The 71,857-nt window shown below is 47.3% G+C and overlaps 1 protein-coding gene across 1 annotated transcript; it reads right to left on the reverse strand.

The window, feature by feature from the left end:
- Positions 1-11,768: 11,768 nt before the first annotated feature.
- SV2B (synaptic vesicle glycoprotein 2B) lies at positions 11,769-34,958 on the reverse strand. The gene is made up of 12 exons (XM_066635984.1): positions 34,463-34,958; positions 22,639-22,819; positions 21,317-21,468; positions 20,925-21,058; positions 19,824-19,913; positions 18,189-18,299; positions 17,108-17,196; positions 15,691-15,855; positions 14,558-14,691; positions 12,830-13,030; positions 12,131-12,290; positions 11,769-11,952 (listed from the first exon to the last, which is right to left on the reverse strand). The coding sequence occupies exons 1-12, from the start codon at positions 34,956-34,958 to the stop codon at positions 11,769-11,771; spliced, it is 2,097 nt and encodes a 698-aa protein (XP_066492081.1).
- Between the last annotated feature and the right edge of the window lie 36,899 nt (positions 34,959-71,857).

Consider the following 71,857-nt stretch of genomic DNA (forward strand, 5'->3'; position numbering starts at 1 on the left):
GAAATATTTTCTTTTGACTGTCCTAACCCTCCCAACACTCAATTTTAGTGGATGTCCCCTGATTCTGGTGTTATGTGAGAGTGTAAAGAGCATCTCCCTATCCACTCTGTCCATCCCCTGCATAATTCTGGGGCATCACCCACTGGCACAGAAGCCAGTTCATCCACGATGGCACAGGCAGCAGGCCATCTGGCCTGGCAGTTCATGTCTAGTCTGCCGCCATCTCCCTCCAGCCCACTGCAGATGGAGCTGCTCTAATCTGCTTTCTGCTTGCGAAAAGCTCCAGGCAGACACTTGGAAACAGTGATCCAGCCCCCACCTCCTCACATTGCTCCTTCCTCACACTTTCCCCTTAGCCAGTGATTTTCAACCAGTGTGCCATGGCACGCTGGTGTGCCATTAAAAAGCCACAGGCGTGCCATGGGAGTTTGGAGTACAGTGGTTGAAAATGGCCAAAAAATTTCACTCTTGGTGAAATTTCAGTTTCACTCTTGGTTGTATGCCTGACGTATTGCTATAGCACAGGGGTGCCCAAACCTCAGCCCTGGAGCCATACACGGCCCTCAAGGCTTCTCAATGTGGCCCTCAGGGAGCCCCCAGTCTCCAATGAGCCTCTGGCCCTCCAGAGATTTGCTGGAGCCCGCACTGGCCCGACGCAACTGCTCTCAGTGTGAGGGCGACTGTTTGACTTCTCGCATGAGCTGTGGGATGAGGGCTCCCTCCACTGCTTGCTGTTTCATGTCTGTGATGCAGCAGAGGCAGCAAAGGAAAGGCCAGCCTTGCTTTGTGCAAGGCCTTTTATAGGCCTTGAGCTATTGCAAGACCTTCATTCATTCATATAAGTTCATCTTTAATATATTCATTTATGTAAACTTATGCAAATTTATTCAAATTTTAAATGTAAATTAATTCTTTTTTCCCCCGGCCTCCGACACAGTGTCAGAGAGAGGACGTGGCCCTCCAGCCAAAAACTTTGGACACCCCTGCTATAGCACATCTACGCATGAGGAGGAGAGGCTTTCATGTGCTTCCATCTTTAATCCTCACCGTGAACTAAGGGCAGGGGAGGGAAGAGGTGATTTCATCCATAAATGGCTCATTTTACAATAGGAATGGATCTGTTTCCAAGCGTCTGTTATCTAAGCAGCAAGATAGCGGCCGACCCATCCGCTTAGGCTGACACAGGCGCCATGTTCATTTTAACGGATTGATCTCGCAACCCGGGCCTTCTTCCAAACAAACTGGGAGACTCAGCAAGAAAATGCACTGACTACAGAGCTTTAGATCTCATAGAACTCCGGGACGCCCGACCCCACTGCCAATCTCAGCAGCAATAAATTAGCGGTTAAAATGTATTCGCCATTCCACAGCCATTAGAGTAAACATCCATTGCTCATTTATTGTCCTTCGGCTTGGAGCGCTGCCTTTGTGAGCCTCGGCTTCTAATTGATTTCTTTTAATTGGGTTTTTGGGTAGCCCAAGAAGGTTAAGTATTCTCAAAGTGTGAATGACGAGAGGTGTGAATATGTGCTGCAATATGATTTAAAAAAAAATTAAATGTTGCCTGCCCTGGAAAGAGACGGAACAGAGAAAGAAAAGAAAGAGGACTGTGTGTATTTTTTTAACGCGTGAAATCTAATCTCATCACAAATCACAAATTAACCTAATCACAAATTTCAGAAGGATGTCATTGGTTGGTCATGCCTGTACCAGGTTGGATGGGTATCATATTTGGTTGGGGCTGGGCTCAGTGGTAACGCACCTGCTTTGTTTGCAGACTGTCATCTCCAGGAAAGGTCAAAAACAATCATTTGCATGCAGGAAGTTCCAGGTTCAATAGCTGGAAGCATCTCCAGGGTTGGCCTGGGAAAGACCCCTCAGCCTGGAGCCCTGGAGAGCTTCCTGCTTCCATGCAGTGCAGACAATACTGAGCGAGACAGTCGAAGGAGAAAGGAGCTCAGGTTCAGCACACATTTTCAGACCAGAAATGCAGAATTCATGCCCAGAGTTCCCAGTCTGTGCATAGAGATGTGTCCTCCTCTGGATTGGCATGGCACAGTGGATTTCAGAAGGCACAATATTTTGCGAGTTGGTGTGTTGGTAGAATTGTACAAATTTAGAATGTATGCCATGTGGGAATATAAGCCCAGGGGTTCCAAGATGCTAGGGTGCGCCACCAGAATTTTTGGCAGTGCCTTGAACATTTGGCACACGCGGCATGAAATCCAGTCTACTTGCTAAGGCCAACTGATGCCGTGCAGTGGTTAGCCAATGATAGCTTAGTAGAACCTCCATGAGTTCTCATGGAGTAGTCTCATGGAGTAGACTCAGACTTCGCTGAGTCTGAGAACCTGAGTCTCATGAGAGACTGATCTCTCTCGGAATACCAGATCTTGGGGACAAGCAATTGGTGGTGACTTCATATTTCCAGAGGCCACAGTCAGAAGCAGAAACTGAACAGAGGGTTGGGGGCTTCAGTGGAAAAGCCTGCTCTTCAGGCCAGTGAGGTCCAAAGAATCCATTGTGTCACTTTGAGAAAAAAAAGAGAAATCCTCATCTTTTGTGGTACTGGTGAGAAGCTGTAGGTCAGGGACTGTAATTCAGTTAAGCTTCTGCTTTCCAAGCAGAAGGTCCCAGGTTCAGTTGCTGGGAGCATCTCCTGGTAGGAGAAAGGCTGCAACCAGGTAGTGAGGCTGCTGCTGAACTTGGTGGATCAGAAGGAAGGGTCCGAAGAAGGGGCAAAAACTTCCCCTGTACATTTCTCTGTTCTTGTGGAGTTAGTCAGCAAATCATTTTTTCTCTGTTTCCTTCTCTGCCCTGGCCTTGAAGAGAGCATAAATCAGCTCAGCGCTCTGCTCTCCGTGGTTGCGGGCCGTGAGCAAAAGAGCAGTTATCACCATGGGCTTCCTATTAGGCCATCAGTCAGAGCCGAAGGATGAACCAAACACAGGGCAGGAAAGGCAGCTAGAGATGCTGTTTGATCACACAGACCAAATGAGACTCTCTATGAGTGTCCAAAACCAAGGAAAGAGTGATTCGTCTCCCTTTGGCCTTTAATTTTGTCCCATCTTTCTCCCTAATTCCTCTCTTCCTCCACCTGCTCACCAGACCCCAGAAGTCTGCCCCCCCCCACTCCTCTGGCCTCTGTTTCCCCTGGCTCGGCACCAGACAGTGGTCAGGTACTAGGAGGCAGGGCCTGAACAGAGGAAGTTTCTGTTCCCCGGGGGTCTAGTCCTTGTTGCTGCATGTCAGGATTGTTCCAGAAATGGTTCTAAGTTTATAATTTGGGTCACAAAGCTACACAGTCCTGACCTGAAAGGGGATGGCAGATCTGACCCTCAGATGACCACAGGTCCATCTAGCCCAGCACTGTCTGGTATCTGTCCTCCACAGGTCTCTGGCAGAGAAAGACCTCTCCCAGCCCTGCCCTGTGACCTGAGATCCTATCCTTTTGCACGCAGACCCCACCTGTCCTTGCTTGACACTTGCAAAGTTCACAAGGCCAGCGTGAGAAGGAGCGTCAGGCAGGCACTGATGAAATACCCTGAATGATGGCAAGGAGATAGCGCAGAGGAAACAAGAATGTGCATGGCAGAGATGCCTGATATAAATGTGGTGGCTATTTATATAGCTGCCTGTGTAGCAGCAGGAGGTGGGAGTTCCTTCAGAGGCCCAGAGAGACCTGCACTTGTGCAGCACCCAGGAGGAAAACTCTCACTCCGCACCAGAGGCTCCCCCACCCTTCTGGAATGGAAGGCCTATGAGTGGAAAGGCTTTGTTCCCAAAGGGACAGGGTACCCCTGGGAAAGCTGAAACAGAGAACTTCAGACAAAGCTTATTCACGTGCACGCAGGCCCACTCCTCTAGGCAAGTGAGCAGCTTAGACCAGAATTGGCTACATCTTTATAGCATAGTTTCAACAGGGGAGGGGAGAGGGGAACTTAGTAAATTATCTATAGGAACTTGCATCATGCTTACACGGTGAACTTGGTGTTTTCTAAAGTACATTCTATGGTCAGAATGTTTCAATTCTTTATGTGCAAGGTTAGAGCAACTTGTTCTATAGGGGTGGTTATGCAAAGCTTTTTCTGCAGACTCTGTAGATAGTGGCATTTTTTCGTTGGACTTCCTTGGGGTCAGTACTGCTTACCTTTGTATAACAAACATGCTGTCCTACGCTGATGGTCAGAGGCCCCTTTTCAGGTTTGAGTCACAGGGCCTGCCTCCAGCTTTGGACTAATGTGCTATGGTTCTCTGCTTGGGGGTTTTGGGTAGGGGGTTTTCGGGTACAGCTTGAAGACGGAGAGCAGGGATGACTTCTGCTGGAGCTTTACAGCTGGCCCCGTCAGCAAGCAGCTTCACCTATCCTGGGAATTCACAGTTTGCAAAGCCAAGCGAGAAGCTGCCAGACCTGGAAACCACTCCGAGGCTCAGGCAGGGACATGCACGTGATGTGCTGGGCTGCTTGTCTCCAATAGCTGTGGACTGTCATGATGGCTCTACTAAGAAGCTGGGATTGAACCACAAAGACTATTGTTCTGAATGACGTCTCTTTTTGGGAACCACATGTAAGAATCCTGTACCTGAGATTTCTGGATACAGAAAGATTTCTTGAATTTGGGGAAGGGGTCACATCCCCTCCTGTGTAGATAATGGAGGGTGGGGGCAGATGTATGAATGAGGAGAAACAGCATTCAGAGTCAGAGAGAGAGAGAGAGAGAGAGAGAGAGAGAGAGAGAGAGAGAGAGAGAGAGGCTGTGATGAAGGTTGTGGGGTGCAGAGCCTCTCCTTGGGGATCTGATATTAGGTGAGTGACTTTGTAGTAGGGACTTGCTGCTTGCCTTCACCCAGGGTCTGCCAAAGACCTCCTGATGCCTGAGGTGGCCTGCTAGATGCTGCCCCCTTACCCAATGGCATGCCAGTCTCTGCTATCCTCCCGTGTTCTAGCTGAGCACTTCTCTCCCCTCATTTCCTCTTCCTGTCTGAGCCCCTCTATCTTTTTCCAATCCAGGGAGTGGATGGAGAATGAGGAGTAGTGGAGGCAAGTAGTCAGAGTGGGGACAGAATGTGGGCAGAATGGGGTGGGGGACGACGACAGTCAGCCATAAAACTGCTCTTCTCATCCTGGGGGCAATGTCGAGCGTGGAAACAGCAAGAGTTGATTCCCTTCTCCAGTGTACCGATCTGTAAAGTGTATAAATGCCGAAGGAAGCCCTTGCTGTTTGAATACTTCAGATGATCCAAGTGCACCTGAAGAGACTTGCACAAGACTGGGACAAGCTCTCTCCATTCAGTGAGACAAAGGCAGTCGTTCACCGTGCTGATAGTGGTGCTGTTCAACTTCTTGGAAGGCTTTGAGGATGTTGGCCACACATCTTGCAATACCTTTGTCCATTTTTGTCGGTGATTGTTGTCTTTTTAACCTCAGCTGCAATGATCAGGTATCATGACCAGGAGAAAACAGAATGAAGTGTTAACCTGCAAATACATTGCCGTGTGGTCAATGTTTGTCTTGCCATGTGCCTCAATAAAGCCACCCAGGCTAGGGACCTGAGCCAGGACTTTCCTCTCTGCCTGCTTTGAGTCGAATAAGGTGATTTAAAGGGCATCTCAATTGGAGGCCTTCGCCCCTAAATATCAAGACCAGGCTCTCAGATTAGCAAGGATTTAACCAGGCCATCCTGCAATTCTAAAGTACTGTAGGCCACCCTTGTCTGCTCTCCAAGAGAAAAGAATGTCCACTGACACTTTTGCTCAGAGTCTGGCTTGCATCAAAGCCTCGAACTTCTCTGCATCATCTTGTGGGCAACAGATGCCATCTTGTGGCAGTCTGGGCCAGTTGCCAGCACAGAGTCACTGCCATGCTGAAAAGGAAGCGTGCATCATCCATGCTAACTGCCCTGAGATACACTCTCAACATGCAAATTCATATTAACCTGATTCATAAGGATTGACGGATAGTGGCATGACTTGAATCAAAGGCCCACCTCTGTGTCCTGTGCTAGCAAGAACCATGCCATGCATCTGTGCCAATCACACATACTTCCTTGTGAACCAGATGCTTTCCTTAGGGGATCTGGCTCCCTCTTTCACTGTGTATAAAAGGCAACTGGAGACATTTCTGACTCACACAATGATGTCAAATGATCACTGTTATGTCCATGAAACTACTTTTTCTTTTTCAGCCTGCTGGTTTCATTGTACGGTCTCTCCACCCCAGGCATGATTTTACAAATCTCAGTCATGTCCCCTCTTAATCATCTTTTTGCCAAGCTAAACAGTCTCAAACATTGTAGCCAGTGGCATAGCTAAGGGGGACTGGGAGGTCAATTGCCCCAGGTGCTAAGCTTTGTGGGGGGGGGGGGGCAACAAGCTGAGCTTGACACTAGTGGCCAAAATTGTGAAAACCTTGGTAATTACAAATACATCATATTATATATCATTGGAAAGGTAATTTAATGTAGAATGCAATGGTGTTGAAATATCTGTATTCTATCAAGAATTATAGCCAATTAGCCAGAAAAAGAAAACCAAGCAGCCCCATCCTTCAAATGCTTTGCTCTGTTCTAAGTTCTGTGCATTGAACAGAGCCACACTGGAGAGGATCATGTGCTGGGAACTTGTAGAACTTGTCTTTAACCAATAAGGAGCACAATCTTTATTTACTTCCTTAGTAAAGTGGTTTTGTTTTCTTTTGGGGGGGGGGGGCTACAAAATCTTCTTTGACCTCAGGTAGCAGATGCCTTAGCTACACCACTGATTGTAGCCTTTCCTTGCGAGGAAGGTTCTCCAAACCTCTGAACATTTTGGTTGCACTCCTTTGCACTTTTTTCAACTCTACAACACCCTTCTTGAGGTATGGCTACCAGAATGGTACATAGTATTCCAAATGTGGCCACATCATAGACTTGCACCATAGGGACAATCCAATATTACTATTAGCAATGCAATATCTTTGAAACCTTTCCTATTGATCGTGCAATGCAGTGTGATCAAAATACACACTTGCAGAAACACCCAAGGCCTTTACTTGCCATAAGAAACTGAAATATTGAATTAACCGATCTGCAGGCAGACTGCACTGAAACGTTTGCTGGCCGGAATCCCTCCCACAGATTTCACACTCGTACAGGTGTGCAGATGAAAAGTGCACTTTTCCCCTCCAACATTTAATTTGACAGAGAGAAGAGCAGCAAAATTCTTGAGAAAAATTCCATTGTCCATTGGCAATCAGATGTGAACAGACAAAAAAGCAAAGGACCTTTTTAAAAATACATAAATTTAAGCCAGGAGGGGGGACCGAACATTTCACACATACAGAATTGGTTTAAAAGAACATGTAAATGGAAGGTTCCATCAAAAGTACAGCACTGGACAGTGGAGTAGCTAAAGAGGGTTCAAAGTACTAAGTTTTGCATGCTCCTAAGCATGCCGTGCAAATGCCCCCTCTCCTCTGGAGCCATTCTGGGCAGTGGGAGAAAAATGGAGGCGAATGCAGGGAGGCAATTGCTTCTGCTTTGCTCCCACCGCCCAGAAAGGCTCCAAAGGGGAGGGGGAAGGACCGGTTGCATGGTACAGTCAGGCACCTGCAAAACTTAGTGCTTTGCACCCCCTCTAGCTATGCCACTGGCACTGGATATTATCTACAGCAGTGTTTCTCAAACTGTGGGTCATGAGCCCATTTCAGGTGGGTCCCCATTCATTTCAATACTTCATTTTTAATATAGTAGACTTGATGCTCCCATGGGATGTGACTGCATTTTGGAAACTGTTACAGACCTGTGCATTGAACAGGCTGCTTTGTATATGCTTTTAACAATGGGATTGACACCTGGGTAAGTGTGGGCAGGACTGCAGCCTAGGATTGTTAAGAAATTTTCCTGCTTGATGATGTCACTTCCAGTCATGGCATCACTTCGGGTGAGTCCTGACAGATCCTCATTCCGAAGGAGTGGGTCCCAGTGCTAAAAGTGTGAGAACCACTGATCTACAGTGAGACATACAGTACCAAAAAGGCCAGAAGTCCCCACATGAATCACAAAGCAAAATAGGGATGAACATGTTTTCTTTTATCATTGCTTTTTTTGCCTTTTTATGGAAGAGAAAGCAATTGATTCGCATGGGTGTGGATAACCCAGAAGGGCAGTTCCTGTTGCACATGCTGCTTAGATATCAGCCAGCCTGGAGGGACTTGATCCAGATGGCACAGAACACTCATGCTTGAATTGTGGCCCAATCCTACCTAAACTATGTGCTGGCAGAACACATGTTCTGCTGGCACAGGTTTCTGAAAAGCATCCACGCCGGCAGGAGAACCAGAGTGTCAGCGGATCAAGCCCAAGCAGGAGGTGGGATGGGGGGAGGGAGGGGAGGGGATGGAGTTGAATGGGGCAGGGGTGGGCAGAACAGGGTGGTGACAGGCAAATTGGGCCCTGGGAGGGGGGCAGGATCGGCAGCAGTGGCGCACATCGAATCCAATCCTCTTTCTGGGTCTGATCCACCAGCATAAATCAACTCTGACCTGTGCCATAGCGGTTGCTGGGGCTTAACCGACGGAGACCTTCAGCAGCCAAACCTCCCTCGCAAGACATAGCAGAAGCTGTGTCAACACCTGCTGCATCACCGCACAGGTGGATAAGGAGCTCTCCTGTGTGCTCTGGAGCAATGTGAAGACACCACTGATGGAGGGAAGGTGGTGGGGGAGATGGGATGCAGTGGGATTAGGGTGGGATGGGGGGAGGGTTAAACAGGGTGGCAATGGGTGAGGGATGGGCAGATTGGGTCTGGGATGGGAATGGGTTCCAGTGTTGGCACCAAATCCCTTGGCACAGGTTCACAGAGACCTGCACCAGCTATTTAGCTAGTGCAGGTCCAAATAGGCCGCCCTGTGCTACAGAGGCTTACATTCAGGTAAGGGAACTCGTGTTCCCTTACCCAGGAGACCTCCACAGTGGCCATTTTGCTGCTGCTACATTGGTGGGGGTGGGGTGGGGGAGAGAATAGCATTCTGCTCTAAATCGCTAACATCAATCTGCCTTCCTACACACACACCTCAGTTTGTAACATGGCGGACAGCAATGCAGGGCTAACCTTAGAAGTATTATTGTAGGAGTCAAACGCATCGCTTTTACAGAGTACATCAAAGTACTTCAACAGTGCTCAAATTATTGCAGTCAAATTATTGGGGCAAAGGTGAATGGGGTCCTAAGTTAAACCCAAAACATCCACCCCTGTGACTTCTCCCAATTTTAACCAAATTGTGCCCTTTCTGTAGTCTTCTAAAAAATATTGGCCAAGGTGCACCATCAGAAAAGGTCTCCTCTGATCTCCTTGTAGTTCAAGCACTGACTCAGCAATGGTCTCAGCAATGTTGGCACCATCTTTGTGCCATCTCCTCCTCATCACAAGACCATTTGTGCATCCTTCCTACATCGTATGTTGCTTGCCTGGTGGAGCACACACTTGATATACGTTGATCAAACTGACTTCTCCCATTCAGACCATTGGTCTGTCTAGCTCAGTATCATGTACACTTAACTGGGTCCTTCCCAGCCCTACCAGTGCCTGAACCCCAGTCCTTCTACATGAAAAGTGCATGCCATACTACTAACCATGCTTTACAAAGTCTGCAGCGAATTGTGACCCTCAAGTACCATGTTGGTTGACATTTATTGCACGTTCCTTGCTTGACACGAATTTCAAAGTGGTGGACGCATTCAGTGGACATTCGTGAGGAGTTACAGAACAGCTTGTGACAGACAAAAACATGAAAATAAATGCAGGTACCTCGACGGAGATAACAACAACTATGTGGAATCAGTTTGTTCTATACAGATTATGTGATAGCTGCAGAGTCCCATGGCTATCGGGAAGGAAGATTAACATAGGCTGCTGAGTAGGTACAAAGGTGTCCGTGCGAGCGCAGTAAGAGAACGGAAGAGACCCAGGTGTGGATTAGGAACCCTCCCTGTCTGTTTTTCTGAGAAATAGTTGACAAGACAATATGGCTTTTTAAATGTCATAAAGAGGAGAAAAAGGAAGAAGCTGGAGCTCACAAGCTCATCGCGAGAGAGGACGAGGAGGAGAATACTGTCCATGCATAAGCTAGGCAACTCTCAACTAAGTCTGGGTACGCCCTAAGAACGGATGGTGCAAGAGGCAGTTGTTTGTACGGCAGCTCTTCAAGGATGGCTCGTATTTTCCAATTATTTAAAAAAAGCAAAAAAGCAAAAACAAAACCAGCACGTGATCTCAGTGAAGGAAGCCTTCAGAAGCTGACCCAGCACCAACTGTCAATGAATCCGTGTACGTGAAGCATTCAACATTCCCACTGGAGTGGGTGTCTCTTCAGAGCATAAAGGTGCCCCCTGCGTTCTTGCGCCTCTTCACCAGAGTTCTCAAGGTCTCACTGGCAAAAGCTCAATGCAGAGGCCGCAATTCAAACGCCCGACAGACTCCCAGCCTGCCGTTTGCTGCTCCTCAGCAGATTCCTGCTGGCAGCCACAAGACGTGGCTTATTAGCTTCTTGAGATGGCAACGGGCCGTGAGCCTGAGCTGTGTGCCACGAAGTCCCAAGAATTGTGGATTTTACAGAATAGAAAAAGCAACTGTGTCCCCTGGGCTGAAGACGCAGGTTAAGAGTGCAAGTCTCAAAAAAAAAAAAAAAAATTGACAGGGCTACTCCCCAAATGTGCTCAACTGTGTTTCAAAGACCAACACCTCTAAGTAACAGGAGACACGTTCATTAATTAATATGGCTATAATACTGGTAACTCCCTGTACTTGCCCTTGATCACCAATTCCCTTCCCCCCCCCATTACGCTACAGAATATGTACATATTTGGTTTCTGAAGCATTTGATGTTCAACATACGAGACTTGAATTAAATTCGTTACACGGCCCCTCCCCCCCAAACAACAATGCATATGAAATACGATCACCTGGATTCCACAATTGTTTTCACGAGACATTGTTTTGATTGCTGCTGTTAAAATACTTGTGGCTGGGTGGAGGTTTCAGTTTTATTTTATAAGCTACCGGAAAAGAATGAAATGGTTAAGCAAAGATAGGCCGGACATTTCTGAAACAGAAGCAAATTAGGATTTGAAATGCCTTGCAGATTATTCAGGTTTTTCAGACGACTTGAGAATCTATAGCAGGTGGCCAGTAGCTTTCCCTGGAAGGGGGACCTTAAATAGGCTACATTGGGAGCCTAGCCAGCACCACCTATCTAGCCAGCTATCATTCAGAATATCCCTGGACATTCTCCAGGTCTGGCTGCCCCTGTCAAATCAGCTTGGAGGTGTGCTGTTTTTTAAAAATTATTATTATTATTATTATTATTATTTTTTGCAAATTGCCTGAAAAGCTATGGAAAGACAGACATCAAGCCATTCAATGGTGCTCCAAGAGGGTCACCTATGGGTGGCGTAGCTTGCTTCCCCACCCCCTCCCTACAACGCACATATCTACACATACATGCAGGCTCACAGTGTGGCTGCTGTTATCAGTTAGTGCCTGAGATGTCCACACCCGAACTGAGCAGGAAGATGGGGGCACCAAGTGGTAGCATTGGTAGCCATGGGCTCCATCACCACTGCACAAAGAACCTAGAACTAAGGGTTTAACGGTATCGCAGAGGGCTGCCTCTTCCTCCTCCTCCCGCCCACCTAAATCTGAGGTATCGACAGAGAAATATTGGTGGACGTCTTGATTTTCTTCTAAGCATGGCTCTTGGCTGTGGCTGTTTCACTGCTCCTCACAGCAGCTCACATCAGGACTTGGTCACGAGTCTCTGGCAGTCGCAGGGCAAGGAGGCCTCCGGCAACCAATGCGGAAGATGCCAGCAGGATGGGCACCACTTTGGTGATCCCAACGAAGGAGGCAAAGATGGAGTTGCCCAGAATGGCCCCAATCTTGCAGAGCCCATTCAGAATACCAAAGGCAGTGGCTCTGTGGAGGAGGAAGCAGAGTTCAGAGCAAGTGAGGACAGTTAAACGGTCAAGTGTCGGTCAAGTGACCGACACTTACAGCTGTTATGACAGGTTCGTTGTTGAAAAATAGCAACGTGTACCCCCTGAGACCTTCCACCTCTGGCTCCCGCCCAAGAGATCTCACAAGGAAGAATCACCTTTTATCTGTGGGGTAGAGCTCCACAGTGATCACGTCCAGAGCATTCCAGGCCGCAATGCTGGTGCCACAGAAGAGGCACTGCCAGCCAATCATGGCCGACTCGCTGTTGCCAAAGAACAGGAAGAAGCAGCACACGGCCGAAATCAACATGGAACCACCTGCAAAAAGGCACAAGAGTTCAGAAAGCGTGCAGAAAAGAGCTCTCCTGAGATGGTCCAACTGCAAAACTCCAACTTGGGTATGTGGAACCAGAGCTTGCGCCCCTGAGACAGCGTGCAAGTGGTGGCAGTGGCTGGGCTGACCCTTTCTTTGTGGTGTAGCAAAAGGTGTTGGATTCAATCCCTGGCAGCACTGCCAACAAGGACAGGGAAAGACCCCTGCCAAGATGGCCCAGTGGTCTGACCCAGTGAAGGCAGCTTCCAAAGTTCAGGATGACCAACCACATGTCATCCCCAGTGGCATCGCTACAGAAGGGGTGGTACAATAAGTACTGAAGGCACTGCAGTGCACCATGTAAGCAGCCCCTCCCATACGCCATCAGAGCCATCTGGGCAGCAATGGTACTGCATTGTCATTGCAGTCTGGAATGATTCCAGTGGCGAGTGGGAGGGGGTGCTTACATGGCACATTGTGGCGCCTGCAGAATTTACTGCATCACCCCCCATAGCTACACCACTGGTCATCCCTATTCACTCACCAATCATCTTGATCCTGCCCACTTTGTCCATCAGGAGGGCAGAGACAATGTTTCCTGGCAACACAGAAAGGCTGCCCAAGAAGCTGACGAGGTATACGAGGAAGTCATTATCTCGCTCGAAGTCCAGGTGGCACCCTTTCTTCTGCTTCAGGAAGGTGCTGTTCTCGAATGTGCAGTCTTTGAATTTATGCTCATAGAGGTCTGAGGACGAAGGAAAGAGTAGATAAGCAAGATCATCATCCCCCTCGGCAGCTCTCTGGCATACCATCTTCCTCATTATAGTTTCATATAGATTCTCCAGCAGCTTAAGTTTAACAAATCTTGGTGTTCCCATAGAATCCTGGAAATTTCCAGGGGACAGAGAATTCTCTGCTGGGTATCTCAAGCCCCCTTTGCAGAACTACAGTTCTCCACAAGGAGCAAATGGATTGCATTTAAGGGCCAACATGTTATGTGGGAATTTCATGCTTGAAATTTTCAACATTTCTTCCTGTTTCAAAAAGCAGACAAGGGATGATCTGGATCAGGGCCAAGACATAGGAGAGTCTAACAGCCCCCATACTGGCTGCCCAACTGAAATGCACCCCCCTCCCCCCCAAAAAAAATCTGCAATTAGCTGTGGAGGGAAAAGTGTATAACGGAGCCTATAAGTTTTCCCTTTTCAGCTAACAGCAGCTAACAGAGGGGGGATTTGGATCATAGTTGTAGTGCCTAGAAAAGAGCTAAACCCTCCCTTTCTGCTATGGCCCTAATCCAAATCTCTCTATCGTTCTCTTTTTGTTAGAAAGAAGAGAACAAGAATGCATTTGTATGACTGCTAAATATCATTGTTACATTTTTAGTAGGCGAGACATTTGCATTATCTTTATAATATATAAGAGCTGTGATTGTTGGGAAACTATATACTGGAGATTTATGCGTGTTCTGGGTAGCTCTGTATGAATCAAAACATGTATGATTGCTGGTTATTTTATAGGTTACTTTGTCGGCTATTTTTTATTGTTTGTATGCTTTATTGGTTGTCTGTGATGCCAATAAAAGTTTCTGAGTCTGAGTCTCTCTCTCTCTCTCTCTCTCTCTCTCTCTCTCACACACACACACACACACACACACACACACACACACACACACACACCCCGATACACCTGCTTTGGGGGGAAAACGGGGGGGGGGGGAAAGATTGGAAAGTTTCAATCATGAAAGCTCTACTTCGTGTCGAGCTTGGCCTGGACACTCACAGAGAGATCCAAGTTCTGTAGGCCTGAGGAACTGGCACAGCAAGCTCAAAAACAAGAACTAGCAATGCACCCCGACACTACTTTTAAAAGGGCTCCATGGAATATTTCTAAATGGCAGATAGCATTGACAAGGACAGGTAAAGTGGCTCCGCTTTTTATGTCCTGTCCAAACAGATCAAAATTTTAATGCCAGAACCTATCACAGCCCCCAGATTCCTAATTCCTGTCCCCATCAGAGTCACTGTTTATTTCCTGTTTGGATTCTGTCACTCATTTGATATCCTGCTTTTAATGAGTAATATCAGATTAGAAAAATACACAGCCAAAAGAAAAAGAAAAAGCCATCAGAAGAGTACTTTTTCCCAGCTCTGCAATATCTTTCTTGAGGCGTGGCAGCAAACAAACTTTTCTTGCTTCTTCACAGGTGGAGATACAGGATGGCATATTGCGAATTCAAACATGCATATGCCCACACGTTCCTCTACATTACCAGTGTCATAGAAGGTGGTTTTGATAATCAAGCAGTTTTTGAAGAAGGTCTCGCTGGACGTCACATCATCAAAATAGCATTCCTCAAACACGGAGTTCTCAAAAGTCACGTCTCTGAACTTCATTTTCATGAACCTGCAGTACAAGAAGGATCCTCGCCATCACCATCTGGCTGAACAACTCCACCCCCCACCCCCCATTCCCTTGGCCTTTTCAGAAGCACACAAAGCCAGGCAAGAGGGGTGAAAGGGCAACCGATGAGAGTGGGGTTGTTACAAGGGCTGGGTTACAACAAGATGGGAAGCCCTTTAAACACTCCAAAGCACTCAGCAATGATATGCTAGTAGTTGCCATGAATTGTAAAGCAATGATGGTGTCACTCCCTTCCAATGATGGTGTCACTTCCCTTCCTGCCTGTCTCAGGCAGGATCACATGGAACTGGTCCTTAGGAAAGAGATGCCTTTCCTGCACACACCACTAGATGTCAGGGTGTCCCAAGAAACCAGAGGGCTCTGTGATTTCTTCCTCTTCTTTCTGTCCCACCCTTCCCCCAAGTTGCTCAGGATGGTGTACTTGGTTTCTTCCCATTTGTTGTTAGCCTCTCAATAACCCCATCGAACAGAGGAGGGTGAATGACCTAAGGTGAGCTTTGTGACTGAAGGGAGATTTGAATGTGAGTCTTCTCAGTTAGTCCAGGGCTCCAACCATCACACCACGCTGGCTCTTTGAACCCAAACAGAAACTAGGAAAGGACTATAACATATCAGGTGCAAGAGTTGCTCTCCAACCACAGAGGTCAAATTAGCTGAGCATTGCTAGGAAGGTGACCTCATCACTCATGACAGCAGTCAGCTTGGGAATAGTTCCTTTCATTCCACAACCTGCCCTTGCTGTGTGGCTCCTTTTGGAAAATAAGAACTCATTCAGCTGTCACCACGACAGGTTTGACTGCACCCCCCCCCCCAATACAAGGAATCCTTCTCAAAATCAAAAGCTTGTATGAAGCTGAGTCAGACCCATCTCCAGAGTTCCAAGGTCAGGGGTCTTTTGCACCCTGCCTGGGCATGCCACCAGGGATGGAACCTGCAGGGAAAGTTGGGGCTGTACCGCAAGCCACAGTTCCAGCAACTCACTTGTCGTTGAAGTATGTCCCATTCTTGTGAACTTGGTTTTCCAGGGTGAAGTTGAACGTGATGTCTCTCACATCTTCCTTCTCAAAGATCTTCTCGCGAGACTTGTAGGCCTCCTCTTGATAGTACCGTATCATGTCAGGGAACCAGACAATAAGGCCATAGTAACTGCAGGAGGGGCAGAAAGGGAAGCATTGGGGGGGGGGAGAGAGGAAAGTTTGGACTTTGATTAGCTGTTCCTATGAGGCCCTTTGTCATTTCAGTACAAAAAAGAGAATAGCTGCAAATCTCATGCCTCTCTGCTTGAAACTAAGTCCATTGTGTCCAGTGGGGCTCACTCCCAGGAAAATGTGTATGGTATATTTTCTTTTTTTGTACCACATTGTACCACATATGACCTGAGGAAGTTGGTGCACAAATCCCCTCCCTTTTTATTCTTGTACAACCCTGTGGGACAGGTGAGGTTTGGAGCCAAATAGGGCCATCCCAAGAACTCCTGGCGCTGGAGGTGGTGGGCTAAACGCTGCTCTCTTACTTGGGGATGCCCCAGCCTCTGCTCCTCCTGCTCTTTGGATTGGAAAAGGAACATGGGGGGGGGAGAGGAAGTTTGGAGGATCCTTATCAAAGGCAGCCCCACAAAGAGTGTGTTGCAGCAGTCCAAGTGAGAGGTCACTACGGCATGAATAATGGTGGCCAAATCCATTTTCTCCAGGGAGGGCTGTGACTGATGTGCTAGGTGCAGTTGGGCAAAAACACTCCTGCCCTTCTGGGAGCAGGACCAGGGGCACCCCAAGCTGCACACCTGCTGTTTGCAGAGGGAGGGCTACCCCATCAAGAACCGGCTGAATACTTGGTCTGAGGTTTGTTCTCAGTACCTCCATATCATGGGAATTGAGATTTAGTTTGTCTGCACCCAGCCCATTATAAACAGCACACAGTTGTTTTCATTCTGTTGTCAGAATTATTTTGGTGCTACTGTTAAGCTGCTACTAAGTGTCAACAAAAGTGAAATTTTCAAAGTTCATGCTTGGGGGATTTCAGGGAATTGAAAATTAGCTTCGATAAGACTGCCAAATTTCGTGGGAACCCCGAATTTTGTGGGAACAAAAATTTTGTTTTGTGCAACCCCACGGCAAAGAGATGGAGGCAGAACAAAGGGAGGTTCAACTGGTCCCAAATACGATAATGGATCAGGTCTGCACAGTTGGTGGACCACAAAACAAACTATGGCCCAGATGTCATGTGGGGCAGTGCATCCTTCAAGATGACTGACAATTTCCCAACCCCACCCACATGGCTGCAAGTCCAAGCCAGGGATGTGGCTCAGAAAGCCTGTGCATCTGTTGTAGGTGGACCTAGGAGGGGAGAGTCATTCTTGGACAACTATTGTCCAGATTCTTGGAAATTCCAAGTCACGTACCTTAAGGCCATTGTAAACCATATGATTGCCAGGAACAGCGTGTTCATTCTGTACTGAGCAGTCAAACAATACAGCACATTGTCCAACACCTAGAAAAGCCAAAGGATTAGTTGTCCAAACATCCTAAGATTAACTTTCAGCGGCTCAAAATTGTTCCCCTTAAGGCAGGGCATATTGTCAGGTTTTCATCAGGTGAAACAATAGATGAATTAACAGAAGCTTTAGCTGGTTGATCTGTAGAGGGTTGGCTCAACCAAAGCTTACCTGGCACCTGAAGTGGTGTCCAAATTTCCGCACCCCCTCCTTTATATTTCACATGCGTATCAACATGATGCCCAAGCTTTGCCAGCCCCACCTCCACCTCCTGACCTCCACTGCTGCCTGACACTGCTCCAGCCCTTACCATGAGGTGTGGATGCTGGTAGCAGAAGAGGCAACTGTTGCCCTCTGAAGACCTTCTGCTCCCAGCTGCCTCCAGGATCCTCACCTGGCCAAGCAGCAGAGAAGGTAAGGAGGCAGCAATCCTTCTTTGAGGTAGCTACCATGAATAGAATCGCAACCTCCCACCACCACCACCACCTTCCCTTCCAGCTCTGCTCACACAATTTTTGGCAGTGGTGCCAGAAGAGGAGGTTAGCCACCCCGTCACCCTCCTTTCAGCCACTTGATCTCCAAGGACAGAGAGGGAGAAGAGGATGAGATAGCGGAGGGGAGCAGGCAGGTGCAGGGTGCTTCCCCACCAGCTTACCACCTCCCCAGTCCACTGCTCAAAGCAGCTTCTTCATTCCAGCAGGGCCAGCCCTGGAAATGGGATTATTTCAGTTGCTAAGGATTAAGAGCATCTTGGCTAACTTGGAGATGAATCAACTAAAAAATCCTTTAACGGGCTGGCAGTCCCCACATGAAACAGAATGTGTTATCTGTTGGAAAATAAATTGGTTGGCCAAAGGGTTTCACGTAATTCCAACCCAAAAATGTCATGAATCATTTGGTGGGAGGGAACATAAAATCACAGCTCTGGGCTGTCCTGTGTGGCTGTGTATGGGGTGGATGTGCTAGTTATGATCACCCCGTTCCATACCTGTTTGAAGATGGTCGTTGCCCTAACCAGCGATCGCTGGTACCACGTCCCCGTGGAACTCTGTATTTCAATAAACTCATCTATCTGCTTTGGAGTCTTGATGTTGGCCACCTGAATAACCAAAAGGAAACCAGAGTTTTCAGGTCTTGACATCACCAGTGTCTACACTAAGCACAGCTTGGCCTATGTTTGGTATTTTCACACAAACAGTTCAATGCAGATTGGAGCCAGTGCCTCTCGAAAGTGCCTTCTTAGCAACCTATAACAGCAGCCTGTCCCTTAGACAAGACAGAGATTTGGCCTCTGTAGGGATGCTTTGCAATCTCCTTCCTGGCCCCTACTTCCTTTCTTATTCCTCCTGCCCCCCCCCATTGCAGCCCCCAACTGGGTAATCAGCTGGCTCTGACTCCGGGGAATGACGAATCAAAGAATGATTCAAAAGATTCCAGCAAGCCATACAAAATGTGAATTCTGATTGATTGATGATGTCTAAATAGCAGCTTCTAGACCAGTGGTTCCCAACCTTTAGGAGCCTGTGGACCACTGAGATAAAAGTTGGAATTGGCATGAACCACATGCAACCACAGGCCACACGCAAGCGGCCCCTCCCCTTCGGAGTCAGGCAAACACCGCTGTTTTACTTCCACCTGCTGGGAATGGCTCCGAAGAGGAGGGGCTGCTTGCACACCGCGCTGAGGATTCCTGCAAAACTTAGTGCTTTGCACCCTCTCTAGCTACACCACTGAGCTTACCATTCTGTTAAGCCCCCAACAATGCTTAGTTGCCAGGCTCATCGTTTTACTGATCGAACCACCGACATTCCAGTTGGTTGGCAACCCCTAAGACTGAAGATTTACAAATCTCTAAGAAGGGGAAACAATTTAGACCTCCTGCCAGGGTATCCATGACTTTGCCAGTCTGAAAATGAATCTTCAGTTTCCCTTTGCATCCTGAATCTGGGGGGCAAAGATCTTGGTTTTGACCTTTAAAGCCCTATACTGCTCTGGGCCAGGGTACCTTAGAGATCGCCTACTTCCATACAATCCAGCTCGTCCTCTTAGGTCATCAGAGAAGGCCTTTTTATAAGTGCCGCTGCCTAAGGAGGTACGTGGGGCGGCAGCAAGAAATAGGCCTTGACTTGAGAATGGCTCCCTCTCTTGAGACTTTTCGGCAAGGCCTGAAGACCTTTTGGTTTAAACAAGCCTGAGTTCATGGCCTTTTTAACATATTTTTTTATATTTTTTAATATTTTTACAGGCCTGATTCCTCTATGATTTGCTGCGTTTTGCTTTTTTTTTATCTGACTTTTTAACTGACTACTGTTTTTATGGTATCTGTTAATGTGTTTTAATACGTTTTTATTTGCTGTTAAATTATGTTTTTAATCTGTTTTTAACATGTTGTAAGCCGCCCTGGGTCCCTTTCGGGGAGAAGGGCGGGATATAAATAAAGTTTATGATTATGATTATGATGATTATGATGATTATTATGATTATTATGATTATTATTGAAGGTGATTTGTGAAATGTATTTCAAAACAACAACAAACAACAACAAACCACCCTTTGAATACTTGGCTTGTCTGAGGAAATGGAGAAGGAGGCAGGAGCCTCTCTATGAAGGAACTCTTCTTACCGTGAAGACCCTCTCCGGCTCCCCCTTGGCTCTCATGTTGGTGTCATGGACTTGTTTGAGAATCATCCAGGCCTCATCATGCTTGCCTATCTAGAAAGACCAATGTAAGAGATACAGGAATATGGCATCATCCAAGAATGGCAACTGTGATTTCCAATCATGTTCTTCTTCTCCATTATACAGTGAACTTATACAGTGAAAGCAGACCTGGTTGAATAACCAAACGCAGTGCCAAGGGTGGCAGTGATAATGGTCAGCTCCTTCACCACCATCCCATTCAATTTGGATGGCTTTAGAAAATAAGCCGAGACTTTTCCAAAGCTGTTGGAAAAAAAAACTTGGGTTCTTTTTGAGCCAATTCAACTTCCAAGGCCATCCACCCTTCTTCTGAATCACCTCCTCTGATTCCCTTTTAAACAACGCTTATCTGGCCAGGTCAGTAACAGCTCTATGGCCATAGGAAGGGGGGGGAAATGTCTCATTGACTTCTTCCCTGGTAGCATGCAAGGAAGAAACACCCAAGTGGTGGTGGGGAAGCATCATTTTCCCAAGGGCTAGTGTTATTACAGCCCTGAAGCTCATCTCCTTGCCTGATCCTGGCAAACTTCACCAGTAGTTGTAGGTAGAATTTAGAGTTCCAAGCTCTGCTAATAGCTCTCTGTAAAATCCTGGGCATGTCACTTAATCCCAGGTCTGCAGCCCTTTTCACTTTTACCTTTTACTTTACCTGTGACTAGCCTAGTGCCTGTACCTTTTCTCCCTCTTTCATACCCCCCCCCCACAAATTTAGCAGCATGTTAAAAAAATTAATTAGAGAGCTTCCCCTGCTTTGCAGCACTCAATGTGTCCAGCATCCTGAGAATCACTTCTAGCTCAAAGGATTTCAAACGTATTGTTGCATCACCAAGGCTGCGATCCTATGCACTCTTACCTGAGAGTAAGCCCTATTGAACAAAGTAGAATTTCCTTCCAAGTCAGTGTGAATAGGATTGCACAGTAAGCGAAACAAATCCAATAGCTTTGACTTTTCCCTTACATCGCATCTCTGAAACTCTGAAAAGTTTGCAGTTAAAACACCCTTTATCAGACCAGCCTTCTCACCTCCAGCAAAAAACGTGGGCTTTCTGGCATGAACTTCAGGGCCACAAGAGATGCTATGCAAGGCAGGGAGCAGATGACCACAAAGACCCTCCAGCTGTGGAAATGGTAGTTGGTACCCATGCTGAAACCCCATCCTGTCACCAAAAGGAAAAGAGGTCATTAATTTTTGTCTCCCTCTCCAGTGGCATAGCTAGAGGGGGTGCAAAGCTCTAAGTTTTGCAGGCGCCTGAATGTGCCATGCAAACGGCCCCTCCCCCTCCCCTTTGGGGCTATTCTGGGTGGTGGGGGCAAAATGGAGGCATTCACCTCCTACTTTCTGGTAGGAGGTCCTACTCATTGGGAATGCAGCATATGTACACAAGGGAGAGCCACCTGGATCAGAAAGTGGTTACCATAATGTGGAATGATGCTCCAGGCCATGATGGAGGCATAAAGACCGCCAATCATCCAGAACATGCACAGCCAACTCAGGTGCTCCCCTCGCTTCTCCCGGGATAGGAATTCAGAGAAATAGGCAAATACAATGGGGAGGGACCCCCCAATTCTGAGGAAGGAAAAGAAACAGCAAAGAAGAGTAAGGCACCCCTCACACTTGGGATACCAATGTATTAAACATCTATGCAGTGTTCAACTGCCAGATTCCCAGTTTCATGCACCTCTTTCAGTGTATCCCACAGGATGTGGTCCTACATAAGAAATTCCACATCCAGGAAAGCAAATTGCTAGGGGGAACAAGCAGGTCCTCTACATCTCCCTGGCACCCTATGCCCAGGAAGATCATTCCAAGGAGGGATCAAGGACATTCCTTGAGACAGCTATAGCTTACAGACATTGGGGAATATTGTCCAGAAAGCACAGTTCCCTCCCTAAACCCAGTGTGCCAAATGGATGCTGGACGGTGACCTGTCAGGGATGCTTTAAGAGTTGCATGTGCGGAGCAGGAGATTGGACTAGATCAGGGGTGCCCAAACCCCAGCCCAGGGGCTACTTGTGGCCCTCAAGGCCTCTCAATGCAGCCCTCAGGGAGCCCCCAGTCTTCAATGAGCCTCTGGCCCTCTGGAGATTTGTTGAAGCCCGCACTGGCCCAACGCAACTTCTCTCCGTGTGAGGGCGACTGTTTGACCTCTCATGTGAGCTGTGGGATGAGAGCTCCCTCCACTGCTTGCTGTTTCGCATCTGTGATGCAGCAGCGGCAGCTAAGGAAAGGTCAGCCTTGCTTTTTGCAAGTCCTCTTATAGGCATTGAGCTATTGCAAGACATTGATTCATTCATATAAGTTCATCTTTAATATATTCATTTATGTAAACTTATGTAAATTTATTCAAATTTTAAATGTAAATTAATTCTTTATTCCCCAGGCCCCCGACACAGTGTCAGAGAGATGATGTGGCCCTCCTGCCAAAAACTTTGGACACCCCTGGACTAGATGATCTTCAAGGTCCTTTCAGTTCCAATATTCTCTGACTCTATAATGACAAGATGCCACACAGCCATGTAAATTGGGTTATTCTTCCATTTCAAGAAAGGACATCTGCTTATTGTTTTAGGATGTGACAGAGGAAGCATAGCTGATTCTTTCTGAGTTGAACAGTGACATAAATATCCAGCTGTCATTCATAAAATGCTGGCTCCAGGAATCCTGGATTAACCACTACGGTCTCCCCTTGATTAAAAGAACTTGATGTTTTCCCAAGGACGGCACCATCGTACTCACCCAAAACCAGAGATAAGGCGGCAGAAGAGGAAGAATCCATATCCCTGCACAAAGGAGGAGAGGAACGCAAAGGCAGCATTGACGGAGAGAGCCAGGGTGAGACACGTCTTCCGGCCCAGTTTGTCTGCCAAGCCGCCCCACAAAATAGCCCCCACCATCATGCCCAGGTAGACAATCAGTCCTGCAGGAGAGAGGGAGAGAAGGGGGGACAGGAGGTCAGAGGCACATCCTCTCTATTCATGTCTTCTGCACATGTTTGAATAGCCTGTCAACTTTGGGAGGGGGGAATCCACCTGTGCAGGTTCAGCCCCCCCCCCGATCCACGTCTAATCGTCAGAGGACATGGGATGTTGTATTGTGGCTGTGGGGATGGGCCAGAGGACATCCTTTGCAGACTTTCAACTGATTTGGAGAAAGAAGGATCCTGGACCGCAGAGCTGGGAGTGATCGGACTGCTGAGCAGTTTCCTGTCCAAGAAAACTGGGCAGTGCAGTGGTCCCTCTCAACAGAAGACAGCTTCGTGCACAAACATGACTAGGAAATTACTTGCATCTGATGGGAGGAGTGCAGGCAGAGCTTCAGCCCTAAACATTAAGGCAGGGCTTTTCAAACTGGGGCATTGCGACACCCCTGGCTGTGGGCCCTGGCCACGTTCACCTTAAGGAGCGGGGGCAGCCTGGAGGCAGAGAGGAGGCAGCAGGGACTGCAGGGGCTTGGCTGTGCATACCTGAGCCTCCTGCAGCCTTTTCACTTCTGAAGCTGCAGAAGATCGCGCAGGGCTCCCTGCACCCCAGGAGGCTGCAGGAGGCTCAGGTACGTGCAGCCAAGCCCCTGCAGCCCCCCGGAGCGGCGCAACCCTGGGGATCGCACCGCTGCCTTCCCCCGCCCGCCTCTGCAAGAACTTAGAGCAGCTCAAACTCTCCAAGAGATTTTGAAAACTGCTGCATTAAGGAAATAAATACGTACTGTCACAATGTAATTTGAACCCATCCTGCCTGTGCCTGGGTATCTTTAAGTCCCGTTGATTTCACTGCTGCTACTGGGAGCATGACAGCAGTGGTGTAGCTGGAGGGGGTGCAAAGCACTACGTTTTGCAGGGAGCGTCATCGCGGTGTGCGTGGCCCTTCCCCCTCCCCTTCAGAGCCATTCCTGGCGGTGAGGCAGCACAGGCTCACAGCACCAGCAGGAATGCTTCTGAAGGGGAGGGGCTGTGGTGAGGCTCCCTGCAAAACTTAGTGCTTTGCACCCCCTCTAGCCACACCACTGGAGGACAGTGCATAGCTTTTCAGCCTGCATTCATTTCAGCTCAGCGTAAGCTCTACTTCCACCAGAGGGCATTCTGAGCCCACTCCTCTGGCCAGGCTTCGCCATGGAGCTGTCCTTACCCCGTACCCGAGTGACACTGATATTCAGGAAGCCTAAGCGGCTTATGAGCTCACGTGTGCACCGTGCGTGCCACCAACTGTGGGGCAGGACTTTGACATCTTCGTCCCGCTAACTCATCTGAGCACAACCAGAGGTTGTGGGGGCGAAGGGGGGGTAGCAATACTTGTGCCATCGCTTCTGATCACCCGGATAGAGCAGCAAAGAAATGGCCAAGGCTCTTTCTGGGCAAACTTTTGCAGATTTTGGCAAAATAGTTAAGAAAAAGGTGCTAAGGGTAGGGTAGTTCAAAGGGTAGAGCTGATGACTGGTAAGGTTATGACCTCCTTTCTTGGATTCTTCTTTGGGAAAGTCCAAACCAAGGGAGGAATTTCAGACTTTCGGAGCAAAGTACACCTTGCAGCTCCTCTAAAATGCAGAAGGTGCACATGCGTCCTTGGGTGAGAAGCGTCCTGAGGATCACAGCATTCATTGTTTCTGGAAATGGAAAGGAGCTCAACAGTGCATGAACAGCACCTGGGGACATCTCAGAAGCCAAACCAGGACTGGAAGGCCTCGCGTTTGTTTGTTTCTTTTCCAGAAAGCAGCTGTGACAAAGGCATTTGGAATCAGAGATGGGGCGACATGCCAATTTCCCAGCTTCCACCTCCCCTTGCCTCACAAAACTTTTATTAGCCACAAAGGGAGAAACATCCTGGCACAGCAAGAAGAGCCCTGCTGGGTCAGCCCAAAGGGGGCCCCCACCTAGCCTCGCATCCCATTTCCCACAACAGCCAAGCAGGGGCTTCCAGGGGGCCCATGAATGGGGGAGGAAGGCCAAGAGCCTGTACTGTCAAATTGTTCCTCCTAACACCCACATGTCAAGGGGTGCCTTATCCAGAGGCAGACTCTTGGTCTAGCAACTCAGCACTGCCCACTTCGGCTGGTGGCAGGCAGGGAGGGCTCTTTCCCAGGCCGAGCTGGAGATGCTGCCAGGACTGGATGGGGCTTCCCTCACAGCGCAGCTGCCCTTGCCCAACCTGATCCTGCCAGTTCGGTTCTCCCATTTAGCCAAATCTTTGCAACTTGGAAGGGACCAACTATCCAGAATGAGCAAACAGTCATGACTAAAGCGCCGGCCCGCTCTGCAAGGTCCTTCATGAGTTGAGTTGAGTGGATGGATGAAAGGCTGCATTTGGCAGCAGGCTCCCTTATAGTCCCCATGGCAAGCGGGGAAGAGAGTTCTCCCCCTCTCACCCCTGGCATCAGCAAAAGCACTTCCTTGGATTAAAAGGCAGTGCAGCATTTTTTTTTAAAGCAAGGCAAGAAGATCCCAGGACAGGCTTTAAGCTCCTGTTAATCAGACCTTGGAAGAGTCCCTAACAATGCTGATATTCTCCTAATCAGAATGTAAGGAAACTCTTTGCAATGAATCTCACAGTATTTAGTCTTCTCAGACTCCTGGCTGCCAGCCAACTGTGGCTCCCTTTCATTTATTCATTCTTTTTCCCCCCAAGGGGATTGTTATTCAATTGATTGATCATGCACGCACTACACACACTCAATACAGAATGTATTCTACCACAGCCTCCCAAATCCAATTTACAAAAGGCCAATTCTATGCTTGGGATCATTCGAAAAGATATTAAGAACAAAACGGCTAGTATCGTAATGCCGTTGTACAAATCGATGGTAAGGCCACACCTGGAGTATTGCGTCCAGTTCTGGTCACCACATCTCAAAAAAGACATAGTGGAAATGGAAAAGGTGCAAAAGAGAGCGACTAAGATGATTACTGGGCTGGGGCACCTTCCTTATGAGGAAAGGCTATGGCGTTTGGGCCTCTTCAGCCTAGAAAAGAGGCGCCTGAGGGGGGACATGATTGAGACATACAAAATTATGCAGGGGATGGACAGAGTGGATAGGGAGATGCTCTTTACACTCTCACATAACACCAGAACCAGGGGACATCCACTAAAATTGAGTGTTGGGAGGGTTAGGACAGACAAAAGAAAATATTCCTTTACTTAACGTGTGGTCGGTCTGTGCAACTCCTTGCCACAGGATGTGCTGATGGCATCTGGCCTTGATGCCTTTAAAAGGGGATTGGACAAGTTTCTGGAGGAAAAATCCATTACGGGTTACAAGCCATGATGTGTGTGTGCAACCTCCTGATTTTAGAAATGGGTTATGTCAGATGCAAGGGAGGGCAGCAGGATGAGGTCTCTTGTTGTCTGGTGTGCTCCTTGGGGTATTTGGTGGGCCGCTGTGAGATACAGGAAGCTGGACTAGATGGGCCTGTGGCCTGATCCAGTGGGGCCGTTCTTATGTTCTTATGTTCACAGATTGCATACATGACAGGGGCTTCCTTCTGATTACTCCAGGATTCTTGGGTTTGGTGGGGAGGGGAGGAGCAGCCTTCCCCTACAGAGATCAGAGGAATGGAATGGGAGAAATGGAAGAGTGGGGGACAAGGCACAGGTTCCAGGCCTCAAGAGGCAGAAGGAAGGACAACCCACACCAGGGACAAAGAAGGAAATTGGGGTCCTCTCTCTCTTGTCACTGCCCCAGCAGGAGTCAGCACAGGCAACTAGGCTTCTACCCACCCAGCTCCTGTGGGCCTGCTGGCCGCCTCCTTGCAAAGAAAGAACGTTAGAGACACAAGTATATTGTTGTCCCACAAGGAAAAGCTGCAGCCCTCTGGCTGGGTTGTACTCCAGTGCTGGAGATCATCTATTGAGATGTCCTATGACTTATACGTAATCTGGTGTAGCACATAGCTAAGAGCTGAGAAATGAGAGTTCTCTGTTTCAATGCCACCTCTGCCCCAGACCTGCAAGTGAGTGACTAAAGCAAAGTCACCACCTGCCAGCCTCAGCCCCACCATCCTTCCACATATAACAGGGTTGGCCAAACTTGCTTCACATAAGAGCCACATTGTATTGGCAACCTTCAGTCTCGAAAGACTATGGTATCGCGCTCTGAAAGGTGGTTCTGGCACAGCGTCTAGTGTGGCTGAAAAGGCCAATCCGGGAGTGACAATCCCTTCCACACCGGGAGCAAGTGCAGTCTGTCCCTGGTCTGTCTCCCTGGCTATGGGCCTTCCTTCTTTGCCTCTTAGCCTCAGTCTGTTGGCCAAGTGTCTCTTCAAACTGGGAAAGGCCATGCTGCACAGCCTGCCTCCAAGCGGGCCGCTCAGAGGCCAGGGTTTCCCACCTGTTGAGGTCCATCCCTAAGGCCTTCAGATCCCTCTTGCAGATGTCCTTGTATCGCAGCTGTGGTCTACCTGTAGGGCACTTTCCTTGTTGCAAAATTCTTATTTACTTTTTATGTTCATTGTGATCCAAAAAAGAGCTCAGCCAACATATTTCAGATAGCCACACATTATGTGCCAAAGAGCTGCTTGGGGCTTGCGAGACACAGTTTGGCCACCCCCGACATAGACTATGGGAACAGAATCACACTTGCGCACTGTGCAGAGCAGGTGCAGTGTTGACACTGATAAGCCCCCCTTTTCTGTTCATTCTTCGGCTCCACCCTTTAGCCTTCACCCCCACGTGAAATGCAATGGGCAGCCCAATCCTGAGCTTCCCAACACTCGCCAAAGCAGCTACCACTGTATCCAGTAGGCACTGGGAAGCATCCAGAGGTCTCCTCGGGGGAGGGGGACTTTCATCCTCTTCCCCCAGGGAAAGCCCCAAGCCCTGCAATGGGGCTTCTCAAGTCTGCGCTGGCTATTTTGCCAGCGCCGACTTGAGAGATTCAGGGTTGGGCCTTTGGGCCCAAAATGGAGTTCAGGATATGGCAGAGCAGAGCTCTGCTAATCCTGCCCCCTCCTGCCCAGACCACCCTCCACACCACCCTCCCCCACCCTTGTTCCACACTCTCCCGCTCTCCAGAGGCCCCACTGCACTGAGGGTGCCATAAACGTACTTTCCGGCACATTTATGATACCCACACTGGTGCTAGGGCTCAGCTCTGGTGCTGGGCCACTTTAGGATTGGGCCCTAAAGTCCTTACAGGCCCAGCTTTTAGGCCCAGTTGGCCCAGGAGGCCAACTGAAGAGGTCACCTCAGGCAGCAGACTGGTGGGGGATGCTCAGCTATGCCGGCCTAGTCGCCTCCACTGATCCTACTCCTTGTATCCCCTGGCTTGGAAAAGAGATTTGTAACCCTTAATGATGGAATTGACATCATGTCTGTTACCAAATACAGCAGTAACCACGGCAACGAAAGCCAACAAACAAAAACCAACAAACTAAAGAGAACACAGTCCAGCCAGTGAAAAGCAGTCTGGTGGATTTAACTTCCCATGAAATCCTGTGCATGTCTACTCAGAAGCAAGTCTGACTGAGTTCAGTAGGACTTACTCCTCCTATGTATGTGCTTTTAGGATTACTGCCCTCGTCACTGCTAAGGGAGTGCAGGACTGTGCACTGCCATGGTTTTCATTTCATCGTACAGCTACCTGCCTTCCAACATTCCATGCCTGAAGACCCTGATGTGCTCTTGACACCCCAAATATCCCATGCCAGTGCCTGAGGCACCAGGATTTCCCCTACTGCCCCACTAGTACAGGTGTGTGAAAGTTATTCTTCAACTGCTGTACTCATTCACCCTGCCGCAGCCCCTCCTGAATGGACTGCAAAACAAAAAAGGTACTTCCTCTTTCTGTTAATTGTATGCTAAAACAAACCCACAATATTTTGTATTATCATATAATTACAGCATATGGAATTCACAAAAGTCTTGGGCAAATTTGGTTAGACCTATAATGGATGGATATGGACTCAATGTAGAGTCCCTTCCTACTCTTATTACTAATGAAATCAAGAAGTTGCTCAAAGAAAAATTAGCCTTTATTCTGATTTATGTATTATTTCCCAAATGTCATCTGCATTTTGGTTTCATGTTTCTAAAACATCTTTTGGTTTGGAAAACTATTTTATAAATTTAACTGCTGCTCCGTTACGAAAAGTATTTACGGCCCTTCGCTTTCAATGTATGCCATCGGCCTGGTTGGGGGGGGGGAAATAATAATACCCCCTTTTATCAAAGAGTTTGTCTATGTGGACTAGGGGTTATTGATGATATCTTTCATTATTTATTTAGTTGTCCCTTGTATGAACATCCTAGGAATCAATTTCTTGCTGGTATACTTAGACTATTGCATGATAGACCCTTGCCTGCTCAGCTATGCAGTTTGCTTGCGGGTACAGATGTTACTATCACCTATCAAGTAGCAAAGTTTGCCAAAGCCGCAAGAAAGATTCGTGCAAAACTCCATAAATCTTAAGGATGAGTGTTTTTACTGGTTATTGTTATATATTTTGTTGTTTTTCTTTTAATGTATTGTGACGACCTATGGTTTTAAGCAAATAAATTGAATTGAATTGAATTGAGCATATGGAATAATATGCTTCTGACTATTCAAAATAAGCCTTACGTACAGCATGACATACTCTGCAAATACAATGTGGTGGTTAGCAATCGTGTGCAATGCATTGACAGGCCTGTGAATGACATCCAAGAAGCACCTCTTTTCTGCTGTCCCTCCGTGGACAAAGCTGTCAAAGGCCTAGACAAGGGGGTTGTTAAGCAACTGAAGCAATTCACACCAACAAGAGACACCAGGGGGTAGTGATTTACCAAAGGCAGGTATCAGAAAATCAGCACCATTCCCACTGAACTGGGACCACTGGGGCATCCTTGTCACCTGTCCTGATGGTCAGCACCACCCCTGCAAACAGGGGAGGACATGCTCCTAGATTAAAAACAAGTGACCGGGCAGGATAAATTGCTTTCTGCAGAGAAAATCCATCTTGCCAGCTGTTCAGCCAAAGCTTCTTAAAACAGCAGCCGCACAACATGAGCGCACTCAAACATGCACGTACAAATGATTTTCTAGCCAAACTCTTCCAGTATATTTTTGATGGGTGACCCATTGCCATAGTTATCACCTTCATGTGCTTCCCTGCAAACCAGCGACGTAGCTAGAGGGAGTACAAAGCACTAAGTTTTGCAGGTGCCTGAACGAGCCGTGCAAGCAACTCCTCCCCTTCAGAACCATTCCAGTCCTCTGAATCATCCGAGCTCCCTAATGATAGTCTATCACTAAACCTGGAGGTTCCATTTAGGTATTAAGGAAGAGCCATCCTCCATGAATTTGAGTGAATCCTCCTCAAAAGCTGTCTACGCCGGGGGGCCTTCATGAGCACACACTGATGTAATGAATTACATGTCCTTGGCAGAGGTCTGCATTGTATATATTGTTATAACTTACACCGCACAGTTAGGTATGGGGTTATTTCACTCCATTTTGTTATTTGGATTCATTTGTCTGCTTTTATTTTTGTATCTACCTTTGTTTACTCAAACTGATCCTCACTGGGAATCCAAACCTGTTCCTCTGAATGCCCAGCTTTCCATTGTCTCATGAATCAAAGTCCATTAGATATTTCAGCACTTGGCAATGATTCAGCCCAGCAGGCTGGCCCCAGTTGGGATTATTTTGTTCCTGTCTTCCAGATGTCAGTGTCTCTCTAGCACAGTCAGGTCAGGGGAGCTACAGACACACACGGTTTACAATAATCTTGCAAAGAAGTCCAGAAAAACATCCTAGCCCACAAAATCCTTTTGTAAGGATCAAAAGACGTGATTAGGAGAACCTGTGCTGAAGATCTAGGCTCCAACCAGAAGTCCATTCACTCTAAGCACCGAAGGGGTTGCCAGGGAGGGTGGTGGTGGTCTGCTCTAACACTGAGCTGTTTTCCCTGTAGTTTTGACCCTTAGCTCCGCCTCCCATTTCTCTTTTTATTTCCCCATCCTCAAAGACCTGAGCAAATATTCTCCCTTATGCAAAACCATAAGGATGTACCCCGTAGGCTGTCTAGAAAGGAGCCAATCATGTACCCTTACAAAAAAAAGATGACCAGAAGGATGGCCACTTGAGAATTTGGGCAAATGAACTGTTCAGCTGAAGCTCTTTGCCTGAAACAAAGGTAAGGGGTGCCCAGCCAGGCACGTCTAACAGCCCAAGGGCTTTGAAACAGGCCTGGCTGGCACGTCTGCTGCTCCTTCTCTTCTGTCAAAGAGTGCTTGGCTAAAGAGATCTTTCATCCTCCTTTTTCCGCATAACTGGTGATTTGTGAGTGCTTTGAAGCCCCAAACAGAGGCTGAAACAGAGAACCATTTCCCATGTAAATACCTGAGAGAGCCACATTTGGACTGGTGTATGGGCAGGAGGTCTGGTCTAGAGGGTTGAGCCTCCATTTGCCTGAAGATAACATCCGAAGGTCGCCGGTTCGAGGCCACTGGCACCATGCGACCTTGAAGCAGCTGACAAGCTGAGCCGAGCTATTCCATCTGCTCTGAGCGTGGGAGGATGGAGGCCAGAATGTGCGACCAGATCAAGAAAGAAACATCTGAATGTTGTGGTTTCTTGAAAGATAGAAACCTTCTTTCAAATTGCAAAAATCCCTACGGGGATTTAATTTGCCTGCCTATGTAAACTGCCTTGAATAAAGTCTAAGGAGAAATCTGAGGACCAAGAAAGCGGTATAGAAATACCTGTATTATTATTATTATTATTATTATTATTATTATTATTATTATTATTATTATTATTATTATTATGTGATTCTGGTCCATTCTCATCATTGACCTGGAAGAGGCTCAGATAAAAACCAAAATGGAGCACCTTCCTTGAGAGAAAAGGCAAAAGAGCTGGGGGTCTTCTTTAGTCTTCCATGAAAGAACTGAACTGGAATGTTCTCATTCCCTACCTGAAAAGGTGTTTCAATCAAATCGTCCCTTCTGGAATTGCATGCAGATTGGAGCCTAAGTTTCGGGTCTCAGTTCTCTGTGTCCGGAGTGGGGAAGACAGACCTCCCAGCAGCTACAGGCTGTGGTAACCGAATGGAAGCTCCGCACCCAGTGTAAGGAAACCTCTGAAAACCGGACACTGCGGCCACACCAAGGGAGCACAGTGGCCTTCAGCACTGCTAGTGGTCAGCCCAAGGTTGTATCAAGTGCCACCCCTTGTGACCCACAACAGTGCATCATCTTCTGCCCCTCCTCCAAGTACCTGGTTTGAAAAAGGAAGAGGGTAGTGGAATGCTTAGGAGGAAGCATGGTGGACTAGGGCACTGAAGACACTCTAGCCCACTACTCAGCTCTCTTTCACACTTCCTCTTTCCTTCCATTCCCCTCTGCCTTTTCCAATTCATGGATGAGGAGCAACAGAGTCAGGAAGGTGAAGGTGTGCACTGCCTGAGGCCACTGCCTTGGTTCACAGGGGGCCAGCCCTGTTGGCTGGCCACTGCAGGAAACAGGACATCATAGTCGTTGGCTCCTGGGTCTGATCCAGTCTATTTGCCTTAGGCTTGTATAAAGAGCCAGAAATATTCGCAGAAGACAGTGATGAGCTGCAGTAGCTACGTGGAAGCCCCAGGTAGAGGCAGCCTGGCTCAGAGCACCAATTGCTGGAAGGCAAACAGGGGGTGCTCTGGCCATCACGTCTTGTTTGTGTGTCTCCCTTTGGGCCACCTGGCTGGTTACTGTTGGCACAGCACGATGCCTGGATCCTGGACTCACCTTCTGTTTTTTTCAGTGAGTTTGCGAAACAGCATCTCCAAAAGACAGGCATTCCTTTGAATGCCAAACTCACCATATTTAAGAACTTTTGCTTTCTAACTCCACAAGCTTATGCTTTTTTCAAAAAAAAAAAAAAATACAGCAAATCTATTTTCATACATTAAAAATATTTGACGTTTTAGAAAACGTTTGCAGGGAAAAAAAGCTGCTACTTGGACTGTGTGCCATGAAAAATGCTAAATGTTTACTGTGAAATATGTCTTTTTAACTGGAGTTTTAAAAAATCTATTTATAATATTAGGCCATCTGGTTTCTTGCTTTCATCAGCTCCCTGGTGCATCTTTGTACACCTTCTTGGAATGAAGGACAACTTGGCATCAGGGGAGGTGTCAGAGGTTGGCTAGGTGGGAAATGGCTGTTGGCCCCCACCAATCAGAGGGTCCACCCCATCCGCCATCAGGAACAAACCCAGCACGACAAAGAGCATCCACTGGAATGACCCATGGCTGCACTTCTCAATGGAGTTCAGGCCATGCACTGAACTGCACCAGTGGGGGATGCATTGGAGGTCTCCCTCAAGGCCTTGGCCTGAGAGTCTGTGGCAACCTGGCACAACATCGTCCAACACTTACATTGTTGCCACTCTCAGGGTGAAGGGGCAAGGGGGATGAATTGAATTGAACTGCATACCTGAGACACAGACTGTACCCTTGCAGGAAGCAACTTTGTTCTTAATCTGTTCTAAAATGTCCTTTTGTCATTCCTGCCCTCTTAGTACCTACAGTTAGAAAGGACTCTACGGAGAGTTGATTGTCTTTGTGACCTCACACTGCATGGTGTCAGCAATTGGATTTCTTACTCACAGGCTAGTGTAGAGCAGGGGTGCCCAAACCCCGGCCCTGGGGCCACTTGCGGCCCTCGAGGCCTCTCAATGTGGCCCTCAGGGAGCTCTCAGTCTCCAATGAGCCTCTGGCCCTCTGGAGATTTGTTGGAGCCAGCACTGGCCCAATGCAACTGCTTTCAGCGTGAGGGCGACTGTTTGACCTCTTGCGTGAGCTGTGGGATGAGGGCTCCCTCCACTGCTTGCTGTTTCACATCCGTGATGCAGTAGCAGCAGAAAAGGAAAGGCAAGGCCTTTTATAGGCCTTTGTGCAAGGCCTTTTATAGGTCTTCAGCTATTGCAAGACCTTCATTCATTCATATAAGTTCATCTTTAATATATTCATTTGTGTAAACGTATGTAAACTTATTCAAATTTGAAATGTAAATTAATTCTTTTTTTCCAGCACAGTGTCAGAGAGATGATGTGGCCCTCCTGCCAAAAATTTTGGGCACCCCTGGTGTAGAGCATAGTTCACAATAGCTTTTCCCCCCACACAGCGACATATCTGTGAATATAATTGTATGGAGGAATCTGGTTGCATGGATCAGCTCTAACTGCCCCAAACTCCTCACCTCAGTAATCCTTACAACAACTCTGTAAGGTAGAGCAGTATTATCACCCCCATATTACACTTGAAAACAGAGAAACTGGGGAATAGTGGTTTGCCTAAAGCTGCCCACCACGTCCCTGGATCAGCTGAGATGTGTCTGGACCATAGCAACTCGTGCTCTCAAATACTAGACGACAGCAGCCCGAGCCAATTCAGACAGCCTCCAATAAAATGCATCATCAAAAGGTGGTCTACAAGGAGAAATTGGGGGAAACAACCCATGAGCCCCCCCCTTTGCTCCTTCAGCTTTGGGTTTCAACAAGTCTGTCATGCAAAGGGAGCTGGGAAAATTAAGGGCAGCAGAAACCATTCCAAAGCATTTCAAATCCCTCATCAACTCTGCCATCTTTGTGGTTGAAGAGAAGTGGGACTCACCCAGCATCCCTTTGTTGGAGCTTGACAAACACATATCCTTCTCGGCGCTGGGCAGGACGAAGCCAACCACGAACACCTCCACCCCATCCGCCATCAGGGCCAAGCCCAGGACGACAAAGAGGATCCACTGGAACCGCCCGTGGCTGCACTCCTCAATGATGCTTTCATACTGGTGCGCCAACTGTTCCTCGTCCTCCATTTTCTCTGCCATGAGGTCGGCGTGGTCTTTGAACTCGTCAGCCACCCCTGCAGATTTCTTCTTCTTCTGCTTGGCCTTAATGTCATCTGGGTGAGGGATGCCCTGGTATTCCCCTTCATAGACCTCGTCATCCTCATCATGGCCTTCGGTGGCATCGCTCTGGGCATCTTCCTCCTGACCAGTCTCCTCTCTACCTTGGTAGTAGCCATCATTGGGAGCATAGCCCTCATAGCTGCCATCTTGGTATCGGTAGTCATCTGAAACCTGGTTAAACTTGTTTGTATACCCATCATCCATGGTGAACGAATCTGCCTTAATTTACAGTGTATCACTGTGTGTATTTATACTCTAATGTATTAGGTGTTAGTGAGTTCTGGTCTATCCAATTTCTCTTGTTAACTATACAAACATAACTTGTGCTTTGGAGACTCACAACTGTGTGATAAAACACCAGAATCCTGGGGAAATGTGTTGTCTTTTTTTCAAATGAAGGAATGACGTCTTCCCCCCAAAAAACTGTATTATGTTGCCGATCTCAGCAGCAACTTTTCATCCCTTCTCTTCCTTTCACTGGCAAGAGACGTGGAAGGTTGAGACATGAAGTTTCAGCAACCTGGTATAGCCAGGAGCTAGTGGGACTTGGCAGGTTCTTTGCTTTCTTGATTCATTCTCGTTCTGCTGCTGAAGGTCACACCCTGGGAAAGAAAGAGAAGCAGCAATGAAATGACTGTAAATGCAGAGACTGATCTCACCAAGAGAAAGATGAGCTTTCTGGCATATTTGCTCAGTACCTGACTGATGCATAATGGTGCCTGACATTGGCGCTCATCCAACAAGGTGTTTAGCCATGGTGAAAGTTGTATTTCCTAGCTATACCACTGCTTGGGAGAAGTGGCACATTATATAGCAAGGCAGACTTTGAGATCTTAAGAGGCAATGATTTCATATTTTGAGACCAAGTTAAGTGCCCTTAAGATGAACTGTTACCCTGCACATGCCTGATCTTGTCTGATCTTGGAAGCTAAGCAGGGTCAGGCCTGGTTAGTACTTGGATGGGAGACCGCTTGGGAATACCAGGTGCTGTAGGCTTATACCATAGTCTTTCGAGACTGAAGGTTGCCAACCGGTTTTAGGAATGAAAATATCTTTGTAAGCTCTGCTGAAATGTGAGGAGGCAGAAGCAGGACTGTGTAGGTCTCACAGCCCTGGGTAGTTCCTTAGCCCTTTCCCTGACTAACAGAAACAGAGTAAGTTCTGCAGTCAGTCAATCATTTGCATTGATTTTAGAGCTCTTTATGGCCTTGTCCCGTCCTCTCTCTTAGCCCCTTAGTGACCTTTGCTCTGCCACCTCTTCCTCACTCAGCTGCTTCCCAAATCTCCTGCTCTGTTCTCCCTGACTGAGTCCTGAATCCCTCCCCAAATCATGCTTGAGGTTATTACACTTATATATTTTAGCAAGCGATGGCACCAAGTGTTTTTTTCCCTGTTCCCGCGAGATATTTTGCTGACTCACCCCATCTGTTTTCTTATCAGGTTGAAAAGACTGCAGAGTCATATTGAAAGAAACAAAGACCCATGCAGGTTTTTTTTTATGGTGGTTGTTTTTGTTAATCTACAGACTCCACAAAATGGACCATCTAATCAGCCAGGGAGATCAAAGCTGCTAAGGAAAATAACAACATTGCACCCATTCTGGTTAGATATTTGTGCAAGAAAATTACATTGCAGACGTCTTGGCAAGTACTGACGGGGTACACCTCCTGTTCCACAGGCAAATCCTTCCTAGTTGCAGCCATGGGTTTCAGGGACCCTGGGTTGAAGAATGCACCTTCTAGATCTAGATTCAAGTAGAGCCAGCCACAACCTCGGCCTGAAAATATATATTGTATACATGGGTATCCCCTGCTTTCTGACAGTTTGTTTTTCAGCAAACCCCTCTTTCAACACATTTCAATTACGTATACCAGGAAGTCATTCATTCAACACATGCTCCACTCTTTCAACCTCTCTCTGCTGTTCTAAAGGCTATAATTGCCCTCCCCCAAAGTTGATTTGCATATGACATGGTGATTCTGTTTTGGTGTGTGTGTGTGTGTGTGTGTGTGAGAGAGAGAGAGGCAGAGAGAGAGAGAGAGAGAATGTCAGCTTTAACTCCAGGTCAATTCCCATTCCTGAAGGCACTGATGAGAGTCTATTTGCAAAAATCTTTGTGTGACAGCAAGAATTTGCAAGATTAAATAGGTATTTGCAATTGGCTAGCTAATAAAGTACTGGAAGCAACATTTGTAAAAAGACCAGGTTCCACTTTTCAACAATTTCTGCTTTTCACCACTGTTCTGGTCACTAACCTGTTAAATGAGCAGGAGATGCCTGTATATGCATCCCACTATAGGTTTGGCACCTTTGCAAGAGGACAAGTACACTGGCTTTGCAAATGAGATATACAAAGCACAAGCATTGATGGTGGGGTCAGCTTTTGCTGCATCTCCTCTTGTGGTCCAGACCTTACCAAGGGCTCAACTCTGCTGACCAGCAGCACCAGTCATAGGCACCAGGTACAGTATAATTTTATTGCCTTCTCAGAGAGGAACATTTTCCATTCATTTTCATGTTCTCAATGCACAACAGGCAATTATGGCTCTTGTCCCAGTGGCCCTGAAAACCATGCATTTCAACCAGGCCTGTGAGTAATTCTAGAAACCAAATGGCAAAGCAGCTGATGAACAGCCTGCAACTTCTCCATTGTGTGGGGAAGGCTGGAGAGGGAGCAGATCATGTGCTAACAACTCATAACTGGGGAGGGAGGAAAGAACACCAGCTCTGCCCTTCTCTCTCTCCAACTTGGAGCCCTCTCTGTAGGAAAAGCAACATTAGTTAATGAGCTGTGATGGCCTCCTTTGATTCCACTTGAAAAACCAATAATCTTTAGGCCACCCCTGCAGTGCCTGGAGCAATTTATTTCATTTAGCTGAAATGAAAGAGGAAACTGATGCTGTTATATTTGGACTCTTGCTTTTGTTGACAGTGTCTTCTGCTCTCAGTTCAAGTCCATCGTGGTTTTGTCTACTGCCCCCTAACACTGACCCTTACTCCGTCTGCTGTTTCCATGGATGGATCTGATGGCAAAAAACACAATTGCTCCAGGTAATAACATTTTGAAAAGTGAGTGTGGCTGAAAGAAGCAGGCTGCAAATTGATATTCCTTCTGGCCTTTAAGGAGATACATTTAACCTTTGCTCTTTGAGAAAACAATGGGTTTTCCTTGCGGTCTTGTTTTGAAATGGATGATTTTAAGTTACAGCATGGCATCGCTGGGGGGGTGCAGGTGATACACTTGGGGGGGTGACACCACTCCTGGCAAAAATGGTAAAATCTTGGTATTTTCAAATAATACCATCATGTTTGTTATCAATGTATAAACATGTATAAATTAATACATGTATAAATTCTATGTATAAATTCAATGTATAAATTAATGCAGAATGCAATGAAACAAACTGTATTCTATCAAATGTTATAGCCAAAAAACCAGAAATGGAAATAACTGCCTTATGTAACAAAAAGTGGATTTTCTTAACTTAAAAATAAGACTGATTGTTCCAAGAGTCAATGTGGCGTCATTATGACGTAGCAGAGAACAAATAAAGCGTTAGTATGAGTCCACTCTCATTTCCATGTGTCAGAGCTAATACTAGAACTCTTATTCAGTTGTGTGGGTGTCATCAAGTTGACAGCTGGTTTTTGGTTGGTTACTGATTTGATGGGTGACCTGTACTGTTATGGATTGAAATAAATAAATAAAGCTAATGGGGGCGACACCAACCCTATTGATACCATTGCATTTAGACTGGGCATCTGATATTTAATTTATTCTGTATGGTCTGGTACAAGAGGAGGTCCATTATGGGGTGAGCCCTAGGACAGCTCTGAGTTACAGAAAAACAGGAGTTGTATGCACCCATTGTATGAATTCTGTCTGAGGAGGGGAAGCCCAGGCAAATTGAAATTTGAGGTTTCTAGATCTCAGTGAGAAGTGTTTTTCCCCCTTGTTCTTTTTCCCTCACCTTGTCCCAAACCAAGATAGGAGCCACTGCTATCAGCTGGTTTAAATAGGTATCACCAATGAAATGCCCTGCACATTTATTCCCCTCAAATGAGTATAGGTAGCCTCCCTTGCCCTTTTAAGATTCCTCCTCTAGGCTAGCTTCTCCTGTGTAGACTATGGACTAAAGAGCCACTAGATGGGAGTTCTTTGGGTTAAAGCAGGGGTGTCGAAAGTTTTTGGCAGGAGGGCCACATCAGCTCTCTGACACTATGTTGGGGGCCAGGGAAAAAAAGAATTAATTTACATTTAAAATTTGAATAAATTTACATAAGTTTACATAAATGAATATATTAAAGATGAACTTATATGAATGAATGAAGGTCTTGCAATAGCTCAAGGCCTATACAAGGCCTTGCACAAAGCAAGACTGGCCTTTTCTTTGCTGCCACTACTGCCCTCATCCCACAGCTCATGCGAGAGGTCAAACAGTCGCCCTCACTCTGAGAGCAGTTGCGTCAGGCCAGTGTGGGCTCCAACAAATCTCCGGAGGGCCAGAGGCTCATTGGACATTGGAGGTTCCCTAAGGGCCGCATTGAGAGGCCTCAAGGGCTGCAAGTAGCCCCAGGGCCGGGGTTTGGGCACCCCTGGGTTAAAGCAATGATTGCCAAGCAGGGGTTTTCTCTCCCTTTTCTCAGGTCATAGGATAGCATACTGGATTGGTGTGGTTTTGTTTGCAGAAATGACTGGCCAAATCAAAGAATTGCACAGGCAGGATTCTCTTTTTAAAAGTAAGACAAACGCTTACAAAATCGGCATGCAAAAGAGATTCTTGATCTTGATATCTTGATCTTGATACCTGACACAAAGAGTCGGTTCTTGATATCTGCTACAGTTAGGTTCCCAGAAAACTTAGTGGACAGCAAATTCACGGATAATGATCCTAAGGCATCAATGGGTTTAGGTACAAGGGTTACCCTAGAGGGGGAAGGGTACCATCAGAGGAATCTAGCAGAGAACCTCAGGATACCAGCAGGAAGTGCCAAAAGATCTCTGAACGATGCAGAGACCTTTCTCATCACAGGGTGATAGGATTTTCTTGAGTAAAATTATCAGGATTGACTCCATGAACTACAATTCCCAGGATTCTTTGGGAGGAAACCAGGGGAACCGAACTGGCATAAACTGGGTGCATGTTTCTGGTGCAGCTGGGCCCATCTTGTCCAGCCAGCCTTGCCTCTTGTTGAGCACTGGGGTGACACTGCATGAGGTAGAACATCCTCTGACAAGAGACAGGACAACTGAGCAGTATCAGAGGGTGTAAAGTCATTCATTCTTCACTCCAGCCATGCCCTCTTTCTTGCGACTGTGAGAAGCAGAGCACTCCACCCGGGCAGCATGCCCTGAGCCATCACAGGTACTCATTCAGTTGCCAGTTGGCATCGCTCACAATGAGATAAGGTCACAACACCCATATCCATAAGGTCATGTCTATATGCAAGGCCTTGGCTGGGACCGAGGTGCATCCAGGAGATGGCCTGGGGGATTTGTTTGTTTATATTTTACCCAGCAGTTCTCCAGAAGAAGCTTCTGGTTTCTGAGGAGCTGTCCAAAGTCCTGGAAATCCTCTCCCCTGTTGATGTTGTTTTGGGGCTTCTCGGGACATTAGACAGCACTGCTGGTCTGCTTCTTACCTATTCTCTCACCTGCCCAGACCATTTGTGGCATCCTCCCACTCCACCCATGGGCCTGGGCTTGCACAGAAGGGCTTTGTGATTCCTTGGATGACTCCCAACCTGATTCCAGACCTGTTCCACACATGGCACTACCCCATTTACTGCCAGGTTCAGGAGAGTATGGTAAACATCACCTCTTCATAATCCTGTCTTTCCATGAGAAAATAGTACATATTTATATCAAATTCCTTCTGTCAAAGGAGGCAACAGGTGATATTTCATTCTGTTACTATAATGCTGATGGTACTGACCCACTGATGATATCATAGCATTCTTTGGCTTAACTTCCCACTCCCGACTGAAACAAAAGACTAGGTCTGTGTAACCAGGTTTTCCTGTGTCCATTCCTCATTATTCTTCAACTTTTACTTTCAGGAACTGCTGTGACTAGAATCAAGAACCTCTCAATCCTCTGGTCAGCCACTCTATGTGGTCAGCTACTGGGGTTCCAGGTTGGAGCACCTTGTCGAGACCGTGATAGTCTTCCAGGTCCTGAAGCAACACTGCCCATTCTGGTCAGTCATCAATAAAAGCTTCCTGTTCAAGCTATTTGGGCCACGATCATCTCTACCGGCTCTGCCAGGTTCCCTGGCCTGACCTCCCACCTGACTCTTGCCTGACCCAAGATCTCAACTCTGATTCCCAGCATAATTCACCGCCACCATTTAGAAAAGGAGTTCTTCAAGACAGAGGCTTGTCTCTTGCTTATTTTACTCTGTAAACCCTTGTATCATTGGTGGTACAAAACACAACACACCACGTGATATGTCGTCATTTGCATTTTTTGTGGGGGACATTTTCGTTGCTGCGTTGCTAGTAATTCATTTCATTGCTAGTAATTGCAGAGCATTTCATTGCATTCATTGAATAGCATTTCATTGCTAGTAATTTGCTACACAGGATTGTGACCTTCCAGGAAAATCACATCATCGATCCCATGTCTATTTTTGCTTTGTTTCCATTTCCTCGTGCTTGAACTGGAGGGGAGGGGTTCTTTCTGCCCAGCCTCCTTCTCCCCTGACATAGTAGGAGAAAGACAAACAAGGAACAGATGGCTTCCCCCCACTCTACACAGATCTCTGAGCAAAAGAGGAATCTGTCTCCTGTGACCAATCAGTTCACCTTTGTGTTCCCCAAGATGTGTTGCAGCAAGATTTGTTTTAGATACCCAGATTCCTCCTGAGTCTTATGAAGAGAGATTGGAAATTGCTGCAAGATATTCCTCAGATAAAGTGCCAATTTTCTGGGCACTATATTATCCATGAGCCAGATGTCTTCTGTTTTTCTCTCATCAGACCCTAAAAATCTCTTTTTAGGGTCCATTTTCGATCTTTTGTCTCCTCTGTAATGGTCACAAAATTGCACCTATAGATCATCACTCTTGGAAATAACCAAGGGCAATTCTTTGATATTGACTTGATTGGAGGGTGCAATCAGACCCTGGCTTCTGGTTTATCGACCAAAGAGCTCCTCAGTAGACTATTGCAGTCAGATTTATTATGAGGGGGGAATACCAAGGGCAGCTTCCTGACCCATTCACTAAAACCCAACCATGGGGAATAGACTTTACGCTGACAAGCAGACACATCAAATCCTGCCCAGGATTGCTTTCTGTGGTTGTCAATAGACTCAAGAGAATTACAGAGGAGAATAAAAATAAAACCCCAATGCTCCCAAGATGCTTAAAAAAAAAAAAAAAAACAGACAAGGAGTTATCCAAGCACGAGGTACTGCAAACTATACGGACTCTCAGTGCGGTTTATTAAGTTCTGTTCCATGGATTCCAATTTAGTCACTATGGGATACATTTTGAAAATTACTTGAAGGCTATTGTGATAACATGAGTGCAAGGCTTTTCAAACTGGGGCGTCATGACGCCCCAGCCTGTGGGCCCTGGCCTCTGCCCCCTTAGGGGGCGGGGGCAGCCTGGAGGCAGGGAGGAGGCAGTGGCTCCCCCTTCGAAGTGGAGCACGATCGCTCCACTTTCACTTTCACTGCTGTGCAGAGCCCTGCCAAAGGTCACGTCAGGCTCCCTGCACCTCTGGGAGGCTGCAGGAGGCTCGGGTAACTGCACCCAAGCCCCTGCAGCCCCCTGAGCAGCGCAATCCTGGGGGTCGTGCTGCTGCCTTCCCCCCGCCTCCCCACTGCCCCCGCAAGCACTTACAATGGCTCAAACGCTCCACTGAGAGTTTGAAAACCACAGAACGAGCAGATTCCAAGAGATACATTTCAGCACCATGGAGAGTACCTGATATCAGGCATAGGTACCCCTACCTACAGCGAGCACACCCCAGGAAGAAATGAATGGACTGGCTGCCCAATCCTTCCCAGGGCTTACAGTGGCAGATTTTCTGATCCACAACTGTAAGCCTCAAACTGGCAGCGTAAAAGAGCATTTATGTGGTCCAAACTGCTCCCCCCCCCATTTTCTTGGCAAGCATATAACAGCAAAATGGCTGGCATAGATCTGAGGAGACCCATTGGAGGCCAGGTGAACTACAGGGAGGTGCATGCCTCATCAGCAGTGCTATGGGCTGGCAGGGAGTAGGATGGGGGAGAGAGAGGGGGGGAGAGAGAGAGGTAGAACTCGCTCAAACCATAGAACATAGAACAAACTGATTCAATGAAGTATTGAAAGAAACCATTTCACTGCCAAATATATTGCTGCAGAGATTCTTGTGCCTGGAACACCAAGTCTGAAGCTTGGACCCAAGTTTATTGATGGCCGTGTGTGTGTGTGTGTGTGTGTGTCTGTCTGTCTGTCTGTCTGTAATATAATGAAGCAAATTATGCTATTGCTTCATTACCATAATCTGTTATCTTGGAGGATAAGTAATCAGAGCTGGGGATGAGTAATTTAGCCTGACAAAAGCTTTTCAAGCTACAAATAATCCTGTTTTCCTCCTTCAGAGTGAAGAACTCTTCCCCCTCCCAGGTTTGGGACTACATCCAGATGGAGAAAGAACTCTTCCATAGACCCAGCTAACACAATGTCGGGCATGCCTGAACCTGTCTATGCCAAAGACACCTGATCCTCTAACTGAGAACTTTGATATGCATCTTCAAAAGGCTGTAAAGAAGACATCCAGGAACTGATGCCTGCTTCAGTGAAGTTCAGTGATGGGTGTCCTACTACAGGTTGAGCCTCATTATTTGCGTGAGTTCCGTTCCAAGCACTCATTCACTTGGGTGGCAAAAAATGGCACTATAGCAAATCAATTTAAAAAACAAAGTTCCCTTGCTCCGGTGATTTAAAAACAGCCTTGCTGACCTTTGTGATGTAGAATAAGTGTCATTAAGAAGACAATCCATCAATCAGTCTTCCTCCAAGTGCTTAGAAAGGCGCTTCACTCAGCCCCTCCCTTCACCAATGCAAAGTGATCACCTTTCTTTCTACTCAGGGGACAGGGAGGGGTTGCCCAGAGAAAGAAGGATTGATGGATTGTCAGCCAGCTGCCCTCCCTCTCTCCCTTTCTCTCATTAACAAAGCTATTGTTAAAGGACTGTTCAGTTTTTTAAACTGATTTTAAAGGCATGCATTTTTCCCCTTCTCCAGCAATCAGCACATTCCTTCTCATTTGCAGTGGCCATTCGTGTTGAGTCAAATCTGTGTATAAAAAATCCATGTATAACAAGGTTGGACCTGTACTGTATGCCAAACATAACACATCCAAGCTATGAACTTAGAATCTAACGCTTGTCCCTTCCTACTCTGAATGACTCTGTCGAGAAACCTACAACCACATCACTTAGGCTGCAATCCCACACACTCTCCCAAGGAATACACCCCATTGAACACAATGGACCTTACTTCTGAGCAGGCAGGCACAGGATCACACTGTTAATTAAAAAGCCACCTGCTTTCTTTGATGATATCATTGGGAAGGAAAGTAACAACTCTTCTGTTGTCTGCTTTGGGGGTGTTTGTGTTTAGAAAAGAGTGACAGAAATTGTATCTGGTTTGCTGGTTTTGAAAGATGCCTGGTATTTTTAAGCCTGACATTTCATGGGTGCGAATGCTTGGAAAAGGCACACAACAAGATCTGCAAGTACTAAGAGAGCACAGTGTTCCTGCAACAGATGAAGCCAATTCCTGCCACCCGTCTTATTGGAAGGATTTGCATCCTGGTGGCAAAGCCTGCCTTTGTGAGGGATTTGCCAAGCACCCCTGATTGCTGTGCTGCCTCAGAGTGCCTTTGTGCAGGAAAGCAACACCAAAGCAACACACTGTCACCCACATTCAATCAGCCGCACCACTTCTCACCCTCATGCACACACCACTGTTCTGTCTTTCAGTTAGTCGTGTAGCTATGGGGGGGCACTCCAACAGCAAGTGAGAGGGGTCGGTTACACAGCGCATTACAGAGCCTGCCCCATAGTTACGCTACTGCTTTCAGCTGCTGGGCCCGAACAGAAATGCCCCCCCCCCCATTTCTGACAGCTGAAGCAAACTGGTTTTTCTCCAGTAAATTGGGCCTGAGGTGAGGAGTCCTCCCCCACTTCTTATCAGGCTGTCCCAGTGGCTACAAACAGGCAACTGCCATGTTCCATTCATTGTGCTCTTGGAAAGATGCATTTATGGGTTTTTTGTTGTTGTGTTTTTAAAAAGGAGGCTGCTAGTGAAAAATGGTGGCTGCCACTTGTTTTACCCGGAATTCCCTTCAGAAGAATGCTCTGTGACTAGGTGGTATCATTCTAGAGCAGCATTTTTCAACCACTGTGCCATGGCACATTGGTGTGTGACAGCTGGTCCTCAGATATGCCGTGGGAGCTTGAGGAATGGTCATTTATTAGTAGGGCCATTGGAGGATGTGAGCTCCCCACATCAGCACTGTCAATTGTCCAAAGACCAATGGCAATTTTAGCATCTTGTCAGTGTGCCGTGAGATGAAAAAAATTGAAAATTGCTGTTCTTGACGAACTGTGGAGTGCAACATGGCAGCTGCCTGCCCAGGGTGATCACTCTCACTGCTAACAGGAAAAGAAGAATGACAGAGGAGGGGCTTCTGGCCCCAGGAAGGTAGTGGGACACTACACACATCTGGGGAAGTCCTGTTCTCCAAAACGTGGAACCAATGGGCAAAATTATGGGCAGGAGGTCTGGTCTAGAGGGTAGAGCCTCTGTTAGCCTGAAGATAACATCAGACGGTCACCAGTTCGAGGACACCGGCAGCTCCCTGAATGGCTGAGAATGGCGAGACCCTGAAGCAGCTGACAAGCCGAGCTGAGTGATTCCACCTGCCCTTGGTGTGAGCAAGAAGCATCTTGGTTGCCCTCCACGTGAGAGATGGAGCTGCTTGTCAGCCTGCATGGGAGAACCGGAGGCCAGAAGTGAGACCAAACCAGGAAGATCCATTCTGAAATGTTGTTGATTCTTGAAAGAGAAATCCTCTACAATTGTAAAAACGCCTGCCTATGTAAACCGCCTTGAATAAAGTCAGAGGAGTAATCCAATGACCAGAAAGGCGGTATATAAATACCTAGTTGTTGTTGCTGTTGTTGTTGTTGTTGTTGTTAAAATTATCAAAGGGATCACTAGGGAAAGGGGAAAAGTCCCATTCTTGAATTCGGGGTGGTTCACTGAATTGCTGCTTGCATTTTCTAATCCAACACTTCCATTTTCAAAGCACTGCCAACTGCAGCTCCAGACAGGAAGAACTTTCTCCAGGACTTAAAGGATTGACTCCCATGGAAAAGGAAAACTGAAATGCAAAACCTGTTGGCAATTTCAGAACACAAACTCATCACAAGACAAACAGAGCAAAAGGGAACTTCCTTTGCTCAACATGCAATGACTTTGCAGAGGAGGGTAGGGGAGTTGCTGTTCTTTCTAACCAAAGCTGCACCTCCCATCCACCTAGTGTCCCATCAGCATCCAAGCATACTAATGAGGAAGTCTGGGGTGAAGGTGGTGTTTTTAAAGGATCTCTGAAGGATGAGGTCCCAGAAACTCCTGATTGCATGCATTGGACATGCATTTTTCGCCTCTTACTCAGCGTGTGGTTGGTCTGTGGAACTCCTTGCCACAGGATGTGGTGATGGCGACTGGCCTGGATGCCTTTAAAAGGGGATTGGACAAGTTTCTGGAGGAAAAATCCATCACGGGGTACAAGCCATGATGTGTATGCACAACCTCCTGATTTTAGAAATGGGCTATGTCAGAATGCCAGATGCAAGGGAGGGCACCAGGATGAGGTCTCTTGTTATCTGGTGTGCTCCCTGGGGCATTTGGTGGGCCACGGTGAGATACAGGAAGTTGGACTAGATGGGCCTATGAACCGATCCAGTGGGGCTATTCTTATGTTCTATGTTCTTAGGTGTGCAGGGAGCCACCTTGCTCAGACCAGTGGTCCCTCTAGTTCCAGATTGCCTCTGCTGACAGGCAGAGGGCTCTCCAAGGTTTCAGGCAAGTGGGGCCTTTCCTTGCCCTGCAGCAGAGGCATGAGAAATTGCATGCCCAAGCAGGAGCTCAGTCCCTGAGCAACGGTCCCTCTTGAGGGCTTTTGAAGGTCTGGAAGTAGGTGTATCATTTGGAGGCCTGCAAGTTTCTGACCCACTGCCCATTTCCCATGGCAATTCACACCACAGGAAAAGTGGCAGGCACACACTCTTTCCACCACAGACTGTGCAAGGAATGGTGTGCAAGGAATAGTGTCATGATGGAACTGAGAGGCCTGTGGGGGAGGAGCAACTGGGAAAGACCAGGAAGTCTTGGGCAGGAAATCCTAGAGAGGAGGAGGAACTCCCCAGGTCCTGTTGAAAGAGGACTTGTAAGGGCAGAGCTACAGAAGAGAATAAAGTGTCTTTCCTCTAGCCTATGGCTCGCAAGCGATGTTGCAATGGAGTTTCTCAGACACTCTGAAGGCAGATCCCTTACTAAACTAACTCAGCGTCCTGACACCAGCAGCCTCTCAGCCAGAGACACAGAGACCTTTCACACAGGCAGACGTCAGCCACGCACTCCCGTGGGTGTGAGGATGTGGTGACCAGGGCACTAATCCCATCCTGGTGACAGTATTTTTTCACTGCCAAGAAAATATCAATTTCAGGAGTGAGGGCTGTTCAGGAAATGGAGCAAGGAAAAATCATGGAAAAACTCTTTGTAGCGCTGCAAGCCCAGTGGGGCAGCAATTAACATTTCAAGAAGCCACAAGCAGTTTTCCCATACTGTATCCAGTTTGGCCCTTGGTGAGTTCAGAGCAGCTAGTTGAGTTGTTCAGCTGGCCACAATGGCCTTCAAGGAAGCCAAAGGGAATCCCACAGTGCACCCCTCCTGCTCTCTTATATGCAACACAAAGCAAAGCTGGAAGCAGGAGGAAGGAGCCCTGTGCTGGCCGCTGCCTCCTTGAAGTGCGAGATCCAATGGGTCCTCTTTTGGATTCTAAGCACAAACCTTATTAAGGGGCAGAAACGGACTCCCAAAGGAGTCTCTGGAGACTGTGATGCCCTGAGGTTGTGCTTCTTTTTGCTGGATTCAGCAATTGAAGGGTGAGAATCCTTCATAGGGGCAGCAAAGTGTTAATTAAATCACACTGTGCATGGGAGAGACAATAATTCTTTCTTCTGGACACTTGCCCTTCTGAAAGCAGGGGACATTTTCTCCCTGAATGCATAAAACTGGCATGTCAGAGAGAGAATCCTTTCCCCTGACATGCTTTATATGTTCAGGGAGGGTTAAAAAAATAGGGAAACTCTCTCTCTCTCTCTCTCTCTCTCTCTCTCTCTCTCTCTCTCTCTCTCTCAGTGACTGGTTCACTCCAGCAACAGATACACCACATGAATCAGCCAGTTATTCCCCCCACACTTTAGAATTGAATCCAAATTGCCCCCCAAAACTGCTAGTGGTCACAGAGCTGCTTCATTTTAAAGGAAAAGTTTGTTTGTGGTTCCAAGCATAGAATTCCCAAGCCACATCTTGCTTGGCCCTTCTTACCCCCATACAACAGCCAGAGGTGCTTGCACCCAGGGCCTCCAAGCTTGCAGCTCAGGAGAAATTTGGACCAGGAATGTCCTGGCTCAGCCCTTGTTGCCATTGTGACTCACCAGCTCTTGGCTGAGCCCACAAAGACTGAAGGATGTTTATCCGGCACTAATCAAGTCAAACCCCCTTGACTGTGGTGGGTACTTAAATCCGCTTCATCGCAGCAGAAATGCAACACACTGCTCTCACTCAGGAGGGCAGCTGGGGCCAGTCCTGATGGTGTGCATCCATCCCCTGCTAAAGAGCCCTCCCTGCTTTGCCCCTATCTATATTTCATGAAAACAAGGAGGACTCCGCTGAGGACTTGGCTGAACAGCAGCACAGTCAGAGGCTCTGAGTTGCGGAAAAACGCCAAGTCGCTTAAGGTCACCTCCATTTAAGAAAATAACATAAAATATCCTTTCAGGAATAAAAGGTCAGGCTTCCTCCTTCCTTCTGAGAGAAGAAGCCTGCTCTGGAGAGGCCTCACCTGCTCAGCAAATAAGATGTATTCATAGGGCTGCCTCAAGTGCAAAGCACTTGACACCCACACAAGGCTCGTTCTCCACCCTGAACACTATTTGCTTGCTCAGTCCTTAGTCAGGGCCAAATGAAACATGACCAGGAAGTGATGTGTATGTGCTAGACATGGTGGTCTCGTCTGTACCCAAAGCAGGGGGGAGAAGATACGTTCTATCCATTCTATCCTGGGAATACCCAGGTGCGGGGAGCAAAATCCTGCCCTCTTTCTCCTTCCTGACCTTGTAGCACTTTGTCTCTTTCAGCAATTCTCCTCCAACCATTCCAGTAGGGAAGGGAGACTGGAGGAAAACTGCTTGAAGCAACATAAACTGGAAAGGAAGATAGTGGGTAGGGAGATGGGGTCTCTCCCTTCCCCATGTGCTCCGTTTCCTATGAACAGCAGATGCCCCCTCATCCCTGCTTTCATTGTCAGTCAAAATGGCCCTCCCCTCCATTTCACCTCTCCATTTGCAGATGGAGAAGTTAGGGCACTCCATTAATTTGGAGGGGTGGGTTGAAAATTTGCTACCAGTGTTGCTTCTTCCAGCACCTGTGGTCTGCCACTTTTTTTTTTTTTTAACCCATAAGCTCCCTCAGGAACATACTGAGTCATCAGATTGTGCAGTTCTGGGGCAGCCTATGGGTCAACAACAGTGATCACCAGTCAAGAGCACTTCTGTGGGAAGAGCTTGTCACCACAAGAGAAGCCATACTGAGTTCCCACTATCCCAATATCTCAAGGTATCTTTTCAATATCCACTTCCAATTTCCATTTTCAATGAGAAACTGTAGTTGCATGTCTGAAGCTGCAGTTCTGTGCCCATTGCATGGTGAGGGGTCCAGGTGGTGTGCCTGCAGATATAATTACGGTGCAATTCTATGCCCAAGTAGTGCCAACATCCCAGTGTCAACAACACCAGTGCAATGCTCGAGCAATGTCTGCCATATCTATATCACTCACAACAACATTTCCCAAGTATTGGATTGGGCTGCCCATCTTGATTTTACAGGGTAAGATGAATGGCATTTTAGAGCTTTTTCACCTTACATGATTATTTCCATTCTGGCTCTGATGTGTGCAAATGTTGAGCTGATGCACACATCGCAATCGGAAAAATGTAACGTGGAAAAAACTCTCAAACGTTGCTTGCCTTACACCATCCAAAAGAAAAGAGAACTTTCCAGGCTCCAAGCTCACACAGTGGGTTTTTTCAAAAGTCAGTACAGTGGTACCTCGCATAACGAATGCCCTGCGCAGCGAAAAACTCGCATAACGAAAGCGGTTCGCGAAATTTGGTAACTCGCATAATGAATTTTTATGACTTATGCTTCGCATAACGAATTTTTGTTTTGTTTTGTTTTGGTTTGTCTTAAGGGGGGGGATGTTCATGTCACTTTATGATCCCGTCCACCCTAGTAAGGGGCGGATCTTCATGTCACTTTATGATCCCGTCCACCCTAGTAAGGGGCGGGTGTTCATGTCACTTTATGATCCCGTCCACCCTAGTAAGGGGCGGATCTTCATGTCACTTTATGATCCCGTCCACCCTAGTAAGGGGCGGATCTTCATGTCACTTTATGATCCCGTCCACCCTAGTAAGGGGCGGATCTTCATGTCACTTTATGATCCCTTTCACCCTAGTAAGGGGCGGATCTTCATGTCACTTTATGATCCCGTCCACCCTAGTAAGGGGCGGGTGTTCATGTCACTTTATGATCCCGTTCACCCTAGTAAGGGGTGGATCTTCATGTCACTTTATGATCCCGTCCACCCTAGTAAGGGGCGGATCTTCATGTCACTTTATGATCCCGTCCACCCTAGTAAGGGGCGGATCTTCATGTCACTTTATGATCCCGTCCACCCTAGTAAGGGGCGGATCTTCATGTCACTTTATGATCCCTTTCACCCTAGTAAGGGGCGGATCTTCATGTCACTTTATGATCCCTTTCACCCTAGTAAGGGGCGGGTGTTCATGTCACTTTATGATCCCGTTCACCCTAGTAAGGGGTGGATCTTCATGTCACTTTATGATCCCTTTCACCCTAGTAAGGAGCGGATCTTCATGTCACTTTATGATCCCGTCCACCCTAGTAAGGGGCGGATGTTCATGTCACTTTATGATCCCGTCCACCCTAGTAAGGGGGGGATGTTCATGTCACTTTATGATCCCGTCCACCCTAGTAAAGGGTGGATCTTCATGTCACTTTATGATCCCTTTCACCCTAGTAAGGGGCGGATCTTCATGTCACTTTATGATCCCGTCCACCCTAGTAAGGGGCGGATCTTCATGTCACTTTATGATCCCGTCCACCCTAGTAAGGGGCGGATCTTCATGTCACTTTATGATCCCATCCACCCTAGTAAGGGGTGGATCTTCATGTCACTTTATGATCCCTTTCACCCTAGTAAGGGGCGGATCTTCATGTCACTTTATGATCCCGTTCACCCTAGTAAGGGGCGGATCTTCATGTCACTTTATGATCCCTTTCACCCTAGTAAGGGGCGGATCTTCATGTCACTTTATGATCCCGTCCACCCTAGTAAGGGGTGGATCTTCATGTCACTTTATGATCCCTTTCACCCTAGTAAGGGGCGGATCTTCATGTCACTTTATGATCCTGTCCACCCTAGTAAGGGGAGGATCTTCATGTCAGTTTGTGATCCCTTTCACCCTAGTAAGGGGAGGATCTTCATGTCAGTTTATGATCCCTTTCACCCTAGTAAGGGGCGGATCTTCATGTCACTTTATGATCCCGTCCACCCTAGTAAGGGGCGGATCTTCATGTCACTTTATGATCCCTTTCACCCTAGTAAGGGGCGGATCTTCATGTCACTTTATGATCCTGTCCACCCTAGTAAGGGGAGGATCTTCATGTCAGTTTGTGATCCCTTTCACCCTAGTAAGGGGAGGATCTTCATGTCAGTTTATGTAAGTAAGTCCCATTGTGCTTGCTCCCAGGAAAGTGTGCACAGGATTACAGCCTTCGAACTGTAATCCCCCCATCGCTCATTCACCCTCTCACTGCCCCATTTCCTTCAGGTTTCCCCCCATGATCACGGCAAAAGCAAGCAATTGAGTGCAGCTGCTGTGTCCTCCCCAGCTTAGAGCACAATGTGCGTGTCTCCTCAGAAGTAAGTCCCATTGTGCTTACTCCCAGGAAAGTGTGCACAGGATTACAGCCTTCAAGCTCCCCACTCAGCATCCCCCCGTTTTTGAAATCCTCTGTACAGTATGTATGCCTTTAAAGAGCATTTAATAAACACTCTGTAAACCAAATTTGACTTTGTTCTGACTTTTCTTGCCCATAGGAATGCATTAATTAAATTTCAATGCTTTCCTATGGGAAAACGCGATTCGCAAAACGAAAAATTCGCATAACGAAAGGACTCGCGAAACGGATTAATTTCGTTATGCGAGGCACCACTGTAAATTGAACAGATTTAACCATCAGCTTCCCTAGAACCAAGAAGTGATAAGAAGATGCGGCAGCAAGGCAAGGATGGACAAACAGACACAAAGTCTTCCTTGCATAGCCAAATAGCCAGTCTGTAGCCACGACATAGTTTGTCCTGCTGCGCCTCCAAGAAACAAGCAAATGCCCTCAAATTCCCCAAAGCTGACACGGCAATTCAGCTTTCTGTACTCTGCCCCACTGCTAGAGCAAGACAGAATAGCTATCATCCATACCACTTCCTGATGGAAAACCTGGGCTTACTCTCTAGTAGGCTTGCCTCTAGGGCAGGGGTCAGCAACTGGCAGCCTCTCTTCAGATTCTTCCCTATCCCTTCCGCTCCCTACTGGTGAGCAGAAAATAAAAATAATATTTTGAAACCTGCCTTGTAAGGTCTCTTGACGCTCATGTGGATTGGGGTGGAAACTCGTCTCCATCCCCTGCCCTCAGCCTTTCTTGCAATTGATGCAAGCTCTATTTTCCGTCAACAAGAGCCGGTGAGGTTGAGACACCTCCTTGTTAACTCAGAGGTGCCCCCATGGGCCACATTAGTAACACCTCCCTTCGTCAGCCTGCTGCTAATTACGGAAGAAGCAAGGGCAGGAGGTAAATATAGAAACAGGGACTGTATCCACTCCCCTTCACCTTTCTGACTTGAAATCAGGCACACTGCTACCTGCCCCCTGTTCACTCCTTTGCTACCATGGAGGATGAAGGGAGATGAGAAGGGACATTCACTCAATCCTTTCATCACGCGATGTGAGTGCGGAGAAACCATCGCTGGTATGGCCCTCCAGCGCATGACCAGTGGCACTGTGAGCTGTCCCACAGCATCAGAGTTGGCTTTTGCTTTCAAATGGTCCCCTCTGCTTCTTAGCCACATGGAATATCTCCCCCGCTAAGTCTCCTCTGCTTTCCCTCATTCACATATGACGCTAAAGCTAGATGCTGTGTTCTGTGGCATCCAGAGAGGGGAGGTCATCCAAATGTCAACATCACAAGAAGCAAAAAGTGCAGCCACGTGCTTATGCCAGGGCAGAGAGGATGTCCCCTGGTGCCATCCCACCTATGGGGCTCGTTCTGCCTTGCGTTCCACCCCTCCCATTTCCACACGAAGCAGGAGGATTTCTGAAGTTAATTCTGGAATTTGGACATGCAGAGTTTAATGTCCTCCTTTCAAGTGCACCTCTTCCCCACTTCCACCGAAGGATCACACATGCATTAATAAAACCCCACAGAAAACAATCTTGATGGGAGCACACAGAGGATTGCCTCACAAATCTTCTTGGTTGGCAACCTTCAGTCTCGAAAGACTATGGTATAAGCCTACAGCACCCAGGATTCCCAGAAGGTCTCCCATCCAAGTACTAACCAGGCCTGACCCTGCTTAGCTTCCGAGATCAGAGGAGATCAGGATCTTATGTGGAAGGGAAGCTGCAATGACCTGTACACTCTCAGTGGTCTGTCCAAATTCAGAAATTTTTAAAAAAGGGACAGTGGAGGGTTCATTTCCAGTTGTATTGGTTCCACTTCTGAAACAAGAGAATGTTATTTAAAAGCCCAAAATCTGGGGAGCAATTTGGATAAATTCAGAAATGTCCCTAGCACATATACACATATACATGCATAGTCACAGACAGACGCGCACGCACACACACTAGTTGGGCTCCATCAAAACAGTTTTCTGTCAAATATAGGGGTGGGAAAACAACAAGCTAGTGAGATCTTGCTTTGGCTATAATGGCCAAAGGTCCACCAACCACAGCCAGGTGCAAAATGGTGGCTGGGGGGAAGGCAGTGACAATGACCAATAATAACATAAGAACAGAAGAAGAGCCCCACTGGATCAGGCCACAGGCCCATCTAGTCCAGCTTCCTGTATCTCACAGCAGCCCACCAAATGCCCCAGGGAGCACACCTGATAACAAGAGACTTCAACCTCGTGCCCTCCCTTGCAGCTGGCATTCTGACGTAGCCCATTTCTAAAATCAGGAGGTTGCGCATACACATCATGGCTTGTACCCCGTAATGGATTTTTCCTCCAGAAACTTGTCCAATCCCCTTTTAAAGGCACCCAGGCCAGTCGCCATCACCACATCCTGTGGCAAGGAGTTCCACAGACCAACCACACGCTGAGTAAAGAAATATTTTCTTTTGTCTGTTCTAACTCTCCCAACATTCAATTTTAGTGGATGTCCCCTGGTTCTGGTGTTATGTGAGAGTGTAAAGAGCATCTCCCTATCCACTCTGTCCATCCCCTGCATCCCCTGCATCCCCAATTGCATTCCCATGACACCCACACTGGGATGACTTGCATACACAAGTACAAATCTGCCTCTGAGTGACTAAAGATCAGAGATTCCAACTCTGTAACTCAAAAACTGGGCCAGAGAGTAGAACAGAGACTGGCCAAAGACAGCTAATTGAAAATACTGTTATACAGGCGAGGAACACTAATGTGTTGAGAGACACGATTTGCAGAAGACCATGCCATTTTTTGTTGTTGTTGCTATGATTAAGTGTCCACGGGGAATCAGAAAATTCTTGCCCATATCCTGAAAATCACCCAAAGAGCTGCCAGGAGGTCCCCATCTTTCCTTCTGCCTGCCCGACCCCTCATTGCAGAGAATGGAGCCCACCAAGGCCTCCACTGGAGGGGAGGGAGGGAAAGCTGAGCCCGACTCCATCTTCATTTACCAGGCCTGCAGCTCAGAGCACTCCTTTCTCAGAAGTCCAAAGTGCTGAAACTTGGCTTCACCTCCTAGAACACTGCTGGAAAGAGGCAGGAAAGAGTGAGGTTCTCTTTCAAAGGCAAGCTTCTGGAGACTTGCCTGAACACAGACCTCCCAGCAGCTCCTGACCTGCCTCTCCCCAGCAGGAGCTGTGGGGCCCAACTGGAAGCATTTTCTGGGGGGCCCCAGGTCCACAGCCAAGGTCTATGGAATCAGAGAGAGAGAGATAAAATGCATGATAGATGTTGTATCTCAATGGTAGAATGGAAAGCAACCAAAAGGTGCACTTAAAAGTGCATGTGAGTTCATGGACCCAGTGGGTCTAACCACCTTTTAATATAAAGGGCGCAATCATATCCTGCACTGGAACAGGCAAGCCAAGAGGCTTTCACTGTATCCAGCACAGGATAGTGGCCAGAAGTAGCTTAGCCAGAGGCAAGGGGAAACTTTTCCTCTACCCCGGGTAAGGTCCACTGGTCCCTGTGGGTCTCCTCAGACGTGTGCCACCTCTGGAGATGGCACAAGTCCAAGGAGAGGAGAGTGGCTTGAAGCCACTCTGTTCTCCCCAGGAATGGGGGGTGGGATCCGGCATAACTGGGATCCTGCATAACTCAGCCCCACCTCCCTCTCCCTCCCCCGGATCGCCCACCACCCAGGAACGCCTCCCTCCTGCCTCCTCCCTGCCTCCCCCGCCTATCTTTTCTGCTTGCGCCGGCCCAGCCGGGCCAACACAAGCATCTGAGGGGAAGTCGGCGCGGAAGCTTATGTCAGCCTCCACAGGCCGGTACTTCTCAGAGCACTGACCTGGCTTCCTCTTGAGGGGGCACAAACATGCTTTATGGCACATTTGTGACCCTCCCAGGCCGGCACAAGGGACTTGCACTGGCCAAAATCCAGTCTAGGATTGTGCCCAAAATTGCATAGATGTAAGTCAACAAGTAAGCGAACAAAATGTGGAAAAGTAAATAGTTACAAAACCACTTGATTTAGTCACTGAGAAATGATGTCGTAAAAATATTAATTTTACTTTTTGTTTAGGAAAAAAGTTCAGAAAGTCCATTGCAATGTGTTGTTGTGTGTATTTGACCAAACTAGAGTAGATTACTCTAGCGTGGGGGGGGCGCTTAAGCGTGGGGCCTAATTGGGAGCAATTGGTTCGATTGGCTTAAAGCTTCCCTGCTCCCCACCAAGGTAGCTGCAGAAATGAGCTTGTTTGCAGAAGAGCCTCATTGGCAAAATTTATAAGAAGAGTCCTGCTTCTCCCCACACATGTACACACCCACACACCCAGCTCCTGCCTACACAGTACACGCCAGCTGGTGCTTTCTGTTCTTGGCACTGATTAAATATTGAAAGAGCTTTCCGTTGGGGGAGGTGGGAGCCACAGGACAATGAGTCAGGCCTGGCAAAAGTTGCCAGGCTACAACCCAGAAACCACCCTGCCTCTGAAAGTCCCAGAGCTGCAAAGGAGGAGGCAGTCCCAATGCCCACCTCCACCTATTCCCCCACTCACCCATCTATGTCATCCCTTCGTCTACCTCACCCTCCCTCCTGCCATGGGTGATGCCAGAGTCCGACTGGCTCCATCCGGCACAAACAAGGTGACCAGATGCCAGGGAGGATGAGTGCTCCTAATTAGTTAATGCAAAGGATCCTGAATCAAATAAATCATTATTTAATATTTAAATGGTCAAAGAAACGGAGAAGACAGAATTAAAAGCATCAGCACTGCCTGTCACATCGGCCTAAATGAACTCTGACACCCAGACTAGCCAGACAGAAGCAATACATATTTGAGAAAAGTCATTTTCAGCCCTGCAATTGTGTTGTGGAGTGAATTTTTCAGCTTGTCATGCAGGGGGAGCGAAAAGATGCATGTGCAAAAATTTGTTCTTCTGTGCACCTCTTAGAGGTACAAGGGATTCATCCTCCTTGGTCACTTTCTAGACAAGAGAGAGGAAGGGCCCTTTCATGATTGAACAGGAATGCACGGAGGGGAAGGGACTTGCATCAGCCCCCCCCATCTCCAGGCAATTATCATGGACCCGCATGAGTTGCGGTGGTGAGATCTGATATGATGGTGGAAAAGGTCATCTGATGATGCACGGAAATCCCATCTAATCCAGCCTACTCTCTTTAACGTCATAGCCACAGACACACAATCAAGACAAGATGAACAAAGTCTCTCGACTCAGTGAAACATTTTACCAGTATTTATTTTTTGAAACCTGCATTTCATTTTCCCCTCTCCTTCAGGAAGCTCCCAGAGGAACTAACTAACGGAGGAACTAACAGCAAACATAATTCTCAGCAATTAATGCGAACATGAATCTTTAAACCTAAGTATGTGACCATTGTGTTGCCACAAATTCTTCCCCTGCCTCCTGAACCTCTGCTACCTCCTTTTCAGCTTGTGAGCCCTTCTCCGCAGGGACTTGTCTTCTCACACTGCACATTGATGGTGCTGCATGAATAAACAATATCAAAAACCATGTTTAGAAAACGAAAAAGAGCACATGAAGGAAAAATAAAAGCCAAAGGAGAGCAACATAGTCTCATCTGCAAAAACAAAAAGGGATTTTAAATGGCATTGGGATACCAAAAAGGAGAGAGTCAGATGAACCCCCCAGTTGCAGGGAGTTCCACATTGTGGGAAACACTACAGAAAAGATCCATCTTCACCCACCACTGTCAGTCTCATCTCAGTGAATATGCATGCAATCCTAATAGGCAATAGGTGCAATCCTATTCAGATTTTGTCAGATGCCAGATTCTTGCTTAGCACGCATAGGATTACAGCCTTACAGCAATATTTTGCAACAATTACAGCCCCATTGTCATTTTTAAAAATAAACTTGATCCAGTGAATATGAGGGAAGTTTTACCACCCAACAGCATGGTTTCTCCTTCCAGAATATTCGATTTTCCAACATCAGACAAAGCACTTCAATAACATGCTGAGCGTGGAGCTTCTTTCAAGTCAATACAGCAAGATGTCATTGCTTTAAAAGTGCGACCAACTTCCTCCCTTCCCAACCTCTGTTTTAGTTTGGCACAACACATAAAAGAGCCACTGACTGAATTTTTTATTTTTTATTTTTATTTTTTTGCATCTGATGGCATCATTATTTCATTTCTTGCTATGATTCCTTACTGCCTCATTGGCGGGGAAATAAATCCAGTAGCAAAAGAAAACAAACCTTTATAAACAGGTTTATAAATATATTCACATTTTTTATACTGTGACCAGACAATGTTCACAGTTGTTTAATTAATAAAACAATGCTTCACACACATACACACAAACCTATTAGCTTTGGAGGGCAAAGGATTAAACACACCTCTCCCTGCGCCACAATTTCAATCTCAATGCTCGAACCTGCATGTATGTAAATATTACAAAGAAGCCACAATACTCCAGTGTTCTCTCATCTAAAGGAAACCAGAGCTCAGCTAGCACTGCTCACTCCTTAGAGAAGTGGGGCACGAGCATATAACAATGTTTTAGCTCACATCTTCAGAATAAAAATGAAAAGCTGTCCGTGGAGAATTTGCAGCTGGCTAAAACTTCCTTTCCTAGCGTAGAGCCAGCTAGTAAAAACACTGAAAGAACGATGAGCTGATTTCGCCAAGAGTGTTAATCAGCTAATTCAGAAATTTGCCTTCATATACAGCATATATATTCCTAAATAGCACATCACGTAAATTGCTTGCAAGACTTAATTAAAGGACGATAGCCCTGAAGTACCTTAACTTACGGAACCTGGTAACAGAACTCAAATTGAACAGTGCTAATTAACATCTGCTAAGAGACCTGACCTGGGATTTGCTCAGATTTGCTTTTCATAGACACTCACTGTCACTGCTACAACAAGAAGTATGTTCAGAGTACTGTATTACTGAAGGTGAGGTGGTAAATAGAAGCTGGGATTGGAATGGAAAGGCAGTGGCAGCGCAGTTAGGAGGATGTCAGAGGCCTGAGGACACAGACACACCCCAAAAACCCATTCCACACCTCTTTATTAGAGTAGCTATGGAATGTCCACAAACAATTCCAACTGCCCTGGCCAAGAAATTAGCATTGGGATGTCCACAGGAAGCCATTGCCTCATTTCTGTGAGGGCTTCAGGTGGACAGCTTGGTTAGGCTTAAAGGGAGATGTCTTTGCAATTTTCCTCATTCCAAAGTCTCCCTGGATTTTGGGGTTTGATTAATCCGGAGACAAATGGCTTGGTCTTGTTTTCAAAGTAAAATCGATGGAGTAAAGGTTCTCAGTTACTCTGATTGTATTTTCAAATTGTGTACAAAATATGAAGAGGGTGAAAGTGGCTAAAGAGGGGTACAAAGTCAAAGGAAAAAATATGTGTCCAAAATACATAGGTGTGTGAGGTATATGTTAGAGATACACAGGAACATTATAATGAACTGTCTGAATTGACAGGGGGGTTGTACTTGATGACCTGGTAGACTGCTTTCAACTCTGCTTCCATATTTTTATGATTTTGCAAGCCTGAAACCCTGCACATGCCCAATCTCGTCTGATCTCAGAAGCTAAGCAGGGTCAGGCCTGGTTAGTACTTGGATGGGAGACCGCCTTGGAATACCAGGTGCTGTAGGCTTATACCATAGTCTTTCGAGACTGAAGGTTGCCAACCAAGCCTGAAACACACAAGGCTGTTCCAAGAGAAGATGCAATTTCAAAGGCGCTTTTAACATTCCCTATTGTCACGGCAGGGGTTTTGTGGACAGAAGGTACATAAATATCTTGGACTCAAAACCAAACTAGCATCCTTGCATATACTAGCATATGAAGCCTTCAAGTATCCTGGACCTGGTGATGCCCTGAAACCATAGCAAAGGCAAAGACACACTGCATGACATCACCTCCTTGCCCCCCAAACTGTGGTTCAACTGGGTGGGTTTGCTTTTGTATCAAGACAAGTGAAGGGATGTCACAAGATTCCCTGAATCTGTCTTGGGCTTAAATACTGCAATGTCCAGCTTTAAAACACACACACACAGAGAGAGAGAGAGAGAGAGAGAGAGAGAGAGAGAGAGAGAGAGAGAGAGAGAGAGGCCTTAATTAATCTGTCAGGTTCCCTGAGATGTTTCTAATTAAAAAGAAATACTGCGCCCCAGCCAGGGTGTTATAAATCTGTTCGGCCTGTGGGTGTTCATGGGCATGACTACAAAACACATTTTGAAAACCCAGTTTTGTGGCTCCAGCCATACTCCTGACAACAGCTGCTTGAAGTGTCAGGGGCATTTTGATTAGGAGAAGGGGAAAAAAAGATAGTTTGGCCCCCTAAGAATCACTGCTAGATTATCCTCTGTATATGTTCTGATCTCTTATTTAAAAAAAAAGCTATTTAAAGCCCACTCAAAATGAATGACTCTTTGTGGAGGAAAGTGTTCCAGGAGAGACTGTACCACTTCAAACAGCCAGTGGCAGTGAGAGGGGAGAATCACATAATTAAATATTTCCCCATATTTTGCAAGGGGAAAAAAACCTCTCTGCCGAGAGAACACTAACATGTCAAAGAGAAATGTTAGGTTAGCCTAGCCTAACCTTCTCACTTCCATGTTTGGGGACTGCAGGCACACCAATGCAGTGAATCAGCAAGGCAACCAGGGTATAGAAGTAAAGGCAGCAGTTGAAACTCTACTAAAAAGAAACTGGAGTGAGTGTCAGATTCTTTTCTCAAACCTGACTGGAGGTTTTGTGGATGACAAGACACCTTATTTGGACTTTTGGCCCCATTTGGAGCAAAAACACACACTACCCACAGAGCTCTGGTGAGACTCCTGCATGAACAGGAGTATTTGAGGGACCGCCGGGGTATTTGAGGCTCGGGTCCGGGGTATTTGAGGGACCACCTCCTTCCCTACAATCCTGCCCGTGCTCTTAGATCATCTGGGGGGCCCTTTTGACTGTGCCGCCACTAAGAGATGTGAAAGGGGCGGTGGCCAGGAAGAGGGCCTTCTCGGTGGTGGCCCCCGAACTGTGGAATACCCTCCCCTTAGAACTGAGAACTGCTCCCTCGTTGCTAACATTTCAGCGTGGACTGAAGAACTTTTTATTTCAAAAAGCTTTTAATTTTTGACAGGCTGGCTGGCGTTCTTGGTTTTATATGAAAATCCATGGGGTTTGTTTGTTTTTAGATTTTTTTAATTATGTAAATTGCTGTTAATTGTTTTTAATGTTGTATTTTTTTTTAAATGATGTAAGCCGCCTTGTGTGCCCGTTGGGCAAAAAGGCGGGGTACAAATTAATAAAATAATAAAATAATAATAATAACAGCACACGTGTGTCTCTTCAGGACGTGTACCAGAGTCTTCTGCAACACCATGGCAAATGTGGAGGAGTGCCTCAGTAGATAAACTGACACAGAGAAGATCTTGGAGGACAGGAGTTGAAAAACCAACCCCTTGTAGGCCGAATAAAGGAGCTGCCACCCCAGAAGAAACACTGAACCCAGCTAGGAGCAAACTTTGAAAAGCAGGAGATGTTTTGTGTGGCAAGACGCTGTGCCTTGTCATCAGTTTGGTGTGCAGCCAAGTGGGCCAGGCCTTCTTGCACCCCTTCTGATGTTTTTCTTTGGCAGCACCATTCCTTCCACCAGCAGGAAGGAACTCAGGCCATCTGCTACAGACTGACTCGATGCTGAAGACAATCCCTGCTTTCAAAGAATCAAATAGGAGCTCACTGTCTTATGGACCTTCTATCTCCAATTGGACTGAATCAGTCTTCTCTCTCTGAATCAGTCTTCCTCCATACCAAAGGTCACAACCAAACTACACCTCTTGTGCACACAGATAAGCCAGGAGTGGATGAACAACATGGAGGCCAATGAGGCCTGAACCTCCCACAATCCACCCAAACCCCTACCAGAGTGTCCCTTCTTAAGCCACTGAAGAGAGTGTTTCCATGCTCATGCATATGACAGAAGCCAGTCTGGGGACCCAGCCTCCAAAGCAGATTCAGAAGCAATGAATACATGTAAAGAATGAAAAAAGCATGAAACGGCACACGGCCGAGTGGGCTGCCAGTGGTTGTGTGAAACGGCACATCAGAAATTTGGAGGAGAAAAAGAATCAATTTTGATGGAACCCAGAACCACGTTCCGTTTCTCACCCATCTACTGGTACACACTGTGCAAAGCTGACAGGTTGGTCTGATGACTCCCCAGTTGTTTACACTGGATGGCACTGACTCTTCCTGGACTGGCTACCCCTTAACCAGAGATGGCAGGAGCTGAACCTGAGACCTACTGAGCCCCAGTCCATACCCACCAGCAATTCCACAGAGATACAGCACTTCACTGGGGTATAGAATACTGCATGGACTGGGGAGGCATTGCCCAACCAGTCAAGGCAGGATAAGGAAGTACGTCTCCTAGCTGAACACTGATGGATCTAATTCCTTTAAAAATCACCTTCTCTTCTCAATAGGAGAACAGACCATCAGTCTTCCAAGTTTAATTGAAGATGATTAATCACAGATCAGGCAGCTGCTCATTCCTACGGACTCTTCATTAGAAAAGCAAAAATACTGGCTTCATCTTTTGAAATCCTTTCTGCTGTACTATAGTAGGTTATAATCCTTTCTACTGTCTTGGGAGCCAACATTAGTCATGTTGCAAGGTGCAAAAGGGAGCGACTAAGATGATTACGGGGCTGGGGCACCTTCCTTACGAGGAAAGGCTACAGTGTTTGGGCCTCTTCAGCCTAGAAAAGAGACGCCTGAGGGGGGACATGATTGAGACATACAAAATTATGCAGGGGATAGACAGAGTGGATAGGGAGATGCTCTTTACACTCTCACATAACACCAGAACCAGGGGACATTCACTAAAATTGAGTGTTGGGAGGGTTAGGACAGACAAAAGAAAATATTTCTTTACTCAGCGTGTGGTCGGTCTGTGGAACTCCTTGCCACAGGATGTGGTGATGGCATCTGGCCTGGACGCCTTTAAAAGGGGATTGGACAAGTTTCTGGAGGAAAAATCCATTACAGGGTGCAAGCCATGATGTGTATGCGCAACCTCCTGATTTTAGAAATGGGCTACGTCAGAAGGCCAGATGCAAGGGAGGGCACCAGGATGAGGTTTCTTGTTATCTGGTGTGCTCCCTGGGGCATTTGGTGGGACGCTGTGAGATATAGGAAGCTGGACTAGATGGGCCTATGGCCTGATCCAGTGGGCCTGTTCTTATGTTCTTATGTCATTACAAAGGAGCACTGAGGTGCATGGGGTCAGTTCCCCCAGGGTAACCATAAGTTAAAATAATGTTGTTACTGATGATGGGCTGAGAGTCCCTCTATCTGGACCTCCTTCACTCATCTCTGCTTTCCAAAAGGAAATATTCCATTCTTTAGTATGAACAGAGTCAATCAGGAGAAGGGTGGAGCAGGTTCGACTTGGATGGAAGGGGTCAGTGCTTCTCTTTGAATGGTGGTCTACATTCCTGTACGCTTTCCACTTCAACTCTTCTCAGAGGGCAAGTTCACATGTGGGGCCTGGTGGAGCACTGCACAAAGCCATGGGTTCAGCCCCTGGAAGCTTCTCCAGGTGGGACTGGAAAAGATCCTCCTCTGTCCGTGTCCCTGGAGAGCTACTACCAGTCAGTGTGGACAATAATGAGCCAAGTAGATTGTGGAGTTGGTGGAAGGCAGCTTCATACATTCATGAAGAGCTGCAGCTCAATGGCGAAGCCCCTACTTGGAAAGGCAAATGTCTCCCATTCATGTTTCTTGTGGAAAAGCTCCTGCCAAACAGCCTGACGACATTGGGGCAGATGGACTAATGATCATCTGGATCAGTTAAATGAAGCATCATGTGCTTGTTTGTACAGACATTGCTGGATTATCCACAGAGCCTGGGATCTGTAGGGCTCGATCTGTGCCACTCACAGGCAAGTCAGCAAGCAAGGAATGTGCATGGATGTGTGGAAGGCCAGCCTGAAGTGAGAGCAGGGCATGGCAGAAGCTGGCACCTGTTCTCGCTTAAGGCACTGCTCATGTGAATGCATCCCTGTGAAAAGCTGGTTGTAATCTCTAGGATGCCAAAAGGATTGAGGCGCAAAAGATAGCTGGGGTCCGAGTTCACAAATGACCAGAAAAATAGCAGTGCACGACTTGAATCAAATAGCAGCAGAAACATCTCATAGAATGAAGAGAAGCAAGCACAGGAACAGGAGTCAGTGGAGAGTTGGCAAACCTGTTGGGGCTCTGTTCAGGCAGAGCATGTCCAGGGAGGAGTGAAGCCCTTTGTACAAGAAATGCCCTTGCATGGTTTACATTCCAGCTGGGCTCTACATTATAGCATGTGTAATATGCTATGTGGATTCCAGCACTTATGCACGGCTGGAAATAAATCCCGGCCTTAGAGGCTGAAATCCAGATGTCCAATAAGGCCAGTAGCATAACACATCCCATTTTTTAAGAGTGATTTTTAAAAGCTTGTTCTCATTACCTAGATATTTGGCTGCAGAGCCAAGTCCTTCATCTCTTAAGTTAATTGGTTCTCTGAAAAGGGAGTCCAGTTTGGCCAACCACAAAAACTGAGTGGTCGCTTTTCTCCCCAGGAGGGCCAAAACTCCTAGACACTCACTTTTCATCCTAACTGCACAGCCTGTTCTCAGAAAATGGCCTTGAAGTTTATCTGCAAGTTTATCTGCAGCAAACAAGGGAGGGGGCTGAAACCCAGTCATGTTTACAAGGGTGGCTCACTACAGCAGTTGAGCCCTTCCACTGGTGCAAAGTCACTCATAGAACATGAAGGAGAACAAAAGCCTGAGCACGGAATGGTTTCACTCTGCATTCATGGGTTTGGTTCATGGTTTGTGCACTTCCCCGCTGGCCACAAGGGCACCTGCCTACTGCTTTCCCATAGCTGCCTGCGGTGGGAGCTACCACTGGTACTCAAGTCTCACACAGAGATAGATTTACAGCAGATCTCAGAGCTCCTCCCAGAAGGAACCTCAGAGAGTTTTCCAAGATTATCACATGAGTTTCTATAAGGGAGAGGGCTTTTCTCAGCGGGGGTTCAACACGTCCTTAGGTAAAGCTAGCTAACACATTTGCATACATTTAAACCTGCATCTCTTCTCATAGGCCCACACGTGGGCTAGATATCTTTCTATCTGGTGGTATGTATGGAGTCAGAGGATCCAAAGATGCCTTATAGTGTGCAAGCCCATTGGTCCACCTAGCCCAGTAAATAGCCTTCTTTGACCAGCACTGCCTCTCCAGGAACCTCTTTCATCATCTCCTAGCTATCCTTTTAACTGAGATGGATTCAAGACCTTCTGCATGCAAAGCTCTCCCAGGCTCCTGGCCTGACTGCCACTGAGACGGACCCCTCCACCAAGGAAAGTAGTGCAGAGGGAAGTCACACACCAGTGGCATCACAACAGAGGTGCGACTGGTATGGGCCTTAATGGGGGACACCCTCAGAAGGGGCTATCTATGGCCAGGGCCATGCCACCTCATAGTCTCACTGACAATCACGTTTTTGCCACTTGCTGGTGAGAACACGTAGTGATTGGGCCCAGAGAGGGCCAAAGATCACCCAACAGAGGTGGTGCACATTTAATGCAATGCAATAGCCAAGAAGGTTGGGAGGGATTATGTCATTATGGCACCCCCAAACTTCTGGAATGCCAAGCTGCTGAAGGCAAGTGCCACACTGGGTGAAACCCACCCTCCGGACACCTCTGTTACTACTTTGGTTTATTTCAGTGAAAAGGTGAAATTTTGCTTACACTTTACTGCCAAGGCCGCCAAACTCTAACTCAAGGCTGTTTAAGCAACCTCATCCTATGCTTAACCTTGTAAAAATGGATGTAAACTGCCTAGAAGCCTTGCCTTTCAATCTAATTATAATAATAATAATAACAGGTATTTATATACCGCCTTTCTAGTCTTTATTCAAGACTTTATTCAAGGTGGTTTACATAGGCAGGCTTTATTTAAATCCCTTATTAAATAGGGATTTTTACAATTGAAAGAAGGTTCTTTCTTTCAAGAACCACTACATTCAGGTGTTTCATTCTGATCTGGCTTCACACTCTGGCCTCCATCCTCCCACGCCCAGAGCAAATGGAACAGCTCAGCTTCAGCTTGTCAGCTGCTTCAAGGTCGCACGGTGCCAGTGGCCTCAAACTGGCGACCTTGTGGATGTTATCTTCAGGCAGACGGAGGCTCTACCCTCTAGACCAGACCTCCTGCCCAATCTCAGCCGTGTGGAGGGCCTAGGGTTGCTTGGAGGTGAGAGAAAGACACTATGTGTGTGCTCCAGGGCACTGTTCCCATCCAGGGTTGAACCTCGCCTTGCTATCAGGTCCTGAGGTTCAGGTGAAGCCCTCAGAGACAGTTCTATGCTCTGAGGCAGCTCTGACGGAGGCAGGCAGCAAGCCATCCCCTCCAGTCCCAAGGGAAAGCAGACAAAACATCCTGAAATGACCAGCTGGAGCACAGGGAAAGCTGAGGTCTTCCATTCAAGGGGAAAAGCCATGTGCAAAAGCCAGGCAGCTCAACCAAGCAAGGCAGGGAAGAGGAAAGAAGGTGTGTGCTGATAGAGTTGGCTCTTGCAGGATGTCAGAGCTATAACTCTGTCCAGAAGCGGGCAGCCAAAGCTTCTGCTGACCACCAGCCTGCTCAAGCTTTAATGAGGCAGCTATAAATACAGAAAAGTGCTTTCTGCTCTGAGACTCCCTGCCATTCTAAAAGCACTTGGGATTTGGGGGGGGGGGGATTAGTCTCATCTCTACAGCAGAGATGAACAGACTTCAGGCTTACAGGGTTTCCTCTGTGTTTCACTAGAACCCCAAGATGCAGGGACATACATTTGCAGAAGCACAATCTGCAGTTCAGACTCTGCTCTTGTGCTTTACTGTCGTTGCTTTAAGGTTGTTTTAAACATTTCATGCCTTTTTAGGGTATTTTGCAATAGTTGTGATTTTTTAAAAATTTTCTGTTTTTTTTTTTTTTTTAAATGATCTTTTGTAAGCCACTTTGGGTCTCAAGAGAAAAGCAGGGTCAAAATACAGTAAATAAATAATTTTCTCTCTTCATAGCAATGGGTGTGCCACTGTGCTCCCCTTTCCCCCAAATCTCGTGCTTGGATCCGGCCAGTATGTTTGATAGGCACACTGGAAAGATGCCCTGCTGAAGACACAAGTTAAATATGATTCCAGCTGCCATTTTGTACAGCTAAACTCTAAATCAATTCGAATGCAGAGAGCCAAGTCTTCTTGGAAAGGGGGATCAGTTTCACCTTTGCTGTACTGAGAAATCTCGCTTTATGATTTTTATTTGTAAGGCTGATGGACAACCAACCAGGCAGAATAAAAGGAAGTTACTGGACAAAGTACATTATCCAGACCTTCCCACCCCACCCGCTTTTCATCAGTTAAACCATCAAGAAGATTTGTTGAATATTACCCATTTAAAACCAGATATGGTGCTCTTTCCCCCAATAAAAATACACTTGCCTCTTTGGCCTGCTGCTCTTCATGGTATCTGAAGGTTCATTTGGGCAGCTTCCTTTGGGTAAATTAAGATACATAGATATTAACCCCTCACTGTACTGTTGGTACTGTTCCAAAATGCAACTGCAACCCACTTCCAGTTTTGTCGACAGAGGGGTCGTGGGTTCCCTGCACCACTGGTGTAGCTAGAGGGGGCCGGGACACTAAGTTTTGCAGGAAGTCTCCCCGCAGCATGCAAGCAGCCACTTCCCCTCCCTTGGGAGCCATTTGGGCGGGGGGGGGGGGAATGGAGGCAGATGGCTGCCAAGGGGAGGGGGAGGTGCCACTTGCATGCTACGGGTAGGCTCCCTGCAAAACTTAGTGCCCCACGCCCCCTCTAGCTAAGCCAGTGCCCTGCACCCTCCAGCAGGTTGGTGCTTCCCCCAGTAAGTATAAAAAGGCCCTTTTTCCCCCTGCAGCAGAGCAATCGTGGAGGTCCCATCGCTGCCATCACCACTGCCCCGCCCTTCAGGGGGGCAGCAACAGGGCTTCCCCGGTTGGGGTGTCGTGACGCCCCAGTTTGGAAACCTCTGCCTTAGTGTCAAATGACAGGTTCCCTTAACAATGTAACTGGCCCTGTGCTTGATTTTCCTGCAGGATATGTGTATGTGACCCAGATCGGGACTGCAAAAGGGGGGATGGGGCCTTAACCTTTGCACCTCCAACCGTCCCAGTCCATATTTGCCCAAGCACCGAGCTGCTGCTTGCTCCGGGAGAAATCCTCGTCATCTAGAAAAATCATTACAGTCCATGCAAGAGACTGATTGGAGGATCCACACCTTTCCTGCCTTGCCTCCTCTGCACAAAGCGTGCAGGCGGGTTCCTTTCATTTCTTGCCAAAATATGTGTAAAAACTCTGAGCCAGAATACTCCAGGGATTAGCGAAGCCCCACTGACTGGCAGAAGCCTTTTAACATTCAGCTTTAATGTATGTTACTGTACAATAAGCTGTTAAGGATTGGGGTGGAAGAAATGCAGTGAAGGAGCTCTGTTAGCACCAACCCCCAACTAGCACCATTGTTTTTCTCTCTGTTCAACAGCCAGAAGTACATGCCCTTTACTATGCAGAAGCCTCGACTTGGGTGGTGCTTATTCAGGTCTCTAATTTCCCCATACACCATACAGCCTCATACACCATCCATGCTAATTAACCCATTTCTGCCAAGCCCACAGGTGTACACGTTTTAACCCTGTTGCATACATGCAACATGGGCAGAAAGGGCTTAAGGTCAGAAGGACCCTCCTTCTGGTAATGCTCAAGAGTTTTGTTGCACCCACAAGCTAGGAGGGACCCATAAGTTCAAGCACGGCATCTCTTCAGTAAGGCCTGATCCAAGGTTGTTATGGGTGGACAGTGCCTAGGGTCAGAAACTCCAAAGGACAAATGGCACAATTCCAGGCCTGTTTACTGCGTTCAGTGGGGCCGACTTCCTTGCAAGCAATATATTTAGGGGTGCAGCTTAAATCACAGAGCGGTGCTTAGGTCTGCCAGCTGAGCTTCTCGGAGCCAAAGGAAGGTGCTGTCGCTTCTGCTTTTGAGTTTGCCTGGCAGCACTCTCTTTTGGGACAGACCTCAACATGGCTGTGCTTTTCAGATTTTAAACATTAATAAGTAATCCTAGATTCATCTCCAGTGCAATGGGATTGTACGTTCAAAGCTGCAAAAAATAAAATGTTCCTTGCTGTTCTTCTGCTCTGGTTTGCAGTATCCCTTGGTGGTGGGTTGGATAATTTCCATTTTTCAAAAGCAAATCTAAATTAAATCAGTTCAACCTCTGTATATTTACTACACTGATGGCCTCAAAACATTCCAGTGTGTTGTTTCACTAGGCTGACGACCACAGTCATTTCTGCCTCAAACGTCCCTACTTTTTTTTACCTAGTTATTTAAATTTCATTCCAGCCAGGGAGATTAACTCCATGGAAAATGCAACTGACATGGGAGAAAGTTTATTGCACTAATAAAGAAAACTTTAGCCAGGTTCTTTTTGGTTTCTGAGCTACATGTTATTCACTCCTGAATATTCTCCAGTGCCAGTCCAAAAAAAGGCCACTTGCTAGAAGTCACCCGTTCACGAAACACACCAGATCAGAGCATAACAGAAGGACATCTGGTGCTGGGATCCAAATGACACCCAGGCTAACCGTGCGCAGTGAGAGGGTGGAGGAGAGAGAGGAGGCAAGTCATACGCCCATCTACAACCCGTCCAGCAGTCCCGCTTTTACTCTGTTATCCAGAAAGCCTTATGCCAAATATTGACAGCAGGGGCTGACGAACTTTTGCCACCTGCCAGGGTGCTGGGTGAGCTCTGCTGGCTTCAAGATTGCACCTCTCGCCTCCTCTTCTCTTTCCACCAGGCTTCCATCCCAGCTCTCTCTCTCTCTCTCTCTCTCTCTCTCTCTCTCTCTCTCTCTCTCTGCCTCCCTCTGCCTCCTCACTGCTCCACTATCACCGGATAGCCCCCCCAAAGTAGGTCCAAACGCAAAGATCAAAGGAACACGAGAGAAAGGAGACATCTTTCTTACCAGTAGTAGTAAAGGTTTCATTCCAGAGCTGCCAATCATTCCTCTATTCATTTGCCACTCAGTTCTCCCTTCTGCTTTCGCCTCCCCGGCCACTAGGATGTGGCAGTTGGGAAGATTAGGAGGAGCAAATGCGCTGGCAAAGCTAAGCAGATCAACCCACCGAGGACATGCATCCAGGTAAGGAGATGCCAGCAACCAGGGAGTCCATCAGCTAGTGAGAAAGAGAGAGAGAGGGAGAGAGAGACAGAGAGAGACTCTCACTCATCACACACACAGTAAAGCTGTAAGGGAGAATAGGGAGGCTGCAGGCAGAACAGATGGGAGGGTGGGAGGGAGCCGGGGGCAGGGAATGCAAACCTAACAGATGTGTGGACTTCAACTTGTACAGGGAATTGATGATGCCCAACACAGAGGGACGGAGAGGGTGCGGGGAGACAATAATCAATATTAAAAGGGGGTGGCGGTTTTGTGCTTACGTTTCTCTGTCCCTCCCTCCTTGTTCTAGCACAGAAAGCAGCTGTAGCGGACTGGAAAGAACTCTTGGCTACGGTGAAACCTGGAGCCAGGAAGAGCCCTTCCATTAAGCACAGCCTGTCTCCATTTTTCAAAGCCGAGAGCAGCCTGGCACAGCTGGAGGAGGTGCACAGAAAGTGGAAAGGCTGCCTGGCTTACCATGTCTGGGCTGCAGCCTGAAGCCCCTCCCTTCCACGGGTGGGGCTCCACGCAAAGGAACCAGAGTTCAAGCACAAGATGTCAGTTGGGGACTGGAGCGTCATCCACACGGGGAAGGCAAGAGAGGGAGGAGGGGCTGAGTTTCGATCCTGCTGCAGAGCCAGCAGGATGGGTCAAGACAGAAGGAAGGGCGGGGCTCCGTGGCTTGCACTCAAGTCTGTTTCTGAACGTTCAGGGTCTAGTCATGGAGGAGGAGGTTCACTGGCCACGCCAGGCCGACGGGGCAGCCTTACAGGCCCCAGCTTTGCTCCTGTAGTAGGTCAGTCCAAAGCACCAAAGGTCAAGGGCAGTCTCTTGATTGAGTCCACGGACCTGCTGATCAAAAACAAGAGCATGCCAGGAAGGGGTAGACCCAAATACATCCTGCACCACAGGAAGACACTGGGGTGATCTGCCTATCCCAGAGAACAAATCTATGTCCGAGTGACCACAGAGCAGGGACTCAAATACCATACTCAGAGCAGGGACTCAAACACATACAAATGGCCGGCCAGGTTGTATAAGACCTGGTCAAAGGCAAGTAGTTACGGTAATACTCCTATTTTACAGGGGAGAAACACGGACGCTGAGCACAGACATGCCAAGGCAGAGAATTTTCTTTTTTAAATACTATTGAGAGTCTTGCCAGGCAATTGCAAATCACCCAAGAACCTACCAATATGTCCCAAACTACCTTTTAGGCACCCCTACTCTCATGTGCATGTGCAGCAATACACCCATATGAATGTTAAGGCATTGTGTAGTCCGCACAATTGTGTGCTTCTATTACATTACACACACACAAACCAGAATGGTCTTAACCAAAACAACAAGCACCCTCAAACAGCTGCAGAGTCAACTGAACACAGCACACCAAATGCCTTGTAAAGAGTTTGGGCATGTCTAATGGGAGGGGCTGCCTGGTAAGAGAACAGATGTGTTATGAGTACACCACCGAGTCCCTCTTTTCACAGGTGAAACCC

This window comes from Tiliqua scincoides, chromosome 8 (assembly GCF_035046505.1).
Source record: "Tiliqua scincoides isolate rTilSci1 chromosome 8, rTilSci1.hap2, whole genome shotgun sequence".
Lineage (NCBI taxonomy): Eukaryota > Metazoa > Chordata > Lepidosauria > Squamata > Scincidae > Tiliqua > Tiliqua scincoides.

What these genes read in the sequence shown, in the direction of transcription:
- SV2B (XM_066635984.1), bottom strand. Translation starts at nt 34,958, where the DNA reads ATGGATGATGGGTATACAAACAAGTTTAACCAGGTTTCAGATGACTAC. An exon ending in AACCACCTTCTATGACACTG is followed by an intron (nt 13,031 to 14,557) that starts GTAATGTAGAGG and finishes CTTCGTCCTCAG; the next exon opens with ACCTCTATGAGCATAAATTC. An exon ending in CTCTACCCCACAGATAAAAG is followed by an intron (nt 11,953 to 12,130) that starts GTGATTCTTCCT and finishes CCTCCTCCACAG; the next exon opens with AGCCACTGCCTTTGGTATTC.